The sequence below is a fragment of the Stylophora pistillata genome, chromosome 10 (genome assembly GCF_964205215.1).
Source record: "Stylophora pistillata chromosome 10, jaStyPist1.2, whole genome shotgun sequence".
NCBI lineage: Eukaryota > Metazoa > Cnidaria > Anthozoa > Scleractinia > Pocilloporidae > Stylophora > Stylophora pistillata.
In genome coordinates, this window is record NC_142528.1 from 7,724,415 (window position 1) to 7,795,184 (window position 70,770).

At 38.5% G+C, this 70,770-nt stretch overlaps 4 protein-coding genes and 4 long non-coding RNA genes across 13 annotated transcripts in view; 2 read left to right on the top strand and 6 right to left on the bottom strand.

Moving 5' to 3' along the window:
- Positions 1-5,476: 5,476 nt before the first annotated feature.
- LOC148721656 (uncharacterized) lies at positions 5,477-7,350 on the bottom strand. 3 transcript variants are annotated; one of them, XR_015992600.1, is made up of 4 exons: positions 7,213-7,350; positions 6,954-7,072; positions 6,181-6,277; positions 5,477-5,628 (listed from the first exon to the last, which is right to left on the bottom strand). It is a non-coding gene; the product is annotated as an uncharacterized LOC148721656 (long non-coding RNA). The 3 variants fall into 3 exon arrangements; XR_015992601.1 differs by lacking the exon at positions 7,213-7,350 and adding an exon at positions 5,660-5,691 and having other exon boundaries at positions 5,477-5,521; positions 6,954-7,081; XR_015992599.1 differs by lacking the exon at positions 7,213-7,350 and having other exon boundaries at positions 6,954-7,089.
- LOC148721657 (uncharacterized) lies at positions 7,266-13,771 on the top strand. Its single transcript, XM_088736476.1, has 7 exons — positions 7,266-7,785; positions 8,454-8,537; positions 8,904-9,175; positions 9,977-10,114; positions 10,718-10,773; positions 11,306-11,442; positions 12,194-13,771. The coding sequence occupies exons 1-7, from the start codon at positions 7,419-7,421 to the stop codon at positions 12,466-12,468; spliced, it is 1,329 nt and encodes a 442-aa protein (XP_088592602.1). The 5' UTR covers positions 7,266-7,418; the 3' UTR covers positions 12,469-13,771.
- A 4,239-nt stretch (positions 13,772-18,010) lies between these two features.
- LOC148721658 (uncharacterized) lies at positions 18,011-20,793 on the bottom strand. Its single transcript, XR_015992602.1, has 3 exons — positions 20,218-20,793; positions 19,590-19,664; positions 18,011-18,125 (listed from the first exon to the last, which is right to left on the bottom strand). It is a non-coding gene; the product is annotated as an uncharacterized LOC148721658 (long non-coding RNA).
- A 954-nt stretch (positions 20,794-21,747) lies between these two features.
- Positions 21,748-25,656, bottom strand: LOC148721659 (uncharacterized). The gene is made up of 3 exons (XR_015992598.1): positions 25,569-25,656; positions 23,619-23,737; positions 21,748-22,572 (listed from the first exon to the last, which is right to left on the bottom strand). It is a non-coding gene; the product is annotated as an uncharacterized LOC148721659 (long non-coding RNA).
- LOC148721660 (uncharacterized) lies at positions 23,787-31,443 on the top strand. Its single transcript, XM_088736479.1, has 8 exons — positions 23,787-24,282; positions 25,475-25,642; positions 26,311-26,394; positions 26,761-27,032; positions 27,840-27,977; positions 28,581-28,636; positions 29,170-29,306; positions 30,052-31,443. The coding sequence occupies exons 1-8, from the start codon at positions 24,255-24,257 to the stop codon at positions 30,324-30,326; spliced, it is 1,158 nt and encodes a 385-aa protein (XP_088592605.1). The 5' UTR covers positions 23,787-24,254; the 3' UTR covers positions 30,327-31,443.
- A 3,734-nt stretch (positions 31,444-35,177) lies between these two features.
- Positions 35,178-45,457, bottom strand: LOC111328314 (uncharacterized). Of its 3 annotated transcripts, none has more exons than XR_015992597.1 (4): positions 45,433-45,457; positions 39,340-43,128; positions 38,293-38,328; positions 35,178-36,645 (listed from the first exon to the last, which is right to left on the bottom strand). It is a non-coding gene; the product is annotated as an uncharacterized LOC111328314 (long non-coding RNA). The 3 variants fall into 3 exon arrangements; XR_015992595.1 differs by lacking the exon at positions 45,433-45,457 and adding an exon at positions 43,726-44,493; XR_015992596.1 differs by lacking the exon at positions 45,433-45,457 and adding an exon at positions 43,721-44,493.
- An 8,328-nt stretch (positions 45,458-53,785) lies between these two features.
- LOC111328313 (uncharacterized) lies at positions 53,786-60,856 on the bottom strand. The gene is made up of 5 exons (XM_088736273.1): positions 60,533-60,856; positions 59,723-59,875; positions 56,237-56,551; positions 55,350-55,496; positions 53,786-54,721 (listed from the first exon to the last, which is right to left on the bottom strand). Exons 1-5 carry the CDS (start codon positions 60,800-60,802, stop codon positions 54,497-54,499), a joined length of 1,110 nt encoding a protein of 369 aa, XP_088592399.1. The 5' UTR covers positions 60,803-60,856; the 3' UTR covers positions 53,786-54,496.
- Positions 60,857-67,217: 6,361 nt separating this feature from the next.
- Positions 67,218-70,770, bottom strand: part of LOC111328301 (small ribosomal subunit protein uS4) — a 3,731-nt gene continuing 178 nt past the window's right edge. The window contains exons 1-3 of one of the 2 annotated variants that reach the window (XM_022932705.2): positions 70,522-70,770; positions 68,330-68,507; positions 67,218-67,288 (exon numbers count right to left, since the gene is read on the bottom strand). The exon at positions 70,522-70,770 is cut by the window's right edge and continues 178 nt beyond it. In XM_022932705.2, the coding sequence (XP_022788440.2) occupies positions 68,330-68,507; positions 70,522-70,770 (427 nt within the window). In that variant the 3' untranslated portion in view covers positions 67,218-67,288. Of the gene's footprint in view, positions 67,395-68,329; positions 68,508-70,521 lie in introns of both variants that reach the window. The other variant, XM_088735952.1, reaches the window with a different exon arrangement.

The following is a 70,770-nucleotide window of genomic DNA, read 5'->3' on the forward strand; positions in this document are numbered from 1 at the left end:
CTGGGTACAGGAGGAAGCTCAAGTCGACTGAACAAGAGGCCGGCTACCGCACCAGATAAAAATGGTAATCTTACTTCAAACGCGCAAAATCCGGATATTGATGAATTTTTAAAAAAAAAAAACGAGTAGACGAGTGACGAGGTGAAAGAAATCATCGATAAGACTGGTAATGCACGACATGGGGTAAGCAAGACTGGACTGCGGTAAAAATGTTACTGCGAAAGTGCATTTGCAACTTCATCTTCATTAACGCAACTAGTACATCACTACTACTTCAAATGTATAAAAACGTTCCCAACTTTGAATGCTCAGAAAATGTTTTCAAGAAGAAAAGGAAGGGGTCAAAATTTTTGTTTGGTGAAAACGTCAGATTAGGAAATTTGATCACGTGGAAGTTTGCAATGATAAAAAAGTCGGTGCCGAAAAGTACACTTGCGCGGCTGTAGTTTGGCCAGATAAAACGTTAAGCTTGTACCAAGTTTTTACAGCCTCCCTGTCGTACGACGACAATGAAGAGGAAGATGTCGATTAAAATAATCAATTTATATTTTAAGTTAGAATTTCGCGAGTGGCTGGATATCTTTACCATCACGTAGGGTGTCACATCTCAACTTCAGCATAACACATACGAGCAGTATTGAATAGAGGCTGATAGTTTCAAAAAAAACTGTTTGGGGCTGCGTCGGTGGGGGTAACGAAATAATTTGGATATATCAACAAAGTTGAAATGGTAAATTGGCCACCGTAACGATTACAAAAGCTGACGTCTCGAGCGTTGGCCCTTCGTCGGAGCGAATGAGTTCCATATGAAAACTTGAATAATTTGCTGTCGGGGTTCCGTTATCGGACCGCGCAAACTTCGGTTACTTCTCGTCGTCGTTTTTCAGAGCACGGCTAAGAAATGTAGAAAGTTTCAAAACGCAAGTGCTGAGTTACTGTTCTGCCACGTCCTCGTTATCGTCGTCCTGGTTTGCTTGAGGGTCCCCTTTTCTTGAGCGCAGGAGCGTAGACGGAGAAACGAGACGTCGAGTGAATTAGACAACGTGCATGATGTTGCAGGGCCATTACCCGAACTAGTGCAGACAAAACGTATTGAAGCAAAAAAAGAATGTAAAAGGACTAAATGACCTAAAAGCAGGAATTGGGCTTTTTCCACTGGCTGCCTTTGGTTTTAACTGGGTCAGTTTGCAAGAGGTGGGATATATGGGATTCTCTTCGGCTCTTTGGTATTCTAATAGCTAGGGGAATTTTGTCCCCCACATGTGTTACATGATGTTATAAATGACCTTGGACCTTAACTGATTATTGTCAAAAATACAAAGGCACTTCCGATCAACGACACGTGTTTTAGATCACATTTCATTTTAGTCTAAGAAAACTTTTGTTCATTATCTTGAGTTCGACACGCGGTAAGCATTTGCACGTACACGGACAGTGTTAGGTATTTATTTCGTCTTGAGTTTTATTTGCCGCACGAGGATCTACCCTTCAGGTACTAAGACATCATTTTCAATTTGTATTTTGCTTTATTTCAATTGTAGTTTCTTTCTTGTAGTTGTAATTTCACGTTTTCTGACTCTTGAGCAATTTGTGTAACGCCTCAAATATGATTGGAATGTTGCCAGAAATCGTCTTAAATCTTGGTTACTGTATTTTCGTTTCAGAATTCAAATATTAAAAAAAAAATCCTTGTATTTTTCTGTTAAATAGCCAATGTGTTCGGCAAGACCTTCTTCCTCACAAAGCCCCTTAATCTGTGAGTATATGAACGGAGAGGGCAGGATTAGTTAATTTCACCACAGGCGGCCCAAGCTCTCTTTGAGAACCACACAATGAACACAATTTGCAAATCGATTTATAAGGATTTGTATGGGATTTTCTACAAGATATCTATAGAGATAGTTAAAAGTGAAAATATTGAATAAAAATGGCTTACCTTATTCCATAGGTGTGTTGTTTGCTCCTGGTGTCGTTATTTTACCGATTTCACTTGATTTAAGCGGTTGTTTTTAATCCTAGTTTTCTCTTCTTAAAGAACCAGGATTCAAATAAAGCGCTTAAATCAAGTGAAATTGGTAAAATAACGACACCAGGAGCAAACAACGCACGTATGGAATAAGGTAAACCATTTTTATTTAATATTGTCACTTTTAACTCTCTCTATGGATATCTTGTAGAAAATCCCATACAAATCCTTATAAATCGGTGTTCCTTGTGTGGTTCTCAAAGAGAGCTTGGGCCGCCTGTGATTTCACAACAACATAGGAACTTTTGTAAAAGCAGCCTTATAAATAACTGTATAAAATTGATTAAAATCTGCTTTTCAATCAACTGAGATAGCATCATATCGAAATTCGAACAAGCTTGTACATTTTAAGTAGTGGTCGCAACTCACTGTTAGAGTTAAGATATCTTGGTTTACGGGTGTCTGTCACATAGAAAATTAAGAACGAAGAATGATGGCCAGGCTAACTAAATGCATGAAATAATAATGGGGCACAAGAGAAGAAAGCTGGTTATAGGAGAGTTTGCGAGACAATGCATCAAAGTGGAGTGGATTCTGAAGACACAAACGTAGGGGAAAACATTACGATTTGGAAAAAGAAAATGACCAGAAACAAGTTGGAATTTGACATGTACTATTAAAAAGTTAAACCCAAATTATCACATTCTGTGAAACTATAAAATAGCTTTCACTGTAACTTTTAGACAGTATTATTGAATAACGTAACCCAAGAAGCCTTGAGGCTAACCTGATCTTTTGCTGATTTTATCCTTTTTCCACTGCAATTGCAATAATTATTTTAAACTTTAGCCGAAAACTTTAACACAAGAAAACGGACCCACAAATCGAAGATGGTATACTAATGAGTACTTGTAGTAGTAAAATAAGCAGCTTGTATTGCTTTTTGTGGCGAATAAAAGTAACGTATGATGCACGATCCTTGCAGTAGAGAGCGCTATTTATGCAATAGCGAAAATCAGACCTGAAAAAAGTCAGGCCTGTATGGGATTCGAACCACTGACCTCTGCGATACTAGTGCAGCCCTCTACCAATTGAGCTAACAAGCCAACTGGGAGCAGGCCGTTAAGTTGATTCGTAATAAACCCGTGATGATAGATGTATTCATTGTATCTGATTCATAAATGTATCGGCCTGCACTAGTATCGCAGAGGTCAGCGGTTCGAATCTCGTATAGGCCTGACTTTTTTCAGGTCTTATTTTCGCTATTGCATAAATAGCGCTCTCTACTGCGAGGATCGAGCATCATACGTTACTTTTATTCGCCACAAAAAGCAATACAAGCTGCTTACTTTACTACTACAAGTACTTATTAGTATACCATCGGGACTATGGAATAAGGAAAATGATCAGGCATCTACTGTGTTTGGGACACGAGCAAGTGGACCGATTATAGATTAAGAGAAGTCTGTAATGTTAGTTTAGTTCACGAGAGAAAACTATGTGTTCTGAATATTTGTAAAATTACATGTCTTTGATCTTTTCACTCGGGTCAAGTTTAAATTAAGAAAAATACAGTTATCAATTTATTTATAACACCAACACCACGTTTAAGGACACGAAAAGACTTTCAGGTGAATAATTTCAAGTTAAAATACGCACAGTATACCTAATCGAACATCTAGTAATCGAACTTCGGTGATTTACTCCAAAATTAAACTAGAGCTGTTAGAGCAATTTTCCGTTACCATTACATGTTAACCATAGCGGAGGTTATATTCAAGTTTATATCCCATTATCTTCTCCAAGCAACGTATGTATTTCTTCTCGTTTTTTTTGTGGTCAGCATGTCGAATCCACTTGACTCTCAGATTCACTCCTTTGTTTTTGCGGAAACATTTCTTCACGAATGAATCAATTTTTTGATCACCGTGTTTGTGCTCCATGATCCTTTCACGGACATTCATTGTCTGACCAAGATAGAGGTATTTGATGGGCCTTTCTTTCGGTCTCTTTTCTCCAATAACGTAAATTCCAGCGACTTTTGATATGTTTTCCGTGTCGGTATACCTAAACCACTTCCTTTTATCAATAAGTCTGGAACAAATCTCTTTCGAGTCTGCCATCTGCCGATAGAAAGGAAGTAAGTTAGATAGATTCCTCAAGTTTTGTTTGATGGCTATCGCTTCCCTCAAGTTTTTCCCTGAATGGTACGAGTCTTAGGAAATTTAATAGTGGAGGAGCTTGAGAGGAAAAGCAAACTATGACAAAAACTCAGACTGAAAAAAAGTTTGAAATGTCTTATTATTTCTCTCGGTCCTTGAAAAAATAAGTCTCCGAGCGAGTATTTATCATTTTTTGCACGTAGTTTTCGCTAGACGTCAGCAATAGGAAAACCGCCCTCAAAAATCACACCTCAATAACTCTATACAGACTCACAATCAGAGATAAACCTACATAGTTACAGAAAGTAATCTAGACTGTTTTTTTTTGTTTGTTTGTTTGTTTTTGTCATGTTTTTCGATGAGCTGTTTCATTTTTAGGATATTGGGTGCTTATCTGAGACTGGGGTGGAACATAGTTAAAATTTTTTGATTGATAGTATGTGCAGAAGTGTGGGAATAACTCGGTTGTGTTCAAAAATAAACTTTCGAATTGTGACTCCTTCGGGAAACTAAAATTTTATTGCTATCAATGGCAATTCCCTACATGCTAACACACCAAAAGCAAGCTCTTGAATGGTTATGCTAAGGAACCCTATACGGGTAAAGCATGATTTTTCTTGCCTTGCGTGTCTAAGAACACTAGCTCGTCTGCTTAAGACAGGTAATGACGTTACAGCAAGAATCTCACGAGATATTCACAGTATTGTGATCCACCAGCAGGGTCAATTAACAGGGTCAATTAATCAGGTCGATTAACTAGGATCACATCAATTAGGGTTTCACTTGTGTTAGTAACCCTTGTTGGTTCAGTTATTATATTTGAGAGACAATAGCGATCGCAGAAATCAGCCAAAGGATTATTCGTATTATGCAAATTTCCATCAACATAGGCCATCATATCGATATTGAAATCTCCAACAAATACAACTTCATTCCTGATTTTTAGCATGTTTTCTGCAGCAGTAGAACAGGCAGAGATAAAGTCAGGGACTTTTCACTTACTTGGAGAGCGATAACAGGCACATACGAAAAACCATGTATTTGTATTCCTCTTTACATTGAGACAAATAGATTCTACACCAATTGCTTCAAGCTTGAGTTGTCTAACCTCGCAGTTAAAGAATTGTGAATATAAACTAATAGACCACCGGCACCGCTTTTTCTATCATTCCTGATGACACGGTAATGTGAGTTGGATAATAACTTTGTAGAAACAGACTTGTCAATCTTCGTTTCAGAGATAAAGAGAATGTCAAAACGGCATTCGTTTAGTAGATCCAAAATCTCATCTATTTTGCCGATGATACTGTTTGTGTTAAGATGGCCAATCGAGAGAATTGTTCTTGTAATAGCCTTTAATATTTTCTTTATACCATTCGACTGAAGCCCGATTCTGAAAAACAAAAATATCAAAACCCTTTTACCTTTTTGGTCTGTTGAACTCTTAGGGGGTCTCCTGAAATGGTAATTTTGAAGAGGTAATTCGACTAAAGCTCGATTCTGAAAAACAAAAATATCAAAACCTTTTTACCTTGTTGGTCTGTTGAACTCTTAGGGGGTCTCCTGAAACAGTAATTTTGAAGAGGTAATTAAGTTAAATGCTTGCCTGAATAAGAGCGTCTTGAGGTATTCAAACGCCTTTTTAAGCGCGAAAACTAGCTACTGAAATTTGATTTCTTGATTTTAGAACTCGACTATCAAACAACATGGGAAGGTGTCGAACCGAGTTCAGTAGAGGCCGATACGTGCATGCTAGTTACGATGTCTCGACCGTCAACTTCTCCTCAAACGCTGTATTTGCCAACCAGAATATGAAACAAACGCACTATATTATTATTTTTGTAATCAAAAGGTTGAAAGGATCAGTGTAACTACATAGATTACTAAGCCGACATCGATCGACTAGCTTGGTTTCACTTTGAATATCGATCCTGTAAAAAGCATTGAAACTCATTACACTAACTCAATAAACATGATCGGCGAGCAAAAATACGAAGAGGAGCTCGAGATCGAGAACTAGAGTGCAAATGAAATCAAACGGAGATATCTCACCTCAAACTCAAGTAACTCTGCGTTGTTTGCTTCTTTGCTGATTTGAATCTCGCGCCGAAGCCCCAAATATATATACCAAACGATGTCCTATTTTTGACTGATTACAATGAGGGAAATATACCTTACAAAGTTGTTTATCTTTACATCAAGGGACATTTCCGTTCAAAACTGAAAGTGCTGGCTCAGCAGATTCCCTTCAGTCAATTTGTTTGTTCACATGCTATACTTTCAGACGTTTACTTCAGTTCCACGAAATATGTGCGCTTGAACGAACACATTCCGAGAAATCTCTGACAATAAAAGCTTTTTTTGTCGACAGTTATTTTTCAGCTAGATTTATAACCAAGAATGAAAACTAGCATACCTAATTAGATAAGACAAGTGAAAAAAAAAACTCAACTTCTAAGAAAGAGAATTGCATTTGACAGTATTACCACTGAACTGCACAAACAATAAGGCGGCGAATTCGCAGAAGAACCTTATTGGAATCATGTGACCAAACTTTAGTACGATTCTGGTGGCTTTGAACGACCCAATCAAGGGAAAAATGACCGCAAAATGTGCTCTTTACCTTACATTTTCTTATTCGATGATTAGTGGAAGCAAAATATGTGAACAAAATTCTGTAAGTTTCGATTATGTTCCGCTATTATCGTTCTGCGTTCAGATCTTGCACGACTGACCTCTATCGACTGCATTTATGTTTTCATTGTCGATATATAAACTCTCAAAGCAGTATCAGAAGTTTTGAAAGAACAAGGATAATTGCTTACCTCGAGATCTAGAGAGTCTATTCAGCGTTCAAGATTTGTCAGCAATTTAAATTTGCCGCCTCTGCTGGTGTTTATATGGACCCAAGTGCGTGGTAATGTCTATTTTAGCCATCAAACCCCTACGACCAATACGAGAGCAGTATTTTTTAAAGATGTATCCTGATTGGATATCAATTTTTTTCCCAAGGTTATTGTCCCTAATCAAAACTTGCATCTGTCAGCAAAAGAGACAGAAAATTCCCCGAAATAACCAGGTTACCTAATCGAAAATAGCACTTTACGCATCGCATCACAGTTTTAACCAAATGGTGCGACGACAAAAACCATCCTATACCAACAAATATGCTAAATAACGGAAAATCCGGCTACAAGATATCATATCGCTGCAGAATCAGCTGAAAAACTCTCAATAACATGACATATTCACTTAACATCTAACGACCCGTGAAATCACAAGGTCCCAGCATGCATTGTATAATAATAACACCAGAGCGCTATCATTATATCTCCACGATGGCGATCAACCTAAGGCCATCAATTAGATCAGGGTTAAATCCTTGTTCCAGATCTTTGTCCATCTCTCCATCGCGTTTATTAAAGAGAACGTGTCACAAGCTATTTCAAACCAACAATGATGGAGATTGCATCGTGTCACGAAGGTACTTAAGCAGTATGTATACCAGTGGAGTCAACGTTCACGAGGAGCGATCTGGCGTTCGAGTGATTGATTTGAGAAGTGACACTGTCACTAAACCCACCGATGAAATGAGGGCTGCAATGTCTACCGCACGAGTTGGTGACGATGTTTATGGAGAAGATCCAACAGTGAATGGTTCGTATTTAATTTTTATTTAATTTTTGCATGGAGAGAATAACTTGATATGGCAGCTTGGAGTAGTTTGTGGTGTTCCTGAATTTCTCAAATCTTTAAATTGACAGTCCACCAATTAAGCTACAGTCGATCATCGGACAAATGTCCGGTAAATTTCAGGAAATGACGAGCAAAGTTTGGCCTGGTCGGACAATCTGACCGTGAATGTCTGATACAATGAAGAATCTGCTTAACTCAAAGAATGAGGTTTTCAGAATTTGCATTATAAGAAATTTATGTACACCGTAAAAATAATTGATTTTGAAATCTTGGGATTATGAAAGGGTTTAAGGTGAAATTCGTATTCCCGGAAAAACCGAGAGAAGTCAAAGAAAAGCCCATGAAATTTGATTCTAAAAAAAGGTGTGAATCCTTAAGTAGTTCAAATTTGATTCAGGCTTAAGATATTGTTGCAAGTGCATGCAAGGGCGTGGTGTGCATTTGTGAAAGTTTGTAGACAGACTTAAGTTAGGGAATATCCAAGACAACCAAATTTATACTTTCATAATTCTCTAACCACAGGTTAATAGTAATATAGATGTAATGGCTGGTATCTTTTAAAACTGTTGCATTCAGTTTTTTCTGTAGGTTCACAGAAAACCTTGTATGTTTTTTTCCTTATATATTAGAGCTGCAGGCCAAGGCAGCAGATCTGACTGGTAAAGAGGCTGCCCTATTTGTACCAAGTGGAACAATGGGGAATTTGATATCAGGTAATTTTTTAGCAATTTTACCATTGCTTGCGTTTTTATTTATTTTCATATGGAGCAGACCTGTTAGGAATTGAATTTATGCTGGCAAACAGTTTTGTAGCTTTGGTAACTTTGTATGATATACATGTATTATTCAAGGCTTTTGACATTAGACAGACCTCTCCCTTAAGTTCTTCTTTTTTAAAGCAAATAAAAACAAGAGAAAGAGCTTGACAAAAACCAATATAGCCAAAGGGATGATTGTGTACTTTCAATGCTGAAGTGTCACATTCCCCAGGCAAATTTGTTAACTGTTAATCGCTACCTGTATGATAATATTATTTTTATCATTATCGATAACAATCATATCCTAACCTCATCTTTCAGTAATGGGACACTGTCCTGGTAGAGGAGATGAAATACTTGTTGGTGACTCAGCTCACATCATATTATGGGAGCAAGGTGGAGTTGCACAATTGGCTGGTGTACACTCACGGCAGGTGCACACTAATATCGATGGCACATTAGACTTGATGGATGTAGCGGAAAAAGTGCGTTCCCAAGGAGATGCACATCAGCCATTCAGCTGTTTAATTTGTGTTGAACAGACACATAATGCAAGTGGAGGCAGGGTGTTGCCAGTGGAATATTTACGAAAGGTATATTATCAGGGTTAAGATTCCAACCTTTTTTCCTTGATTGTGGTGACAAAAAAAGGAAGGATTTAAGCTGTCACTAATGAACCATATTTTCAACTAAAATTTACTGCATCATTTCAGACTGGTTTACCATCATTGTTTTGCATCTTCAAATAATTGGAAATTTCCAGCAAGAATTAAAAAGACAGTGATGGGAGGACATCAACTGATCTATTGCTGCACTTCTTTCCTTTTTATATGCTAAAATATGCAAATGAGGATGCTCTCTAAATTTACAATAAACAGGGAAAGTTAAAGTGGTTTTGAATTTTACTTTCAAATGATGTTCAGGATAGAATTCTCCTTTCTTGATTGGAAGGTAGTTTGTGGCAGCTTGAAGCAAGAGCCTCGTACAGGATAATGAAGCCAAAGAGAGTGCACCTCAGTGGCAGGGAAGGCAAGGGGCCCATGGGGCCCAGGCTCCCCTTATTTGAGTAAAAAAAGTAAACATGGAAGGAAGAAAAGCCAGCACTGTGACACACACAAAAAATTATGCCCCCCCCCCTTTAGCTCAAGGTCTGGATCCGCCATTGTACCTGCATGGAAATTAAATAGGATTATTGTCAATTAGGTAGCCGGTATTAAAGGGGCTTTCTTCCCACAACTGTCATCTAAAGGGAGTTTGTATGGTTTATGGGGTACATTTCATATGTAGTAAGTGAATTTTAACAAGTAGCAGCAGTGCTGTAATGGGAGGGGGAGGCTCAACCTAAACTTACATTGCCACTTTCAATGGACCAACCTGAATAATTATGTTATCAGGTAAAAGAGGTTGCTGCAAAACATGACATTAAGGTTCATATGGATGGAGCAAGACTCTTCAATGCTGCCACAACCCTTGGTGTTCCTGTTGCACAGCTCACCAAGCATGTTGATTCTGTCACATTTTGTCTTTCAAAGGTAACAACATAATTATTCTGTTGGTAAACACTGTTTTGGTGAGCATGATTCTCTAAACAGAAAGTTTGATTGCACCACTGTGATAATTAGTTTTGTCTCCTTGAAGTCATGAAGTGATCAATTTGTCCTGCAATACTACAACTGTAGTGAATGTACATTGCAGTGTTTGATTTAAGTGAGTGAAGAAAGAAAATGAATTAAATAACAACTCCCCACCTCTATCTCCCACATTCATGTATCTCAGTTCTTAGATTGCAGATGGGCTCTTAGCTTGGATGCTTAAGATTAGCGATTGGACTTCACCATTTCCCACACTCTGGTGGTTATTGAGTCAGCCCTTTTAAAACTCCCTCAATCAAGTTGTTATCTCCCTCTATGTACTTTCTGCCATAATATAAACTCCCAGGTAATTTAGACAGGAGAACTTTGTCTAAGGCACATTAATTCTGAGTAACACCTATTCAGTATGATGGTCTCTTCTCATCGCCTTTTGTACAACCACATTTTGCAATTGCAAGGAGGTATTACATGTCAATCACATTTGAGAGTTTTAATGTTCATGCAATGACGGGCTTTTTTTTTCTTTTTTACATTTTCATGTAGGGGCTGGGTGCTCCTGTTGGCTCAGTAATAACTGGAGATAAAGATTTCATTTCAAGGTAAAGAATCAAACCTGATTATAATGACTGAACTTTAAACAAAGCAGAGATGCACTTAAAAGAAAAATTCCTAGTGCATGATGAAGTTGAGTACATTATATTGTACTTAGCAGCCCAGAGCTTCCTTTTAATAAACTACTTTAATTGGTCAAACTGGTTATGTCCCCATCCAAATTGCTTTATACTGATGCCCTGAGTAAAACTGAGGAAGAAATTAAGAATTTGATGAGCAACCAGGAATTAGTGATGACCTTGAATTGCAGTCATGACAATCTCTTAAACTTAAAATATGTTTCTATTCTATAGGTCGCAGAAAGGAAATAATTTTTCTTTTTTTGTCGTTTTTTTTACATCCTCAACTGTGTTCAGTAATTTAGGAATGTGGTGCCCGAGATGATTAGAAGAGTTCGCCTTGAATGTTGTTGGAACTTTTGTTTGTACTAATTGCATTTCATGCTATAAAGTGAAAAAAGAAACAAAAACTGCACAAACAGAATTCTAAGTTTGACAAGTTACAAAATTCTATTTTCAGGTGCTTGCGTCATAGGAAAGTTCTTGGGGGTGGAATGCGACAAGCTGGTGTTTTGGCAGCCGCAGGGATTTATGCATTGGATAACATAGCACCAAAACTGAATATAGACCATGCTAATGCACAGATTTTAGCGAAAGGTTAGTATAGTAGTTCATCTTCCAAAGCTCCTGAGATAAATTTCTAGCCATGTAAGTCTCACATCACACATACTCCCATAATGGCCAAAAATCAAGCCAACCAACCTCCTCTCCAAATTCCATTATTTTCTTTGAAAGATTTTTTTTAACAGTTACAGTTGGACAATTGGACTTAATTATTCTTATATACTATACTCATGGGTTGATTCCCATGTGAACCCCCTCCTCCCCACCCCCCCTTAGGCAATAATGATGACTGTTCCCTAGCTCTAAGGCCACCATCTCTACCCAGTGCCCCGAACGAAATAAGTTATTTGTTCCCCTTCTTGACTTCCAGGAAATTTTAAAACTTTTAGCTGTAAGGTAGGCCTTCTCTCTCCCTGCCCCCAGCAAAATATACTTAAGCTTTACCACTGAGTTTACTGAAATGGAATTCTTCAGAATCTGGAATATTTTTTTGTTCACTTTCGATTTGGATAAGTTTTTCCTTCACAAGCTTCTCCGTTATGTTTTTTTTTTTTTTTTGCCAAATGAATGTTTTTCATATACCTCTTCTCTTTCTAAAATTTCTTCATTTAGAGACACGATTATGACATTTCGAGGACATCGAGAGCCTTCTGTTTACTTGGCTTTGAGGCTTTTTCTGGCTCTGCGCTCTCCGTCGCATATGACGCCTTGTGGATCAAATTAGAATAGAAGTTTTCAAACAATCAGTTCAGATTTACCATCCTTGTCAACTTTGTTTCTACAGGAATTCGTGACATGAAAGATCTTGGACTGGATGTAGATCTTAATAGCGTGGAAACCAACATGGTGTTCTTCAGTGTCAACCATCCCACGATCTCACCCGAAGAACTTTCTAAACGCATGCTCAGGGTAACTGATAATGAACCAATCGAAACAAGAACAGCAGTTCTAATTTTGACTGCTCGGAAACGATCATTACGAGCAGTACTTCATCACCAAGTGTCTGAAGATGATGTGCATAGGACTTTGCAAAAACTGAAGTACATTCTAACCTCGTGATGCGTAGTGCTAAGGGCCAAACGTATTCAAGTCCCAACTAAAAACAACTGAGAGAAACTTAATACATCTTATTTAAGAGAAATTTGTTGGTGTGTGTCATTTACTTCATAGAACCCAACCTTTGCAGATTTGAGTTGGAAGTCGTTCAGTAGCAAAACGGAAATGAACCAAAAAGTATGATGAACTTGCGGATTGGTGGTTTGGCTTTTACTCTTCACGTTCTTCAAGTTTTTACTACCGGTGTGTCGAGGCTGTTTGCCGAATTCCTTGATGTGGACACAAGGGGAGAGCGAGAGAAAGCAGGAGTTTTAAACGTTGTAAACAATACATCAGCATCACATATGGTATCTTTTGAGAATTCCGCTTAATCTTTATTATTACTAATAAACCAGAAGTGAAATTTTCCTCTGTTATCATAACTTTTCCTTGGATCGAATGGGTTCAAAGAATTCGAGACATTTCTATAAACCCAACTCAGATACCCTCTTCTAGCGAGGAAATTTAAAGACCAGATCGAGATAAGAAAGAATGAAACAAGAATAAGGCGTATGCTGCAGAAGAAAGGTATTTTAAGCAAGACTCAAGCCGAGACAGATTACAAGTATGATAATCCTGTCACTGAAGTAAAGTTACACAAGTGCATCAGGGCCCACCAGGAAAATTTAACAGAACATCTGTTTAAGTCTATTGTTAATGATCCACGTAGTAAGATTACCAGCCTCCTCCCCCCCCCCCCCCCTCTTCATTGAGTGCGAGGAAGCATTTAAGTGATTCAAGTTAAGAGTAGTCGTCTCTGTAATTTGTTACAGTAGTAGTTATAGATCATTTCTTATTTCTTACTTGTTAAGAGACACAATTCAGTTTTTTAACTGCCGCAATGTTTTTCTTAATAAATACAGTCTACATCTACATCATTACAAAATTTTGCTCTGATTAATGGCTAACGCTCGGAACGTCAGCTTTTTGGTGGCCAATTTACATTTATCAATTCAGTTTATGGCACCAAAATTATCTTCTGAGCCAAACTTTCTTCGACAAAAATGACTCAGCAGTTTAAACAGACACTTGGGACTAATGTTAATTACTTGAGTACGAGATTTAAAATCCATTCATTCACACTGAGCTCGTGAAATTTTTTAATCACTGGAAGTCAAAAAATGTTGGTTGTATCATGACAATAATAAACCTGATCCCCCACAAGGCCCTTTTAAAATGTTCTTGTGACCCCCCAAAAGTCCTCCTTTCCACCTTCCCCTGAGACGATAACTAATAAAAAATAACTAATAAAAACTTTGAATGATTATTGTACTGTTATTTATTGGCGCTAAGTAACGGTCAAAAAGTGTCGCTTTTGATTGTTGTAAGTTTGAATGCTAAATATGTTTAATCACTCAGTGTTTAAGTAAATGATTGACAACAGTTCAATGTTTAAAGCTAGTCTGATGCCCAGATCTCCCTCACCCAAGCAATTCAGCCACACAAGTAGCTATAGGGTCTGTGCTTCTGATCTGGGTACAGGAGGAAGCTCAAGTCGACTGAACAAGAGGCCGGCTACCGCACCAGATAAAAATGGTAATCTTACTTCAAACGCGCAAAATCCGGATATTGATGAATTTTTAAAAAAAAAAACGAGTAGACGAGTGACGAGGTGAAAGAAATCATCGATAAGACTGGTAATGCACGACATGGGGTAAGCAAGACTGGACTGCGGTAAAAATGTTACTGCGAAAGTGCATTTGCAACTTCATCTTCATTAACGCAACTAGTACATCACTACTACTTCAAATGTATAAAAACGTTCCCAACTTTGAATGCTCAGAAAATTTTTTCAAGAAGAAAAGGAAGGGGTCAAAATTTTTGTTTGGTGAAAACGTCAGATTAGGAAATTTGATCACGTGGAAGTTTGCAATGATAAAAAAGTCGGTGCCGAAAAGTACACTTGCGCGGCTGTAGTTTGGCCAGATAAAACGTTAAGCTTGTACCAAGTTTTTACAGCCTCCCTGTCGTACGACGACAATGAAGAGGAAGATGTCGATTAAAATAATCAATTTATATTTTAAGTTAGAATTTCGCGAGTGGCTGGATATCTTTACCATCACGTAGGGTGTCACATCTCAACTTCAGCATAACACATACGAGCAGTATTGAATAGAGGCTGATAGTTTCAAAAAAAACTGTTTGGGGCTGCGTCGGTGGGGGTAACGAAATAATTTGGATATATCAACAAAGTTGAAATGGTAAATTGGCCACCGTAACGATTACAAAAGCTGACGTCTCGAGCGTTGGCCCTTCGTCGGAGCGAATGAGTTCCATATGAAAACTTGAATAATTTGCTGTCGGGGTTCCGTTATCGGACCGCGCAAACTTCGGTTACTTCTCGTCGTCGTTTTTCAGAGCACGGCTAAGAAATGTAGAAAGTTTCAAAACGCAAGTGCTGAGTTACTGTTCTGCCACGTCCTCGTTATCGTCGTCCTGGTTTGCTTGAGGGTCCCCTTTTCTTGAGCGCAGGAGCGTAGACGGAGAAACGAGACGTCGAGTGAATTAGACAACGTGCATGATGTTGCAGGGCCATTACCCGAACTAGTGCAGACAAAACGTATTGAAGCAAAAAAAGAATGTAAAAGGACTAAATGACCTAAAAGCAGGAATTGGGCTTTTTCCACTGGCTGCCTTTGGTTTTAACTGGGTCAGTTTGCAAGAGGTGGGATATATGGGATTCTCTTCGGCTCTTTGGTATTCTAATAGCTAGGGGAATTTTGTCTCCCACATGTGTTACACGATGTTATAAATGACCTTGGACCTTGACTTGTTAATTTATTTAAACATTGATTATTAACTGATTATTGTCAAAAATACAAAGGCACTTCCGATCAAGGACACGTGTTTTAGATCACATTTCATTTTAGTCTAAGAAAACTTTTGTTCATTATCTTGAGTTCGACACGCGGTAAGCATTTGCACGTATACGGACAGTGTTAGGTATTTATTTCGTCTTGAGTTTTATTTGCCGCACGAGGATCTACCCTTCAGGTACTAAGACATCATTTTCAATTTGTATTTTGCTTTATTACAATTGTAGTTTCTTTCTTGTGGTTGTAATTTCACGTTTTCTGACTCTTGAGCAATTTGTGTAACGCCTCAAATATGATTGGAATGTTGCCAGAAATCGTCTTAAATCTTGGTTACTGTATTTTCGTTTCAGAATTCAAATATTAATAGGAAATCCTTGTATTTTTCTGCTAAATAGCTAATGTGTTCGGCAAGACCTTCTTCCTCACAAAGCCCCTTAATCTGTGATTCAAACCGAAAGGATCTCGGGGATATGAACGGAGAGGGCAGGATTAGTTAATTTCACCACAGGCGACCCAAGCTCTCTTTGAGAACCACACAATGAACACAATTTGCAAATCGATTTATAAGGATTTGTATGGGATCGATTTTCTACAAGATATCTATAGAGATAGTTAAAAGTGAAAATATTGAATAAAAATGGCTTACCTTATTCCATACGTGTGTTGTTTGCTCCTGGTGTCGTTATTTTACCGATTTCACTTGATTTAAGCGGTTGTTTTTAATCCTGGTTTTCTCTTCTTAAACAACCAGGATTCAAATAAAGCGCTTAAATCAAGTGAAATCGGTAAAATAACGACACCAGGAGCAAACAACACACGTATGGAATAAGGTAAGCCATTTTTTATTTAATATTGTCACTTTTAACTATCTCTATGGATATCTTGTAGAAAATCCCATACAAATCCTTATAAATCGGTGTTCCTTGTGTGGTTCTCAAAGAGAGCTTGGGCCGTCTGTGATTTCACAACAACATAGGAATTTTTGTAAAAGCAACCTTATAAATAACTGTTTAAAATTGATTAAAATCTGCTTTTCAATCAACTGAGATGGCATCAAATCGAAATTCGAACAAGCTTGTACATTTTAAGTAGTGGTCGCAACTCACTGATAAGAGTTAAGATATCTTGGTTTACGGGTGTCTGTCACATAGAAGATTAAGAGCGAAGAATGATGGCCAGGCTAATTATGTGCATGAAAAAATAGTGGGGCACAAGAGAAGAAAGCTGGTTGTAGGAGAGTTTGCGAGACAGTGCATCAAAGTGGAGTGGATTCAAGAAGACACAAACGCAGGGGAAAACATTACGATTTGGAAAAAGAAAATGATCAGAAGCAAGTTGGAATTTGACATATACCATTAAAAAGTTGAACCCAAATTATCACAAGATTCCGTGAAACTATAAAATAGCTTTCACTGTAACTTTTAGACAGTATCATTGAATAACGTAACCCAGGAAGCCTTGAGGCTAACCTGATCTTTTGCTGATTTTATCCTTTTTCCACTGCAATTGCAATAATTATTCTAAACTTTAGCTGAAAACTTTAACACAAGAAAACGGACCCACAAATCGAAGATGGTATACTAATGAGTACTTGTAGTAGTAAAATAAGCAGCTTGTATTGCTTTTTGTGGCGAATAAAAGTAACGTATGATGCACGATCCTTGCAGTAGAGAGCGCAATTTATGCAATAGCGAAAATCAGACCTGAAAAAAGTATGGCCTGTATGGGATTCGAACCACTGACCTCTGCGATACTAGTGCAGCGCTCTACCAATTGAGCTAACAAGCCAACTGGGAGCAGGCCGTTAAGTTGATTCGTAATAAACCCGTGATGATAAATATATTCATTGTATCTGATTTATAAATGTATCGGCCTGCACTAGTATCGCAGAGGTCAGTGGTTCGAATCCCGTATAGGCCTGACTTTTTTCAGGTCTGATTTTCGCTATTGCATAAATAGCGCTCTCTACTGCGAGGATCGAGCATCATACGTTACTTTTATTCGCCACAAAAAGCAATACAAGCTGCTTACTTTACTACTACAAGTACTTATTAGTATACCATCGGGACTATGGAATAAGGAAAATGATCAGGCATCTAGTGCGTTTGGGACACGAGCAAGTGAACCGATTATAGATTAAGAGAAGTCTGTAATGTCAGTTTAGTTCACGAGAGAAAACTATGTGTTCTGAATATTTGTAAAATTGCATGTCTTTGATCTTTTCACTCGGGTCAAGTTTAAATTAAGAAAAATACAGTTATCAATTTATTTATAACACCAACACCACGTTTAAGGACACGAAAAGACTTTCAGGTGAATAATTTCAAGTTAAAATACGCACAGTATACCTAATCGAACATCTAGTAATCGAACTTCGGTGATTTACTCCAAAATTAAACTACAGCTGTTGGAGCAATTTCCCGTTACCATTACATGTTAACCATAGCGGAGGTTATATTCAAGTTTATATCTCTTTATCTTCTCCACGCAACGTATGTATTTCTTCTCGTTTTTTTTGTGGTCAGCATGTCGAATCCACTTGACTCTCAGATTCACTCCTTTGTTTTTGCGGAAACATTTCTTCACGAATGAATCAATTTTTTGATCACCGTCTTTGTGCTCCATGATCCTTTTACGGACATTCACTGTCTGACCAAGATAGAGGTATCTGATGGATCTTTCTTTCGGTCTCTTTTCTCCAATAACATAAATGCCAGCGACTTTTGATATGTTTTCCGTGTCGGTATACCTAAACCACTTCCTGTCATAAATAAGTCTGGAACAAATCTCTTTCGAGTCTGCCATCTGCCGATAGAAAGGAAGTAAGTTAGATAGATTCCTCAAGTTTTGTTTGATGGCTATCGCTTCCCTCAAGTTTTTCCCTGAATGGTACGAGTCTTAGGAAATTTAATAGTGGAGGAGCTTGAGAGGAAAAGCAAACTAGGACAAAAACTCAGACTGAAAAAAAGTTTGAAATGTCTTATTATTTCTCTCGGTCCTTGAAAAAATAAGTCTCCGAGCGAGTATTTATCATTTTTTGCACGTAGTTTTCGCTAGACGTCAGCATTAAGAAAACCGCCCTCAAAAATCACACCTCAATAACTCTATACAGACTCACAATCAGAGATAAACCTACATAGTTACAGAAGGTAATCTAGACTGTTTTTTTTTTTGTTTGTTTGTTTGTTTTTGTCATGTTTTTCGATGAACTGTTTCATTTTCAGGATATTGGGTGCTTATCTGAGACTGGGGTGGAACATAGTTAAAATTTTCTGACTGATAGTATGTGCAGAAGTGTGGGAATAAATCGGTTGTGTTCAAAAATAAACTTCTGAATTGTGACTCGTTCGGGAAACTAAAATTTTATTGCTATCAATGGCAATTCCCTACATGCTAACACACCAAAAGTAAGCTCTTGAATGGTTATGCTAAGGAACCCTATACGGGTAAAGCATGATTTTTCTTGCATTGCGTGTCTAAGAACACAAGCTCGTCTGCTTAAGAAGGTAATGACGTTACAGCAAGAATCTCACGAGATATTCACAGTATTGTGATCCACCAGCAGGGTCAATTAACAGGGTCAATTAATCAGGTCGATTAACTAGGATCACATCAATTAGGGTTTCACTTGTGTTAGTAACCCTTGTTGGTTCAGTTATTGTATTTGAGAGACAATAGCGATCGCAGAAATCGGCCAAAGGATTATTCGTATTATGCAAATTCCCATCAACATAGGCCATCATATCGATATTGAAATCTCCAACAAATACAACTTCATTCCTGATTTTTAGCATGTTTTCTGCAGCATTAGAACAGGTAGAGATAAAGTCAGGGACTTTTCACTTACTTGGAGAGCGATAACAGGCACATACGAAAAACCATGTATTTGTATTCCCCTTTACATTGAGACAAATAGATTCTACACCAATTGCTTCAAGCTTGAGTTGTCTAACCTCGCAGTTAAAGAATTGTGAATATAAACTAATAGACCACCGGCACCGCTTTTTCTATCATTCCTGATGACACGGTAATGTGAGTTGGATAATAACTTTGTAGAAACAGACTTGTCAATCTTCGTTTCAGAGATAAAGAGAATGTCAAAACGGCATTCGTTTAGTAGATCCAAAATCTCATATATTTTGCCGATGATACTGTTTGTGTTAAGATGGCCAATCGAGAGATTTTTTCTTGTAATAGCCTTTAATATTTTCTTTATACCATTCGACTGAAGCCCGATTCTGAAAAACAAAAATATCAAAACCTTTTTACCTTTTTGGTCTGTTGAACTCTTAGGGGTCTCCTGAAATGGTAATTTTGAAGAGGTAATTCGACTCAAGCTCGATTCTGAAAAACAAAAGTATCAAAACCTTTTTACCTTGTTGGTCCTTTTGAACTCTTAGGGGGTCTCCTGAAACGGTAATTTTGAAAAGGTAATTAAGTTAAATGCTTGCCTGAATAAGGGCGTCTTGAGGTATTCAAACGCCTTTTTAAGCGCGAAAACTGGCTACTGAAATTTGATTTCTTGATTTTAGAACTCGACTATCAAACAACATGGGAAGGTGTCGAACCGAGTTCAGTAGAGGCCGATACGTGCATGCTAGTTACGATGTCTCGACCGTCAACTTCTCCTCAAACGCTGTATTTGCCAACCAGAGTATGAAACAAACGCACCATATTATTATTTTTGTAATCAAAAGGTTGAAAGGATCAGTGTAACTACATAGATTACTAAGCCGACATCGATCGACTAGCTTGGTTTCACTTTGAATATCGATCCTGTAAAAAGCATTTAAACTCATTACACTAACTCAATAAACATGATCGGCGAGCAAAAATACGAAGAGGAGCTCGAGATCGAGAACTAGAGTGCAAATGAAATCAAACGGAGATATCTCACCTCAAACTCAAGTAACTCTGCGCTGTTTGCTTCTTTGCTGATTTGAATCTCGCGCCGAAGCCCCAAATATATACACCAAACGATGTCCTATTTTTGACTGATTACAATGAGGGAAATATACCTTACAAAGTTGTTTATCTTTACATCAAGGGACATTTCCGTTCCAAACTGAAAGTGCTGGCTCAGCAGATTCCTTTCAGAAAATGATGCAACAAGGTGCAATATTCCTAGTGTACTCAAGAGTGCCTCAAGAAGAAGGGTAAGGTTGAACTTGTCTGAAAATTGATATTGTCCGTGTGCTTCGTTCGTATGATTTCAAAGACTACCGTGTTACCAATGATTTAAATAGCAGATTTTGTTTCGTGCGTTACATTTGGATTACTGAAAGGTCATGAATTACAATGTGTAGCCTGTAAAATTATGTTTCTGTCAATTAAATATTTATTGGCAGATTGCCCTCCTCTAGATGTTTCTGACCTATTCTTCTCGTAAATGGCCACGATGATCACTTTTAATTTTATCCAAGAACCTTCGCAGTTATTGTGATTTCTTGACCTCGATATCTTTGTAACTTAGCAAAGGAGACAGATGTAGTCGAACTTCTGGTCAACTGGAAAGGAGTTCCGATCGTAGCTCTTCAGGGATTACGAACAAACTTGAGTTCACGGCACCAGGTTTTGACGGTCTAAATTTCGAGAACCACAGTGCCAAATTGCATATGTCGCGTTATACATTGTCCAGCGACAAGGAACGGATCTTATCTTCCATAGAGCCGAATATGGGGGGTGATTTCATTCTTGACAACTAGCACTAGACATCGTTAGGGTTTTAAAACAATTTCCCGCTGCAAATACTTAGCCTCTGCCGCTAGTGCAATCAGACTCACAGGATTCGTCCGTCGATTATTTTTTCAATGTTTTGACTCTAAAAACACTTTTAAATCCCTCACGCTATACGAGGCTTAAGGACCATCTCCCGTTTATAAAATTTCAGCCTTAATTCGGGATCGCCTTAGTTTACTGTAATTAAGTCGCCACAGAATAGTAACACGCATTGAATTACGCACAAATCTGTGTGCGTCACTTCTGTGCAGTACCTGACACTCGTATCTTTTAGCTCAAATTATACTATCAAATTCAGCGCCTCAATTTGTGTTTCGATGTCCTTGAGCTTCACGAGCAATTGTACCAAGTGGCAGTTACCATGCATCGAAATGGGTAAAGTCCTCGTTAGAGAAGTAACAAGGGTATCTGTATTGTTTTAACAAATCCATAAGGGATTAGAGACTTGATAATTCTTCCTTTCTTTGCATTTTTTAGGGGACCGGGGTAGGGAAGGGAGAGGGGGGAAGGGGTAAAGGAAGACCGAGCGCAGGCTCGCTTATGCAAAGATGGAGAGAGCTTGGGGAGCTTGTTTGAAGCTTGGCACTCATAAAGAGAATGTCATAAGATGAAGAAGCTTTTTTTAGCCATGCTCTGGTCATTTAGTCATCAAGTGAACTCTAATAAAGCACAAAGTAGAACAACGAAATAGAACAAAAGCTTTTCTTCACAGGTATTACAGTACAGCGTTGTCTCGATGACATAAAAAACATGGGCTGTGATCACATTAGGTCTTTTATAAGAGCGAAGCAGTGCCATAACGAATCGGAACGTTGCTTTTTCTCACATTTCTGATTTTGATGGAGCTATTAAAAGACTTAAGTAGAAGTAATGAAGAAACGAGACTATTTTATCGCAAACGATACTTTCATTTCGTATCATGACTAATAAACTCATGCCGATCATGTAACTAATACATTTCAGTGTCCCATACTTTTTGTACCACCGAGATGAAACTAAAAATTTCAAGTCTTCTGCATACGCATGTAATCCAGTTTCTACCTTCAAGTATAAGTGTTCTAACACCTGATAACTGATTACCTTCTAAGCTTAAAAAAGATAGAAAACTGTTCAAACGATCCTTTAAAACATGTCTGTACCACATTTCAGTTGTTTCCACCGGTTTTGTTGTACTCCAACTTATAGCCAAGCTTGTACTCAAGGCATTTGATGTAATCCCTCTCCTTCTTCTTATGTCTAGGCTCTTTAAACCACTTAACGCGTAGATGCTTCCCACCATTCTGTTGAAATTGGCGTCTAACAAATTGGTCGATGTCTTGAATGCCATATTTGTGATCTCTCAGTCTATTGTGGACGTCTTTGGATTGGCCAAGGTAAAGGTATCTCACCGCCCGTTGTCCTCTTTTCTTGACACCAATAACATATATGCCCTCCTCGTGAGGTATGTTCCTGACATCCGTGTAGTGTGCCCAGGTACTTTCGATAAGGTTGTCGCAAACTTTGTCAACCATCTCTTCAAAAACAATGTACCAGACTGTTATCAAAAACTCAAAGTCAATTTGTTTGTTTACATGCTATACTTTCAGACGTTTACTTCCGTTCCACGAAATATGTGCGCTTGAACGAATACATTCCGAGAAATCTCTAACAATAAAAGCCTTTTTTGTCGATAGTTATTTTTCAGCTAGATTTATAACCAAGAATGAAAACTAGCATACCTAATTAGATAAGACAAGTGAAAAAAAAAAAAAATCAACTTCTAAGGAAGAGAATTGCATTTGACAGCATTACCACTGAACTGCACAAACAATAAGGCGGCGAATTCGCAGAATAATTGGAATCATATCACTAAACTTTAGTTGAAGTTGATTTATAAGCAGGTTGATTAATTGGCAGCTGTAATAGCTGATGTGGACCTGCTGTCCTAACCCACCCATCCCACCCCAGGGGAGGACATCCATCACACAGTAACTCGTGTGTGGGAAATTAACGTCTCCTGCCCCAACCCTGCAGGAGACGGGACCTCCATTTGTTCGTCCCTATCCGAGAAGACTAGAATATCTAACCATTTCTTGATGTTATAGAAAGATAGCAAATTCTTCTCAATTATTTTAAGACCTCGAGTGTTGGTCCGGCCGGGGCTCGAACCCTCGACCTCCCGCACTACAGTTCAGCGCGCTATCCATTGAGCTAACCGGGAGGCGGTTTGTTCACAAGCTATACTTTCAGACTTTTCCTTCAGTTCCACGAAATATATGCGCTTGAACGAATACATTCCGAGAAATCTCTAGTACGAATCTAGTGGCTTTGAACGACCCAATCAAGGGAAAAATGACCGCAAAATGCGCTTTTTACCTTATGTTGTCTTATTCGATGAAGTGGAAGCAAAATATGTGAACAAAATTCTGTAAGTTTCGATTATGTTCCGCTATTATCGTTCTGCATTCAGATCTTGCACGACTGACCTCTATCGACTGCATGCATTTATGTTTTCATTGTCGATATATAAACTCTCAAAGCAGTATCAGAAGTTTTGAAAGAACAAGGATAATTGCTTACCTCGAAATCTAGAGAGTCTATCCAGCGTTCAAGATTTGTCAGCAATTCAAATTTGCCGCCTCTGCTGTTGTTTATATAGGCCCAAGTGCGTGGTAAAGTCTATTTTAGCCATCAAACCCCTACGACCAATACGAGAGCAATATTTTTTAAAGATGTATCCTGATTGGATATCAATTAAGGGTTTCTCCCAAGGTTATTCTCCCTAATCAAAACTTGCATCTATCAGCAAAACAGACAGTAAATTCCCCGAAATAACCAGGTTCCCTAATCGAAAATAGCACTTTACGCATCGCATCACAGTTTTAACCAAATGGTGCGACGACACAAACCATCCTATACCACCAAATATGCTAAATAACGGAAAATCCGGCTACAAGATATGATATCGCTGAAGAATCAGCTGTAAAACTCTCAGTAACATGACATATTCACTTAACATCTAACGACCCGTGAAATCACAAGATCCCAGCATGCATTGTATAATAATAACATCAGAGCGCTATCATTATATCTCCACGATGGCGATCAACCTAAGGCCATCAATTAGATCAGGGTTAAATCCTCGTTCGAGATCTTTGTCCGTCTCTCCATCGCGTTTATTAAAGAGAACGTGTCACAAGCTATTTCAAACCAACAATGATGGAGATTGCATCGTGTCACGAAGGTACTTAAGCAGTATGTATACCAGTGGTATACCAAAGGCCGGTAGAAGAACAGCTGTTGAATAGTCAATTCGCGTATAGAGAAGGAGGGAGCTGCACAGATGCTCTGCTACTTATACAGAATAAGATCTGCAAGTTTCTTGATGATCCCAAGTGCAAGGCAGTGCGGATGTTCGCGATGGATTTCAGTAAGGCCTTTGACTCTGTGAGCCATCAACTCCTTGCTGAGAAACTTAAGAGTCTACCACTTAACCCGTATATCATAAACTGGTGGTTAGGTTTTTTGCGAGATAGAAAACAAAGAGTTATTTTCGGGAATCATGTCTGTAATTGGAAAACAGTTAACAAGGGCACAACCCAGGGTAGTGTTTCAGGACCTTATTTGTTCAATATATTTCTTAACGATCTGGAAATTAAATTAGGGAACGAGACACTTGGTTTCAAATACGCTGATGACTGTACGATTATTGCTCCGGTATATTATTATAAAGATCACTCTGTAGACTTAATAAATCAGTTTTTACAGTGGGCAAGCCAAAATAGAATGAATTCAAATTCTACTAAATGTAAAGAGCTTATTATGTATAAAAAAGGTCACACTGCCGAGGCCTATAAAAGTATTTTTGGCATACCTCAGACTAGTACAATAACCATTCTTGGTCTCACGTTTCAGCCGAACTGCAAATTCAGTACTCACCTAAAAGAAAAGTTAGGTAAAGCTAATAAAGGGTTATACGTTATCAGATGCCTCCGCAAGGAAGGATGTAGCCAAGCAGAAGTAGATGTTTTATTTAATTCCATTGTCCTACCTAATATCACTTATGCTCTATCTGTGCATGGGGCCTCTGAGTCAGAGCTAACTATAGCCCAGCAGTTTTTAGATCGTTGTTTTAAACGTAAATACATATCTAAGAAATTAGTGATAGGTGACTTACTTAAAACGCAAGATCACAAAATTTGTCGCAAGGTTTCAACTATCCTGAGCCATCCTCTTAGAGCCTACTTCCCTGAGACCAAGATCACGAGGTATAATTTGAGAAATAAATCCCCTGTCATGCCCGCTATTCGCACAAACCGTTTTAAGAATACATTTTTTAATAGAATTGTTTTTAAGTATAATGTAGCTTTGTGAAAGTGTACTTCCTGTATTAGATGTAACATAAGATGTGTAATTTTATCTTTTGAACAATAAAGACACACAAGACACACAAGTGGAGTCAACGTTCACGAGGAGCGATCTGCCGTTCGAGTCAGTTGATTTGAGAAGTGACACTGTCACTAAACCCACCGATGAAATGAGGGCTGCAATGTCTACCGCACGAGTTGGTGACGATGTTTATGGAGAAGATCCAACAGTGAATGGTTCGTATTTAATTTTTATTTAATTTTTGCATGGAGAGAATAACTTGATATGGCAGCTTGGAGTAGTTTGTGGTGTTCCTGAATTTCTCAAATCTTTAAATTGACAGTCCACCAATTAAGCTACAGTCGATCATCGGACAAATGTCCGGTAAATTTCAGGAAATGACGAGCAAAGTTTGGCCTGGTCGGACAATCTGACCGTGAATGTCTGATACAATGAAGAATCTGCTTAACTCAAAGAATGAGGTTTTCAGAATTTGCATTATAAGAAATTTATGTACACCGTAAAAATAATTGATTTTGAAATCTTGGGATTATGAAAGGGTTTAAGGTGAAATTCGTATTCCCGGAAAAACCGAGAGAAGTCAAAGAAAAGCCCATGAAATTTGATTCTAAAAAAAGGTGTGAATCCTTAAGTAGTTCAAATTTGATTCAGGCTTAAGATATTGTTGCAAGTGCATGCAAGGGCGTGGTGTGCATTTGTGAAAGTTTGTAGACAGACTTAAGTTAGGGAATATCCAAGACAACCAAATATATACTTTCATAATTCTCTAACCACAGGTTAATAGTAATATAGATGTAATGGCTGGTATCTTTTAAAACTGTTGCATTCAGTTTTTTCTGTAGGTTCACAGAAAACCTTGTATGGTTTTTTCCTTATATATTAGAGCTGCAGGCCAAGGCAGCAGATCTGACTGGTAAAGAGGCTGCCCTATTTGTACCAAGTGGAACAATGGGGAATTTGATATCAGGTAATCTTTTAGCAATTTTACCATTGCTTGCGTTTTTATTTATTTTCATATGGAGCAGACCTGTTAGGAATTGAATTTATGCTGGCAAACAGTTTTGTAGCTTTGGTAACTTTGTATGATATACATGTATTATTCAAGGCTTTTGACATTAGACAGACCTCTCCCTTAAGTTCTTCTTTTTTAAAGCAAATAAAAACAAGAGAAAGAGCTTGACAAAAACCAATATAGCCAAAGGGATGATTGTGTACTTTCAATGCTGAAGTGTCACATTCCCCAGGCAAATTTGTTAACTGTTAATCGCTACCTGTATGATAATATTATTTTTATCATTATCGATAACAATCATATCCTAACCTCATCTTTCAGTAATGGGACACTGTCCTGGTCGTGGAGATGAAATACTTCTTGGTGACTCAGCTCACATCATATTATGGGAGCAAGGTGGAGTTGCACAATTGGCTGGTGTACACTCACGGCAGGTGCACACTAATATCGATGGCACATTAGACTTGATGGATGTAGAGGAAAAAGTGCGTTCACGAGGAGATGCACATCAGCCATTCAGCCGTTTGATTTGTGTTGAACAGACACATAATGCAAGTGGAGGCAGGGTGTTGCCAGTGGAATATTTACAAAAGGTATATTATCAGGGTTAAGATTCCAACCTTTTTTCCTTGATTGTGGTGATAAAAAAAGGTAGGATTTAAGCTGTCACTAATGAACCATATTTTCAACTAAAATTTACTGCATCATTTCAGACTGGTTTACCATCATTGTTTTGCATCTTCAAATAATTGGAAATTTCCAGCAAGAATTAAAAAGACAGTGATGGGAGGACATCAACTGATCTATTGCTGCAATTCTTTCCTTTTTATATGCTAAAATATGCAAATGAGGATGCTCTCTAAATTTACAATAAACAGGGAAAGTTAAAGTGGTTTTGAATTTTACTTTCAAATGATGTTCAGGATAGAATTCTCCTTTCTTGATTGGAGGGTAGTTTGTGGCAGCTTGAAGCAAGAGCCTCGTACAGGATAATGAAGCCAAAGAGAGTGCACCTCAGTGGCAGGGAAGGCAAGGGGCCCATGGGGCCCAGGCTCCCCTTATTTGAGTAAAAAAAGTAAACATGGAAGGAAGAAAAGCCAGCACTGTGACACACACAAAAAATTATGCCCCCCCCCCCCCCCCTTTAGCTCAAGGTCTGGATCCGCTATTGTACCTGCATGGAAATTAAATAGGATTATTGTCAATTAGGTAGCCGGTATTAAAGGGGCTTTCTTCCCACAACTGTCATCTAAAGGGAGTTTGTATGGTTTATGGGGTACATTTGATATGTATCAAGTGAATTTTAACAAGTAGCAGCAGTGCTGTAATGGGAGGGGGAGGCTCAACCTAAACTTACATTGCTACTTTCAATGGACCAACCTGAATAATTATGTTATCAGGTAAAAGAGGTTGCTGCAAAACATGACATTAAGGTTCATATGGATGGAGCAAGACTCTTCAATGCTGCCACGACCCTTGGTGTTCCTGTTGCACAGCTCACCAAGCATGTTGATTCTGTCACATTTTGTCTTTCAAAGGTAACAACATAATTATTCTGTTGGTAAACACTGTTTTGGTGAGCATGATTCTCTAAACAGAAAGTTTGATTGCACCACTGTGATAATTAGTTTTGTCTCCTTGAAGTCATGAAGTGATCAATTTGTCCTGCAATACTACAACTGTAGTGAATGTACATTACAGTGTTTGATTTAAGTGAGTGAAGAAAGAAAATGAATTAAATAACAACTCCCCACCTCTATCTCCCACATTCATGTATCTCAGTTCTTAGATTGCAGATGGGCTCTTAGCTTGGATGCTTAAGATTAGCGATTGGACTTCACCATTTCCCACACTCTGGTGGTTATTGAGTCAGCCCTTTTAAAACTCCCTCAATCAAGTTGTTATCTCCCTCTTTGTACTTTCTGCCATAATATAAACTCCCAGGTAATTTAGACAGGAGAATTTTGTCTAAGGCACATTAATTCTGAGTAACACCTATTCAGTATGATGGTCTGTTCTCATCGCCTTTTGTACAACCACATTTTGCAATTGCAAGGAGGTATTACATGTCAATCACATATGAGAGTTTTAATGTTCATGGAATGAAGGGCTTTTTTTTTCTTTTTTACATTTTCATGTAGGGGCTGGGTGCTCCTGTTGGCTCAGTAATAACTGGAGATAAAGATTTCATTTCAAGGTAAAGAATCAAACCTGATTATAATGACTGAACTTTACACAAAGCAGATATGCACTTAAAAGAAAAATTCCTAGTGCATGATGAAGTTGAGTACATTATATTGTACTTAGCAGCCCAGAGCTTCCTTTTAATAAACTACTTTAATTGGTCAAACTGGTTATGTCCCCATCCAAATTGCTTTATACTGATGCCCTGAGTAAAACTGAGGAAGAAATTAAGAATTTGATGAGCAACCAGGAATTAGTGATGGCCTTGAATTGCAGTCATGACAATCTCTTAAACTTAAAATATGTTTTTATTCTATAGGTCGCAGAAAGGAAATAATTTTTCTTTTTTGTCGTTTTTTTTTTACATCCTCAACTGTGTTCAGTAATTTAGGAATGTGGTGCCCAAGATGATTAGAAGAGTTCGCCTTGAATGTTGTTGGAACTTTTGTTTGTACTAATTGCATTTCATGCTATAAAGTGAAAAAAGAAACAAAAAATGCACAAACAGAATTCTAAGTTTGACAAGTTACAAAATTCTATTTTCAGGTGCTTGCATCATAGGAAAGTTCTTGGGGGTGGAATGCGACAAGCTGGTGTTTTGGCAGCCGCAGGGATTTATGCATTGGATAACATAGCACCAAAACTGAATATAGACCATGCTAATGCACAGATTTTAGCGAAAGGTTAGTATAGTAGTTCATCTTCCAAAGCTCCTGAGATAAATTTCTAGCCATGTAAGTCTCACATCACACTCCCATAATGGCCAAAAATCAAGCCAACCAACCTCCTCTCCAAATTCCATTATTTTCTTTGAAAGATTTTTTTTAACAGTTACAGTTGGACAATTGGACTTAATTATTCTTATATACTATACTCATGGGTTGATTCCCATGTGAACCCCCTCCTCCCCACCCCCCCTTAGGCAATAATGATGACTGTTCTCTAGCTCTAAGGCCACCATCTCTACCCAGTGCCCCGAACGAAATAAGTTATTTGTTCCCCTTCTTGACTTCCAGGAAATTTTAAAACTTTTAGCTGTAAGGTAGGACTTCTCTCTCCCTGCCCCCAGCAAAATATACTTAAGCTTTACCACTGAGTTTGCTGAAATGGAATTCTTCAGAATCTGGAATATTTTTTTGTTCACTTTCGATTTGGATAAGTTTTTCCCTTACAAGCTTCTCCGTTATGTTTTTTTTTTTTTTGCCAAATGAATGTTTTTCATATACCTCTTCTCTTTCTAAAATTTCTTCATTTAGAGACACGATTATGACATTTCGAGGACATCGAGAGCCTTCTGTTTACTTGGCTTTGAGGCTTTTTCTGGCTCTGCGCTCTCCGTCGCATATGACGCCTTGTGGATCAAATTAGAATAGAAGTTTTCAAACAATCAGTTCAGATTTACCATCCTTGTCAACTTTGTTTCTACAGGAATTCGTGACATGAAAGATCTTGGACTGGATGTAGATCTTAATAGCGTGGAAACCAACATGGTGTACTTCAGTGTCAACCATCCCACGATCTCACCCGAAGAACTTTCTAAACGCACGCTCAGGGTAACTGATAATGAACCAATCGAAACAAGAACAGCAGTTCTAATTTTGACTGCTCGGAAACGATCGTTACGAGCAGTACTTCATCACCAAGTGTCTGAAGATGATGTGCATAGGACTTTGCTAAAACTGAAGTACATTCTAACCTCGTGATGCGTAGTGCTAAGGGCCAAACGTATTCAAATCCCAACTAAAAACAACTGAGAGAAACTTAATGCATCTTATTTAAGAGAAATTTGTTGGTGTGTGTCATTTACTTCATAGAACCCAACCTTTGCAGATTTAAGTTGGAAGTCGTTCAGTAGCAAAACGGAAATGAACCAAAAAGTATGATGAACTTGCGGATTGGTGGTTTGGCTTTTACTCTTCACGTTCTTCAAGTTTTTACTACCGGTGTGTCGAGGCTGTTTCCCGAATTCCTTGATGTGGACACAAGGGGAAAGCGAGAGAAAGCAGGAGTTTTAAACGTTGTAAACAATACATCAGCATCACATATGGTATCTTTTGAGAATTCCGCTTAATCTTTATTATTACTAATAAACCAGAAGTGAAATTTTCCTCTGTTATCATAACTTTTCCTTGGATCGAATGGGTTCAAAGAATTCGAGACATTTCTATAAACCCAACTCAGATACCCTCTTCTAGCGAGGAAATTTAAAGACCAGATCGAGATAAGAAAGAATGAAACAAGAATAAGGCGTATGCTGCAGAAGAAAGGTATTTTAAGCAAGACTCAAGCCGAGACAGATTACAAGTATGATAATCCTGTCACTGAAGTAAAGTTACACAAGTCCATCAGGGCCCACCAGGAAAATTTAACAGAACATCTGTTTAAGTCTATTGTTAATGATCCACGTAGTAAGATTACCAGCCTCCTCCCCCCCCCCCCCCGCTCTTCATTGAGGGCGAGGAAGCATTTAAGTGATTCAAGTCAAGAGTAGTCGTCTCTGTAATTTGTTACAGTAGTAGTTATAGATCATTTCTTATTTCTTACTTGTTAAGAGACACAATTCAGTTTTTTAGCTGCCGCAATGTTTTTCTTAATAAATACAGTCTACATCTACATCATTACAAAATTTTGCTCTGATTAATGGCTAACGCTCGGAACGTCAGCTTTTTGGTGGCCAATTTACATTTATCAATTCAGTTTATGGAACCAAAATTATCTTCTGACCCAAACTTTCTTCGACAAAAATGACTCAGCAGTTTAAACAGACACTTGGGACTAATGTTAATTACTTGAGTACGAGATTTAAAATCCATTCATTCACACTGAGCTCGTAAAATTTTTTAATCACTGAAAGTCAAAAAATGTTGGTTGTATCATGATAATAATAAACCTGATCCCCCACAAGGCCCTTTTAAAATGTTCTTGTGACCCCCCAAAAGTCATCCTTTCCACCTTCCCCTGAGACGATAACTAATAAAAACTTTGAATGATTATTGTATTGTTATTTATTGGCGCTAAGTAACGGTCAAAAAGTGTCGCTTTTGAATGTTGTAAGTTTGAATGCTAAATATGTTTAATCATTCAGTCTTTAAGTAAATGATTGACAACAGTTCGATGTTTAAAGCTAGTCTGATGCCCAGATCTCCCTCACCCAAGCAATTCAGCCACACAAGTAGCTATAGGGTCTGTGCTTCTGATCTGGGTACAGGAGGAAGCTCAAGTAGACTGAACAAGAGGCCGGCTACCGCACCAGGTAAAAAAGGTAATCTTACTTCAAACGTGCAAAATCCGGATATTGATTAATTTTTTAAAAAAAAAAAACGAGTAGACGAGTGACGAAGTGAAAGAAATCATCGATAAGACTAGTAATGCACGACATGGGGTAAGCAAGACTGGACTGCAGTAAAAATGTTACTGCGAAAGTGCATTTGCAACTTTATCTTCATTAACGCAACTAGTACATCAGTACTACTTCAAATGTATAAAAACGTTCCCAACTTTGAATGCTCAGAAAATTTTTTCAAGAAGAAAAGGAAGGGGTCAAAATTTTTGTTTGGTGAAAACGTCAGATTAGGAAATTTGATCACGTGGAAGTTTGCAATGATAAAGACGGTGCCAAAAAGTACACTTGCGCGGCTGTAGTTTGGCCAAATAAAACGTTAAGCTTGTACCAAGTTTTTACAGCCTCCCTGTCGTACGACGACAATGACGAGGGAGATGTCGATTAAAATAATTAATTTATATTTTAAGTTAGAATTTCGCGGGTGGCTGGATATGTTTACCATCACTTAGGGTGTCACATCTCAACTTCAGCATAACACATACGAGCAGTATTGAATAGAGGCTGATAGTTTCTAAAAAAACTGTTTGGGGCTGCGTCGGTGGGGGTAACGAAATAATTTGGATATATCAACAAAGTTGAGATGGTAAATTGGCCACCGTAACGATTACAAAAGCTGACGTTTCGAGCGTTGGCCCTTGGTCGGAGCGAATGAGTTCCATATGAAAACTTAAATAATTTGCTGTCGGGGTTCCGTTATCGGACCGCGCAAACTTCGGTTACTTCTCGTCGTCGTTTTTCAAAGCACGGCTAAGAAATGTAGAAAGTTTCAAAACGCAAGTGCTGAGTTACTGTTTTGCCACGTCCTCGTTATCGTCGTCGTCCTGGTTTGCTTGAGGGTCCCCTTTTCTTGAGCGCAGGAGCGTAGACGGAGAAACGAGACGTCGAGTGAATTAGACAACGTGCATGATGTTGCAGGGCCATTACCCGAACTAGTGCAGACAAAACGTATTGAAGCAAAAAAAGAAGAATGTTAAAGGACTAAAAGACCTAAAAGCAGGAATTGGGCTTTTTCCACTGGCTGCCTTTGGTTTTAACTGGGTCAGTTTGCAAGAGGTGGGATATATGGGATTCTCTTCGGCTCTTTGGTATTCTAATAGCTAGGGGAATTTTGTCTCCCACATGTGTTACATGATGTTATAAATGACCTGGGACCTTGACTTGTTAATTTATTTAAACATTGATTATTAACTGATTATTCGTATATGTGAACGATCCTTCGCAGTAAAGCACTATTTGAGCAATAGTGAAAATCAGACCTGAAAAAAATCTCAGGCCTGTACAGGATTCGAACCACTGACCTCTGCGATACTAGTGCAGCGCTCTACCAATTGAGCTAACAAGCCAACTGGGAGCAGGCCATCAAATTTATTCGACATAAACCCGTAGATGATAAATCAAACAACAACAAACATATGAAACATATGTATGAACTGCGGCTTGTTAGCTCAATTGGTAGAGCGCTGCACTAGTATCGCAGAGGTCAGTGGTTCGAATCCCGTACAGGCCTGAAATTTTTTTTTTTTTTTTTCCAGGTCTGATTTTCACTATTGCTCAAATAGTGCTTTACTGCGAAGGATCGTTCACATATACGTCTCATAACCGCAGTTCATACATATGTTTCATATGTTTGTTGTTGTTTGATTTATCATCTACGGGTTTATGTCGAATTAATTTGATGGCCTGCTCCCAGTTGGCTTGTTAGCTCAATTGGTAGAGCGCTGCACTAGTATCGCAGAGGTCAGTGGTTCGAATCCCGTACAGGCCTGAAATTTTTTTCAGGTCTGATTTTCACTATTGCTCAAATAGTGCTTTACTGCGAAGGATCGTTCACATATACGTCTCATAACCGCAGTTCATACATATGTTTCATATGTTTGTTGTTGTTTAACTGATTATTGTCAAAAATACAAAGGCACTTCCGATCAAGGACACGTGTTTTAGATCACATTTCATTTTAGTCTAAGAAAACTTTTGTTCATTATCTTGAGTTCGACACGCGGTAAGCATTTGCACGTATACGGACAGTGTTAGGTATTTATTTCGTCTTGAGTTTTATTTGCCGCACGAGGATCTACCCTTCAGGTACTAAGATATTATTTTCAATTTGTATTTTGCTTTATTTCAATTGTAGTTTCTTTCTTGTAGTTGTAATTTCACGTTTTCTGACTCTTGAGCAATTTGTGTAACGCCTCAAATATGATTGGAATGTTGCCAGAAATCGTCTTAAATCTTGGTTACTGTATTTTCGTTTCAGAATTCAAATATTAATAGGAAATCCTTGTATTTTTCTGTTAAATAGCCAATGTGTTCGGCAAGACCTTCTTCCTCACAAAGCCCCTTAATCTGTGAGTATATGAACGGAGAGGGCAGGATTAGTTAATTTCACCACAGGCGGCCCAAGCTCTCTTTGAGAACCACACAACGAACACAATTTGCAAATCGATTTATAAGGATTTGTATGGGATTTTCTACAAGATATCTATAGAGATAGTTAAAAGTGAAAATATTGAATAAAAATGGCTTACCTTATTCCATAGGTGTGTTGTTTGCTCCTGGTGTCGTTATTTTACCGATTTCACTTGATTTAAGCAGTTGTTTTTAATCCTAGCTTTCTCTTCTTAAAGAACCAGGATTCAAATAAAGCGCTTAAATCAAGTGAAATCGGTAAAATAACGACACCAGGAGCAAACAACACACGTATGGAACAAGGTAAACCATTGTTATTTAATATTGTCACTATTAACTATCTCTATGGATATCTTGTAGAAAATCCCATACAAATCCTTATAAATCGGTGTTCCTTGTGTGGTTCTCAAAGAGAGCTTGGGCCGCCTGTGATTTCACAATAACATAGGAATTTTTGTAAAAGCAACCTTATAAATAACTGTATAAAATTGATTAAAATCTGCTTTTTAATCAACTGAGATAGCATCAAATCGAAATTCGAACAAGCTTGTACATTTTAAGTAGTGGTCGCAACTCACTGATAGAGTTAAGATATCTTGGTTTACGGGTGTCTGTCACATAGAAAATTAAGAACGAAGAATGAGGGCCAGGCTAACTATGTGCATGAAATAATAATGGGGCAAAAGAGAAGAAAGCTGGTTATAGGAGAGTTTGCGAGACAATGCATCAAAGTGGAGTGGATTCTGAAGACACAAACGTAGGGGAAAACATTACGATTTGGAAAAAGAAAATGACCAGAAGCAAGTTGGAATTTGACATGTACTATTAAAAAGTTGAACCCAAATTATCACAACATTCTGTGAAACTATAAAATAGCTTTCACTGTAACTTTTAGACAGTATTATTGAATAACGTAACCCAAGAAGCCTTGAGGCTAACCTGATCTTTTGCTGATTTTATCCTTTTTCCACTGCAATTGCAATAATTATTTTAAACTTTAGCCGAAAACTTTAACACAAGAAAACGGACCCACAAATCGAAGACGGTATACTAATAAGTACTTGTAGTAGTAAAATAAGCAGCTTCTAGTGCTTTTTGTGGCAAATAAAAGTAAATCGATCGTGATGAAATTCCTTCGTCAAAATGTTTACTCGTTTGCAGCGCTCACTCGTTCGTTTTTTAATGCACTGCAACTCCGCGGTGTCAATAAAAATCGTTCGTGCGCGCTTTCCATGGAATAATCTCTAAAACTTAATCGAAAATTTTCGCACGCATATCACTCATCTAAACGAGTGCATGTTACGTGACCAAATATGCCTAAGTTGATCCTACTCAGTGGTACTCTCCAATTTTCAACTTTGAAACTCTACAACCGATACAAGAGAAGAGCGGTTCTCACCGGTTGTGTCGGAAAAAGAAGAGTTAGACACTTTTAAAACCCTTTGAGTTGTTTGCTTCTTGATTAAGAACACTGTCTAACTTTGAATTGAATCCAAATGTTACCATAAAAACTGGTTGATCGAACTCATCGGGACCATAGAATAAGGAAAATGATCTGGCATCTAGTGTGTTTAGGACACGAGCAAATGGACCGATTATAGATTAAGAGAAGTCTGTAATGTCGGTTTAGTTCACGCGGGAAAACTATATGTTCTGTTTATTTGTAAAATTACATGTCTGATCGTTTCGCTCCGGTCAAGTTTAAATTAAGAAAAATACAGTGATCAATTTATTTATAACACCAACACCACGTTTAAGGGCACGAAAAGACTTTCAGGTGAATAATTACGAGTTAAAATACACACAGTATACCTAATCGAACATCTAATGATCGAACTTCGGTCATTTACTCCAAAACTAAACTAGAGCTGTTAGAGCAATTTCCCGTTACCGACCATTGCATGTTAACCATAGCGGAGGTTATATTCAAGTTTATATCCCAGCAGCTCCTCCACGCAAAGTATGTTTTGCTTCTCTTTTTTTTTGTGGTCAGCATCTCGGATCCACTTCACTCTCAGATTCCTTCCTTTATATTTTCGGAAACTATTCTTCACGAATGAATCAATATATTGATCACCGTGTTTGTGCTCCATGATCCTTTCATGGACATCTATTGTCTGACCAAGATAGAGGTATCTAATGGCTCTTTCTTTAGGTCTTTTTTCTCCAATAACATAAATCCCAGCGACACTTGATATGTTTTCCGTGTCGGTATACCTAAACCATTTCTTTTTATGTATAAGTCTGGAACAAATCTTTTTCGAGTCTTTCATCTGCCGATAGAAAAGAATTAAGTTAGACAGATTCCTTTTGTTTGATCGCTATCCCTTAATTCCCTCAAGTTTTTCCCTGAATGGTACAAGTCTTAGGAAAGTTAAGAGTGGAGGAGCTTGAGGGGAAAAGCAAACTATGACAAAGACTCAGACTGAAAAAGAGTTTGAAATGTGTTATTATTTCTCTCGGTCCTTGAAAAAATACGTCCCCGAGCGCGTATTTATCATTTTTTGTACGTCGTTTTCGCTAGCCGTCACCAATAAGAAAACCGCCCTCAAAAATCACACCTCAATAACTCTATTCAGACTCACTATCAGAGATAATGCTACGTAGTAACAGAAAGTAATCAAGACTTTCTAACTGTTTTTTAGTTTTTGTCATGTTTTTCGATGAACTGTTTCATTTTCAGGATATTAGGTGCTTATCTGAGACTGAGGGGAACATAGTTAAAATTTTTTGCTTGATAATATGTGCATGTGAGTGCAATTGATCGTGCGTTTTGTACAGAAGTGTGGAAATAAATCGGTTGTGTTCAAAAATAAACTTCTGAATTGTGACTCGTTCGGGAAACTTTAATTTTATTGCTATCAATGGCACTTCCCTACATGCTAACACACCAAAAGCAAGCTCTTGAATTGTTATGCTAAGGAACCCCACGTGGGTAAAGAATGATTTTTCTTGCCTTGCGTGTCTGAGAACACAAGCTCGTCTGCTTAAGACAGGTAATTACGTTACAGCAAGAATCTCACGAGATATTCACAATATTGTGATCCACCAGCAGGGTCAAATGATCCCGAGATTTCCACTTTTTATAGGGACACTCAAACAGAAAGTTACCGTTTGGGTCTGCCTATAAATAAGGGAAATTCCCCTTACGAAATTGTTTATCTTCACATCAAGGTACATTTCCCTTCGACATTGAAAGTGCTGGTTCTGCAAATTTCTTACAGGGAAAGATGCCATCTCTCCAATAGCATGTCAACGTTCGGAAAAGTCTGTTTGAAAAACTGCCACCAGAAAGTGCAGTACAAGATGAAAGTTAGGTTGTGTTTAAACTTGTCTGAAAACTGATTTTGTACCTATTTTTCGTATATAACTTCAGAGAATAAGTTACCGAGCTAAGCGTTCTGTCCAACGATTTAAAGAGTGGATTTTAGATTTCAGCCGTGAGAGGCGTGCACTTCAAAATGCGCGAGAGGAAAACGACAATCGCTTGTCTTCTCATCCAGATCTGCTGGAAGGTACACAATAACGTCTTCTGAACCCTGGGCCCACTTCCTTTTTGGCTAGTGCCGTGGGTCAAGGATCGTAAGTGCTAAGGACTTTATTTAATGTAAACTTCCGGTTAGCGTGACTTACTCAAAATAAACATCATGTTCGTGGAAAAAGAGTTCAAAGACATCAATCCCACAATGTTCTCAACGGTTTGAGTTAAATTCAAACTGTTATGCTTGGAGCGTTTTTTATTCGGTTTAAAAAAAGCTGCGAGCTGTCAAAAGCTTAACAATAACTAAGAAAACAAATAAAATTTTCAGCCAGCCGATGTTCAAAGGAAACTATTCGGCTGAAAACTGGTTAAAGTTTCATCGTGAGTCGCCAAGAACACAAGCTCGATTATGAAATACAAAAACATGGAGTTTATTTACCTTGTTGGTGTTTTAAGCTCTCGGGCCGGAGGACTACTGAGAAGGAAAGTTTGAGGAAGTAATTCAGTGAGGTATTCAAGGTATTCAAACGCCTATTTAGGTGGTGGCCTGCTTACTGGCGGTAGTTTGTGTTTCAAGTGCGAGATTCAGAGCGGCGAATTCCCCTACCCCCTCTCCCCTCGCTTTGTCACTCGTCTCAAGTCTTCCACCCGTCCAACTTGGCGACCGAATATTTGCCTCGCTGAATCTTGCGCTTGAAAACACAAACTACCGCCTGCAAGCAGGCTAATAGAATCAGAATTTCTCGCATTTACAAGATAGTTAAATATGAAAAATCGCTCCGCTGAACTGAAAAAAAACTTCTCTTAATATCTGATATCGGTCTGAGCTTAAATGATCAGAGCAAACTTACCAAGTGAAACGCTGACTTAATTAAGCCGACATCGATCGATTTCGTTGGTTCACCATATGCTTTACATACTGATCCCGTTGAATTGCACTGATAGAATTAACTTAAAGATATCTCACGTCAGGGGCTCAAAAAAAAGCATCAGAGCGACGCGGATTGACGTTAGCATATTGAGGAAACCATCTTTTCGTAAATCTTTATAACAGAAACAGAGATGAATATCGACCGATAAGAGGACTATGCATTTTGGCGCCTAAATCTAACGGACACGGAGCAGCGCTTAGTGTCGATTCAATATTATTGAAACAAGCTCTTGTTTTCACAAAAATAACAAACATTCGCACAAACTTAATAATGAACCAGTGCGGATATCACGCCGCTTTAGGAGTTTTGTCAATCGAGAACGTATTCTTACTTCCCCTGAGCATGTCATCATAGCAGTAATTATCGCAAACTATTTCAGTCAAAAACATTTCAGTTGAAATAATTGAAGCTTATATCTGTACATAAATAGACAGAAGTCGACAAGCATAGGCTAAGTGCGCGAATTAATAGCTTGCTGCTTTCCTCTTTAACGGAGAGTTAACTGTTTTCCGCCCAAATGAACGACAGTGACCCAAAGATAAATCAACGCTTACCTCACTTGCTTGGACGAGTTAAGAGTGAGCGACAAAATGATTACACCTCCTTTTATCAAAATGAAACTGTGTTGGTTGGCCAATGAGAAAACTCTGATATTACAACATCTCGAATTTTATTGGCTGCAAAGGAAAGGGACTTTCCCGTGCCTGACCCATATGCCTTTATCGTTGACTGATGTAATAATTGATATTGCTTTTCTGAGAAAGGGTCACAATGATTATTTTCCCAGAAACGTCATATTCGACCTAAATTTATGTTAAAGAATCTTCCAACTGATTGTTTGAAAGTCTCATGGTTGAAATTTTTGATGATAAAGTAGGTTGAAGACAATTGAAATTTTCTCAACACGATGTGTAGATCTGACATATTTAAAATATGAACTAAAATATTCAGGACAATGACCTTGGCTAACTTTATGTAGCATACAAAGTTTTCTAACGCGTAGAATGTCATCAGTAGGTAACCAGCCTAATTTATTAAAAAGTTCAACGGAACTATCGTTGATGGTGGCGTCCAAAATTAATCTCCCGCATCGTTTTTGTACTTGTAACAACCTTTGAAGGTTTCCGACCGAACAATTACCCCAAACAGTACAACAGTATTCAAGAATTGGCTTAATGAGAGCATTATATAACATTTTTCTACATTCACTAGTTAAATACACTTTTTCCCCGGCCCTTTTGAGGAGAAATATCCTGGAGTTCAACTTTTTTATAAGATAATCAATGTGTAGGTCCCAGGAAAGATAGGGATCAAACACAACACCGAGAAGTTTTTCTCCAGCTGATTCCTCAAGTCTTAAGTTGTCCATGAAAAGCTCCAACGTAGTTATTTCACTGTGATAAAGTTTTTTCGCAGTACCAATAAGTAAGTACTTAGTCTTTTTACTATTAGATTGCATTTCATTAAGTTTAAGCCAGCTATTCGCTTTACTTAGACTCACATTTAGAGTTTGTTGTATCTCATTACGATCGGCACCACTTAACCAAATAGTTGTGTCGTCAGCATAGATGTCCACTTCGGTTTCACTTAGCAAAAGAGGTAGATCGTTCATATAAACAGAAAAGAGGAGAGGGCCTAAAGTTGAGCACTGTGGAACTCCTCTGTATAAGGACGCAGGACTAGAGAGTACAAAAGAGACTGAACAAACTTGTTTACGTTCGGATAAGTAGGATCTAAAGCAATTCATAGCTGTTTGACTAGTGTGATACTTGGCGAGCTTTGCTATGAGAATATCATGACTGACAGAACTTTTCCCTAACAAAGTTGTCTATCTCTACATCGACGCAGGAGAAGAGATTTTTTAAACAATTTAACTATAAACAGTTGCGATAAAATCGAAAAGTTTATAAAATTAAATACAATCTTGGTTTAAGAAAAATGCGACGACGTTTCGACGTTCGCTTAGCGTCATTATCAAGTCAATAACAAGTTAAATGAGAACGAATATAAATGTAAAAGAATTCCTAAGAGACACGGATAACAAAATTGAAAATAGGTGAATAACAAAGACTTCACACGCAGAGTCACATATTCGCACGCAGAGTCACGTAAAGAGTTTGGCGCGAATAGAGTCTTTCTGAGTATTTAACTCGGGGTTCAGTTCCTTAATGAATAACATCTCAAAAATTAGATAATTAAACTTTGAGCAGGTCATCAAATTAATTGGACATAAAGCCGTAAGATGATAGATCAAACACAACGAATATATGAAATTCATATATCTGAACTGCGGTTATAGAAACGTATTTGTGTACGATCCTCGCAGAGCACATAAACGTACTGGCCAATAATGGCCCCAGTGGAGAACCCATAGCCACGCCTTCTACCTGTTCACAAAGCGTGCCATCCAGTTGAAAAAGTTGGTTTGTAGTTGCAAGCTCAAGCAGTTCCCTAAGTTGGTCTTTAGTGATATATTTAATGGTCGTGAATCGTGCAGACCTCCCACGGCTCCTCTGTCAAAGTGATTGTGGATCGCCATGCTCAAATGACAGCTTGATCGTGGCTCTACGAAATGAAAACCATCAGACAATGATTTCTCAGTGTAAACGCGATGATCTAACACATCTTCAACAGCAAATCAATTTTATTTTGTGTCTTTTGTTTTGTCCCTATACGGAGTGCAATGACTCTGAGTGGGTTGCTGAATGAATTTATTCCGTTAATTAAGACGAATTACACGATAACTTAACTACTGATCCGAGCACGTGGAACACTCTCTGGCACACTCACTAACACTCTACTACGCGCATGCTCACTCATTTGCATAAATGCATCTCATTACATCCCTCTTTTTCTTAAGGTTAGTATAATGGACACAACGACTCAACATGTAACGCACAAAGGACTAACTAATTCTCCAATGTTCTATACATAAGGTTCATTGATAAACAATGTTCAACGGTACTCAATGTTCAATGTCCGAAATCCATATCTCTCTGGTGGCTTCACCGTGCGTCCACATCTGGTGACTGCTCCAGGCTCGCTAAGGTTCTGCGTCTCTTTTCCAGCCCTCGGTTTTGAGTCTTCCGGCTTTGGAGATTGATGACGTAACGATTGATCATTGGGGGAACTTCCTTGACATGCTTGCGATTACGTCGTAGTTCTTGTCCTCCTGGTGTGGTTACTGTATAAGAACGTGGAACTTTATCTAGCTTTTCTTTCACAATGGCAAGTTTCCAAGTGGAAGATACTGGATCTTAGATTCTGATAGGTTGACCTGGGACGAGGTCTGGAAGTGACTTACACCTCTATCATGATAGTGGCGTTGTCTCTCTTGCCTGTATTCAAGCCTTGCGGTGATATCATCATTGTTGGGGGCTTCCCTGGATTCTCCTCGAGAGATTATCTTAAATTGTATTGCTCATTACACGGAGCAGGGGGAGGACAAGGTTGATATATTTCTCTATGCTGACATTTTATCTTGCTGCCCTGTGAATAATTAGCTGGATACTTAAAGAGAGGAACAACATTTCAGTGATCTTTTCTTGCAACGTAACTCTGATTTGTATTTCTTTTAACATTATTTTTTAAAACCTCAAATGAACTCGAAAGCCAATGCGAGCTGGTATTCAGTCCCTCGAACTAATACCACACAACTTTGGTCGATCATGCCTACTGCAATAATTGTAATTCTCAAGAGTTAGCACTAAAACGTACATGGATTTACTGTGCTTTTCCTATGATTTTAATATCTTCAAGTAAGGCTTGACGAACTAGATTTTCTCTTCTAATGTAATAACTTACAAGTGAATTAGATCAAATTTATGACTTAGACGTGAGAAACCGATTGACCCTTAAGTACAAAAACATTTTCGATCCAAAGGACCATTACGTGGTCAAGCAACAAAGTTGTTAAGACTAAATAAAATCAGGTCAATTAACTTCAGACAAGGATGTGTCCACAACTTGATGGTTTTAATCCTAATGCCTGATGTTATATTCTGGCCAGTATCCAAGTTTGTCCGCAATACATTTACGATATTCCTTTTCCTTATGATTGCTGTTTCTCTCACGAACCCACTTTATACGTAGGTTTTCGCCATCGTTAAGTCTAAATTGTGCTTTGACGTACTCGTCGATGGCCAAATTCCTTCGCTTATGCTCGGCCATCCTCCGGTGTATGTCTTTGCTACGACCCACATAGAGGACCAGTGGGTCTTGTTGGGGAACTATCTCTCCAATCACGTATATGCCTTGCATGCGAGGCACATTTTCAAGTTTTTAAAATTTCCATTGTTTATCCAAGAGACGTTGGCATATTGAAGAAACCATTTTTCACAAATCTTTATAACAGAAACAGAGATGATTCAGAATATCGAGTAATGAGAAGACTTCAAACTGATGATGACATGTTAGAGGTAACATGAAGTAAGAAAACGTTCTCGATTGACGAAACTCATAATGTATGATATCCTCGTTGGTACATTGATATGTTTGCCGTATCTGTTTGCGCGAACGGCGTCAAATCTTGGCGCCCAAGTCTAACGGACGAGTGACGCTCAGTGCAATTCTATATTATTAAAACAAGCCCTTGTTTTCACAAAAAAATAAGAGCCGTTCGCGCAAACAGATAGGGCAAACATATCAATGCACCAACGAGGATATCATACTTTATGAGTTTCGTCAATTGAGAACGTTTTCTTACTTCATGTTACCTCTAACATGTCATCATTGCAGTAAATGAATTATCGCTAAACATTTCCGTCATAAACATTTTGAAATAATTGAGGTTTATATCAATACATAGATAGACAGATGTCTACAAACATGAGCTAAATGCACGAATTTAGAGTCTGCTGGTTTCCACTTTAATAGAGAATTAACTGTTTCCCGCCCAAATGAACTACAGTGTCCCAAAAACAAATGAAAGCGTACCTTACCTCCTTGGACTGTGTTTACACGAGTTCAGAGTAAGCGACTAAACAATTATAACACTTCTCTTTATCAAAATGAAACTGTGTTGGCTGGCCAATGAGAAAACTCTAATATTACAACATCTCGAATTTTATTGGCTGGAAAGGAAAGGGACTTTCCCGTGCCTGACCTATATGTTTTTATCGTTGATATGATATTTGATTTTGCTTTTCTAAGAAATGGTCACAGTGGTTATTTTCTCAGAAAGTTCATATTCGACCTAAATTAAAGTTAAAAATTCTTCCAACTGATTGTAAGACAGTCTCATGGTCGAAATATTTGATGAGAAAGTAAGTTTCAAAAAAGAAGACGAGTGAAATTGTACTCAATACGAAGTTTACAGCGCTTACGCCGAGATCGATCCACTGGCTCGAATTCACTTTCAGAATTATTGATCTGCTATGAACTATTCAGCGGACTCAGTGCGCTAACTCCGTAAAGATCTTCAATAAGTAAAAATATATATATGAAGGAAAGAGGAGAACAAAAACAAGAGCAAGGTAGAGAACAAGCCTCAAAAATATAAGAGACCAGCTGATGTCAACTTTTGGTTGGTCAAAAATAAAAAGGGAAATTTCCCTTACAAAGTTGTCTACATTAAGGTTACCGTGCACCTTCAGGGGTGTCTTGCGTGCAAGCGATGTAGCGCTTCCGGTTTAAACTGTAGATATCTAAACCCCTATATCAAATTAAAGTTTATAGGACTGGCTATCAGTCTATACCAAAACGTTTGAAAACAAACGAATTGTCGAATTTTTCACGACTCCTAAATGCGAGCGCCCGAATCACGTTTTGAACGTTACATGTCAAAGGGAATTTTGTTTTTCGCTTATTTAATGTGTTACTCCGTTTCCGGGGCCAAAGCCGGCTCTGAAAAAACGTGTCTGCGATTTGCCATATTCAATTTCAGTGAAAAGTTACTGAACATTTTTGAAATAGGGATGAAAAAAATTTAGAGTGATCGTACAAAAATCGCTCTTGAAAAAGAAGTATTTAGAAATAAAAAATTCGGAGACACACGTTTTTGTTGTTTATCTGTAAAACTAGCGACTGTCAAAATTTGAGAGCAATCGAACAAATTCCCTTTGACTGGTAGCTCTTAAAAGGTGATTCGGGCGCTCGCATTTAGAAGTCGTGAAAAACTCGACAATTCCTTTTTTTTCAAAATTTTTGGTATAGTCTGATAGCCAGTCCTATAACTTTAATTTGATATAGGGGTATAGGTAAATATATATCTATATATATATATATATATATATAGATATATATATATATATATATATATATATATATCTATATATCTATATATATATATCTATATATCTATATATATATATCTATATATATCTATATATATATCTTGCACGCGCGAGACACCCTGAAGGTGCAGGGTAACCTTAATCAAGGGACATTTCCCTTTTAAATTGAAATCCTTTTAGAAAATGATGCAACCTTCCCCAATGGCATATTTTTAGTCTCGAAAGCTAGCAAATTCGTAGGTTTTCTCTTGACGACAAAGTGTTAACAATATTCTGTACGTTTCGATTCTGTTCTGCTGTTATCGTTCTGCAGGCAGATCTTACGTGACCGACCCCTATCGACTGCACTTATGTTTTCATTGTCGATACAGAAACACTCAAAGCAGTACCTGAAGACCAAGAAAAATTGCTTACCTCGAAATCTGTCGAATCTAATCAGCATTCAAGATTTTTCAGCAATTCAAATTTGCCACGCCCTGATTCTCTTTACATAGGCCCAAGTGCGTGGTAATGTCTATTTTAGTCATCAAACCCCTACGACCAATACATAGATCTTATCAACCAAGCGCGAGGGCCGTACAGGGAGAATATCGGCCCGAGGTCTTGACAGTACGGAACGATCGCAGCGAGGTCCGTACAAAAAAGACCGAGGGCCGATATTCTTCCAGTACGGTCCCGAGCAAGCTTGGTTAATAAGAGATTTATTATACGACTGAAGTTCAAAGGGACACGAGTGCGGTATCATTCGGGACAGTGCCCGGTCCAATACTTAGAGAATATTGGACCGGCAATGGAGCATTTTGATTGGTTGATTTTAGTTATTGGCCCTCTGACTGCCCGAGTCGTGTAATAAATATTTAACAATTATTCCACGAGCGCGCGTTGGATATATGAGATGATAGATAGCCAACGAGGTGCGTAGCGCCGAGTTGACTATAATCATCTCATATCCAACAAGCGCGAGTGGAATAATTGTTTTATTAAAAACGCCCTCAAGAAATTATTATTTTGTGAGAAGAAACCGGATTTTTTAGCTCCCTTTTGATTTTAAACTGAAGCGTACGATTACCATATTTGTAGATTATGGTGTATTGGCTCATATACCATAATGGCTAAGCCAATAAAAAGTCTTGAATTGCATTATCCAATGATCCAGTTTTTAATAAATCTTATTAGACGTTTTGTTGTGTAGTATAGCTGAGTATTTTTACGAGTTGTGCCGTATTTTCACAAGCCCGTAGGGCGAGTCAAAATACAAATGACGAGTAAAAATACTCAGCGATACTACGCAACAAAACGTCTAATAAGTTATTTATTATCCAACACGCCAAACTGTTATTTCAGTGCGGGCGAATTTCGCGGATATTTATTTACGGGGAGTGCGTGAGAGAAGTATGCGAGGCGGAACAGAATTGGCGCATTGTCGTGTTGCTGTTTCTATTTTCTTCGATAAATGAAGAAATTTCCAGGGCCGTCTAGCTGTTTTTTTTTTTCCTTCGATTCACCTGATAAACTTAGATCTATATTTGCCAGCCTGATTCTGACTCTTCGTCGTCGGAAATAACATGATTCAAATTGTCCGCCATTTTCTTTTTTCGTAACTACAATTCAATTCTTCGCTTGCGCGATGTGAGAAAACCTGTTTAACCGGTACTCTAGAGTACAAATACCGCGTGATATTTGTACTCGTCTATGGTATTATTTGTACTCTACGAAGTGTAGTTGGATAATAAGGGAGCAGTATTTTTTATAGATGTATTCTGCTTGGATATCAATAAGAGTTTTTCCCAAGGCTATTGCCCCCAATCAAAACTTGCATATGTCAGCAAAAAAGACAGAAAATTCCCCGAAATAACCAGGTTACCCAATCGAAAATAGCATTTTACGCATCACTTAACAGTTTCAACAAAATGGTGCGACGACAAAAATCATTCTATACCACCGAAATAAGCTAAAAAACGGAAAATCTGGCTACAAGAGAAGATATCGCTGCAGAATCCAAAAAACTCTCAGTAACATGACATAATCATCTTTGTCCGTCTCTCTATCGAGTTTATTATGGAGAACGTGTCCGTACAAACTACTTCAAACCCACTATAATGGAGAATACATGGTGTCACGAACGTACTTAAGCAGTATGTATAACAGTGGAGTCGACGTTCACGAGGAGCGATCTGGCGTTCGAGTGATTGATTTGAGATGTGACACTGTCACTAAACCCACCAATGAAATGAGGGCTGTAATGTCTACCGCACGAGTTGGTGACGATTTTTATGGAGAAGATCCACCAGTGAATGGTTTCGTATTTTATTTTTATTTTACTTTTGCATGGGGAGAATAGCTTGCAATTGATATGGCGGCAGTTGGAGTGGCTTGTGGTGTTCGTGAATTTCTCAAATCTTTAAATTGACAGTCAACCGAGCTGCACTCGATCATCGGACAAATGTCCGGTAAATTTCAGGATACGACGAGCAAAGTTTAGCCTGGTCGGACAATCTGACCTTGAATGTCTGATACAATGAAGTATCTGTTTAACTCAAGGAATAAGGTTTTCAGAATTTGCATTATAAGAAATTTATGTACACCGTAAAAATAATTGATTTTGAAATCTTGGGAGTGAAAGGGTTTAAGATGAAATTTGTATTCCTGGGAAAATTTGGAGAAGTCAGAGAAAAAGTCCCTGAAATTTGATTCTTAAAAGAGGGTGTGAATCCTTAAGTAGTTACGATACAATACAATACAATACAATGTTCTTTATTTCGAGAGGGTAGATACATGATTAACCCACTAAAGAGTTTTCTAACACATAGCCCTCTAATAAACCCACCCAACCCACCCCAGGAGAGGACATCCATCACACAGTAATCTCGTGTGTGGGAAATTAACGTCTCCTACCCCAACCCTGCAGGAGACGGGACCTCCATTTATTCGTCCCTATCCGAGAAGACTAGAATATCTAACCATTTCTTGATGTTATAAAAAGACAGCAAATTCTTCTCAATTATTTTAAGACCCTGAGTGTTGGTCCGGAGTTCAGATTTGATTCAAGCTTGAGATATTGATGAAAGTGCATGCAAGCACATGGTGTGTATTTGTGGAAGTTGGTAGACAAACTTATCCTTAAGTTAGGGAGTATGCAAGGCAAATCATACACATACCTTCATAATTCTCTAACTGCAGATTAATGGTAATATAGATGATGCTTAGTATCTTTTAAAACTGTTGTATTTACTTTTTTGTATAGGTTCACAGAAAACCTCTCATTTTTTTTTCTTATATATTAGAACTGCAGGCCAAGGCAGCAGATCTGACTGGTAAAGAGGCTCCCCTATTTGTACCAAGAGGAACAATGGGGAATTTGATATCAAGTAATTTTTTTAACGATTTTACCATTGCTTGTGTTTTTATTTAACCGCCTCCCGGTTAGCTCAATTGGTTGAGCGCCGGACTGTTGTGCGGGAGGTCGTGAGTTCAAATCCGGCCGGACCAACACTCAGGGTCTTTAATTAACTGAGAAGAAAGTGCTGCCTTTGTAATAATATCTGCATATGGTTAGACTTTCTAGTCTTCTCGGATAGGGACGGTAAATGGAGGTCTCGTCTCCTGCAGGTTGGGGTAGGAGACGTTAATTTCCCACACCCGAGATTACTGTATGATGGATGTCCTCCCCGGGGTGGAATGGGTGGGTAATAAAGGAGTTAGGTGTCAATTGGAAAGAAAGTTCTCTTCCTTTCTCCTGCCATTCCTGTGGCGAGTGAATTAAATTTAAACTTAAACTTAAACTATTTATTTTTATATGGAGCTGAGACCGGTTAGGAATTAAATTTATCCTTGTAGCAAACAGTTTTGTAGCTTTGGTAACTTTGTATGATATGCATGTATGATTCAAGGTTTTTTACATTAGACAGACCCCTCCCTTAAGTTATTTTTAATTTTTAAAGCAAATAAAAACGATAAAGGGCTTAACAAAAACCAATATAGGCAAAGGAACGATTGTATACTTTCAATATTGAAGTGTCACATTCCCCAGGAAAATATGTTAACTGTTAATAACTACATATATAATTAACAATTATTCCACGAGTACGCATTGGATATGAGATGATAGATAGCCAACGAGGCGCGTAGCTCCGAGTGTTCATCTCATATCCAACAAGCGCGAGTAAAAAAATTTGTTTTATTAAAAAACCATATCAAACTCACGGGGTACAAATAGTCTCTTACTGAATTTCGTGACCACGCCCACTTCATCGGCCCACTCAAATCGAGTGCGATTTTGGATGTTATATCATCTCGCCGGCTCTCTGTATAAAAAGTTAACAATGTACCACCGAAATATTGAACTATAATATCATGGCTTTCCATTTTGTGTATTTTCGTACTACAAAGTAAACTTTTTCCCTCGTCATTTTCACCTTTTCTCGAGCGGGTCCGTCAAAATTAAGAAGGCGTTCGTGGTCAAAACAAGACCGAGCAAGGAGTCTTGGGCGATTTCTCTCTTACGCAAGCGCAAATTGAAAATGTACCGCCAAAATCAAAGAGAGGAACAAATTTCCTTTGTTTTGATATGTAAATTGTCGAACACGGAGCAGATTACACCTCGTCAAATGGCTAGTCAAAACAGCCACACCTTCCTCCTTTTGCTCGTTTCCTGTTTTATAAGCGTGAAAGCAGTGGGAGAAGAATCGGGTAGCTCGGAAAGCGCTTCACCATCGTTTACTTACGAGATAAACAAGTAAGATTTGTAAAGTTATTTTCCGAAAGAGTCGGAATAAGTACATTTTTTTCAGGTTGGATGTTTTTACCCTAAACGTCATCCAATAAATTTTTGTTGCAGCCTACTAATCTATACAATTTCGAAGGAAAATATTCAGATGCTTCACCGTCCCCGAAGGGGGTTCTGTCCTGGTCTACCGGTTCACAAGGGAATTACCATTGTTCTTTCTTTGTTTAGGAGTTATCGGTTAGCTATTGTGTATCGTTTGGTCTTTTGTATTGGCTCTTGTGAACCGGTACACGAGGACAGAATCCCGAAGGGTCTCCACTCATCGAAGCGTGTACTGTAGCCAATGTAGTGAATTTTCAGTCTTTTGTTGGGTTTGTCAACCTCCGTGACTTCAATATCATACAATTTTGTATCTTTTCTCTGTGAAATGACCTTTTTAACAGGGGTGTATGCTGAGTATTCGTGGCACAATCGCTTTGGTTCTCTTATCAGTCTTGCGATGGAATTCTAATAATGTACACCCATCCCTTTCCTTAAGTAATGTTAAACTGTAACCCTCAGTTCCATCTTCTCCAGGTTGAAAATATCCTTTTGTTATAAAGTCCTGAAACCAGACAAAAGTTGCAGATATAATAATTTTACTCAAATGACTTGACTGAAGAAACCTGTGAAAGAAAGGCTGAAAACAAGGGTTTTGAGTGAAAATTATAGCTAAATTTTCATTAGGTAAACATTCATGCGATGAATGGATATAATTTATATTTTCACACGAATGAAGTACAACATTTGCTTTTGATTTGTACTTTGGTATGATTTGATACTTTTATCTCCACATCCAAAAACCTGTCTCCGGTGTCTCTTTTCTCATAGAATCTCAAGTTTGTGAGGCCATCTTTTTCGGTTGCTGACTGCACTATGTAAATCTGAATGGGATCTAGGTCTGACCGAATCCTAGAGAAAACATGAAGCAAAATATAACGGCCGAATTCGGCATCCCAAAGAGGGAGGGAGAGGTTAGAGGATTTATTGGAGTTATCACATGGATTTCAAAGAGAGACTCTGAAAGGGTATAAAAGGGGCTGGGTGAGATTATAGCAAACTGCTGCCAATGGAGGGGAAGGGGGGTCATTTGTATTCCTCAAAGTCCTAGGAGGAGATTAGGTTAATTTCATTGTGACGCGGCCGGCAAAACTCCTCCGATGACTCTACCTTGGCCGAACATCAATTGAAATAACAAATTGCCATAAGAAACAAGATCATTTGCTTCTATCAACTGAGTTGATAATGTAAATTGGTCACCGTATAGAATTTCTAAAGCTGACATTTCAAGCGTTAGCTTTTCGTTATTCGCTCAGATGAAGAACTACCGCTCTAAACGTCAGCTTTGGAAATTCTTTGCAGATACCAGGCACCATTGCGGCGCGAAACTTGCCCCAGGCTCCAACTCGTTTCTAAAGTGGTCAATTTATCTAATCAACTCAGCTGATAAAACTAAATTATCTCGGAACGACTTAGTTGGGTTGGTTATATTTTCTTCTTTGTCAGAATACTTGTCTTTTTTAGCTCGTACAAACAGCGGAAATAAATATCAGTTAATTATCTGATTAATGATCCGTACTAAAAGACTTGCTAAACAGATGCACTTGCGTCAACGTTTACATTGACAATCGTGACACTGCATTCTTCTCGCGATTGGACACTCTAAGAGTTCCTATCAAATAGGTAAACAACAGGAAAGCATTTTATACGCGAGGTACTACGATGTGTATTGTTTACTGTGGTATACTTTTATATCTCTATCTGAGCATCGGCAAGCCCACCACTCGTGCCAAAAAACTTCAAAACATCATGACATAGCAAAATGTCATTCTAATGGTTTACATATCATTATTAGAAAAGTTAATATTGCGCCTCGCTTTATTTAGTAGGACTTTGACCAAGCTTGTATTACCGTTTTTTTTTTCCGAAGCACTCAACAGCATGTAATTATTTATAGCCTCGGCGCTTGGAATTAAATAAGAAAGCGTATAACGTCGACGAAATGATGTAAAACAAAAATGATTTTGCTTTATATAGACATTCTGGACTAAACAGGAACATTGAAACACTGAATAAGGCGTATGCTGCAGAAGAAAGGTTTTCAGCAAGATTCAAGCCTAAACAGATTACAAGTATGATAATCCTGTCACTGAAGTAAAGTTACACAAACTTTTGCTCTGATTAAGGGCTAACGCTCGAAACGTTAGCTTTGAAAGTCCTTTCTGGTGGCCAATTTTAATTTATCAACTCAGTTTAAGGAACCAAATTACCTTGTGACCCAAACTTTGTTCGACAAAAATGACTCGGCAGTTTAAAGGTCGTGAGGCGTGAGTAGTCCAGTGGTCAGTGCGCTGGACTCTGGGTCGGTTGGCCCGGGTTCAAGTTCTGGCTGAGGCATGACGCTGTGTCCTTAAGCAAGACGCTTCACTCACATTGCTGCGTCTACTCGGATAAGACCTAAAGCCGTCGGTCCCGTCTCCCGCAGGGTTAGGGACAGGAGACGTAAATTTCCCATGCACGATTACTGTGAAGTGAATGTCCTCCCCGGGGTGAGATGGGTGGGAAGGTGAGATCGCTACATGAACTGAAGCGGCTGCCAGAGGCGCCTGATAAAAATGCTGACGTCCGATCTCAACCTTACGATACTGTTAAGCACGACTGAATATATCCACATAGAAGTCTACGCTATATAAATGTAAAAATGTAAATGTAAATAGACACTTGGGACTGATGATAATTACTTGAGTAAGAGATTTAAAATCCATTCATTCACACTGAGCTCGTGAAATTTTAAATCACTGTAAGTAAAAAAATTTTGGTAAACCTGATCCCCCCACAAAGCCCTTTTAAAACGTCTGAATCTGAGGTCATGTGCAGCCAATTCATACCCTCGTTCGGCAGATACGAGGGCCAGCAGGGCCACTAGTTTCTCAGACAGTTGTTTCAATGACAATTCTGAATTAACAATAAGGCCTTCTAAGCAACAACCAAAATGTTTTAATGAGAAATCTCTCGCTGATAAAAATGCTGACGTCCGATCTCAACCTTACGATACTGTTAAGCGTGACTGAATATATCGACATAGAAGTCTGCGCTATATAAATGTAAACAGACACTTGGGACTAATGATAATTACTCGAGTAAGAGATTTAAAATCCATTCAATCACACTGAGCTCGTGAAATTTTTTAATCACTGAAAGTCAAAAAATGTTGGTAAACCTGATACCCCATTAGGCCCTTATAAAATGTTCCCAATACATTATTTTTTTGTTAATTGGGGGAGAGTAAAAGAAACCCCTTCAGGGTAAAAACGTCTGAATCTGAGGTCATGTGCAGTCAATTCAGACCCTCGTTCGGCAGATACTAGGGCCAGCAGGACCACTAGTTTCTCAGACAGTTGTTTCAATGACAATTCTGAATTAACAATAAGGCCTTCTAAGCAACAACCAAAATGTTTTAATGAGAAATCTCTCGCTGATAAAAATGCTGACGTCCGATCTCAACCTTACGATACTGTTAAGCGTGATGAAGTTAAGTGGTCCAGATGTGAGGGCCAGATGGACCACTAGTTTCTCAGACAGTTGTTTCAATGACAATTCTGAATCATCACCAAGGCCTTCTAAGCATCAACCAAAATGTTTCAATGAGAAATCTCTCGCTCTAACAATTTCCTTAAAAATTTTGTCTCTTAATCTCTGCAGGAGGTTTATTTGAAAAAGCAAACATTGAATCTCCGACAAGCAAGGTTTTCAAGATAAAATGCAAAAAGTCCATTCCTGTTCATTAAGGATAAAGGGAAATTTTTTTGGGAATACTGGATATGGAAGTTAATTTATACTCTCTTGGTGACGACCGTTCCCCTGAAAACTATGCGATCCACCCAAAGATCTCCTCCCCACCCCTCCCCCGACAAGAGTTGAATAATGACTTGTCTGTAAAATACAATTTGTATAAAACGAGCCGGCATTTGGTATAACACAAGTCATTGATGACGCCAAACGTGATGGCCAAAGGAGTAAACTTTATTTTCACACAATGAGCTTACAAAAGCTTGCCTTGGACCTACAAAGATTTAAATCAGCTTCACTTTTACGAAACAGTCACGCATGCTGAGTTTAAGACGAAAAGTGAGACCTAACACTGAGACCCACTGACAAGCTACAGGAACCTTAACATTTCCCTGAGATAGAAAGAGAACGGGTTGAAATCATAGAAATGTGATAAAAAAATGCAGGGGTAGACTCACTGATAAAACATTACGAATCACGAGCCAACTTGAATTCTAAAGAGATTGAAGGAGGATGGGAGAGAACAGTGAGTTACAAGGAGGAGATGAAAATATGATAAAAGTTAAGAAAAGAAAAAGACAAAAGAATTTCATCAAATACTGTTTTCACCTCGCGCTTATCATGACGTCGTGTGACAATACCTCGTCGATCAACTGTCACTAAAAAATTTTTACTAAAAAATTTGACATGGAATGGAAAAAATGGTCAACGAAAAGAACAAATGAGGAAAATTCCCAGGGAGAGGCACACGCCAATCCATCCCACCCACCCACCCACTCTTAGGAGTCAGAGGGGGAAGCTTGATGCCAGTCAGTGATGCCTTAATAACCAAGTTTAAAGAGTGTTGCCGCATAGGATGATTAAGTGCAATTGCGGCTTTTTTAACGAGTATCAGGTCAGCTTGGTCAACTTTTCGTCTGCAACTTAGGCACCGATCACATACTTAAGAAAAAGAATGGTAAGGACTCCAAATATGGATGGGACGTACATCGCTGGGGATCCAGATTTCGGCTTTTCAGTTGTTGGCTTTTCAGGTGCTGTGAAGTTGAAGGTGTAGGACATTCTTCCTTGCTGGCTATGTTTGCTAAAAGCGTCATTCATTACGTCCCCGGTATCGTGATAAGCCCATTCAATGAACATTTCCATCGGCTACGGAAATAACAAAAAAAAAGGAGTTAATGAAAATGTCGGAAAATGTTGGCTCATTTTTTCGATTACGAGCACAACTCTAAACACATCGCAACAAAATAATCCGACTGAAGTAAGATATCAATCGATACCTTTAAATGGCCGGCAACAAACAAACAAACTGACTACATTTAAAGCAATGTCGGGGAGTTAGTGGAGGCTACCGAGAAACAATTTCAGCCAATGGCAGCTTTGTATAGTTCCCCTCCTTTCCTTCTTTTCTACCTCCTAGAAGCCAAACTACAGCCAGTTCAATTCACAATTGTTACCGCACCTGCTATAATCACCTCGCACGGGGATGATCACGACAGTAGGGCGGATATGACGCAATACTTGACCAGTAAAGGCGTGGAAGCCTCTCTAATCACCTTAGCAATTGACCACTTTCAAAAATGGCTGCCAGATTAATATTGTTTTGTTTAAACTTAAATTAGCCTTTCTGGCCTCGCTTGAGAAAATGTATTCTTTTGAATTTTGTACTGGAGAACGAGGCCAGAAAGGCTAATTTAAATTTAAACAAAAGAATATTAATCCGGCAGCCATTTATGAAAGTGGTCTATTAAACTAAAAGCTGAAAATACGACGCAACCTTTATTTCCACGTCGTCCTTGTCACCAGTGTCTCTCTTTCGCTTGAATGACAGCAGTGTGTAGCCATCCCGTTCCTCCGAACTCATCATATTGAAGTCCTGACTTTCATCTTTTGGAGGTTTCTGAAAACCTTTCGTCAGGTAATCCTAAAAAAAAAAAAGACAGGAAATAAATCATGAATTAAACACATTTCTTTCGCTCTGATTAAAATCGCTTCTAAAAGGCATTATGAAAATAGCTTTTGACTAATTTATCTTAGGGCGTATAAACTAGCTTCTATTCAATCAAGAAAATAAACGTGATCTCAGGAAATATGATCTTGTCTATATTATCTTCAAACTAAAATGATCACAATTAGAATAATGAAAACAAAGATGGCGATCATTAAATATAACAATTGGAAGCTGTTCGTGGAAAATTGCAAGAGGTGGTTCCTTGTCCACTGTCCCGAACTGGAATTTGCACCTTTCATTTTTTTTGAAGAAGGGAAATCATCAAACCCAGTGGGTGGTGATGGGGGAAGGGGGAGAGAGGGGGAAGGGGGAGGGAGGGGGAAGGGGGAGAGAGGGGGAACGGGGAGAGAGGGGGAACGGGGAGAGAGGGGGAAGGGGGAGAGAGGGGGAAGGGGAAGAGAGGGGGAAGGGGGAGAGAGGGGGAAGGGGGAGAGAGGGGGAAGGGGGAGAGAGGGGGAAGGGGGAGAGAGGGGGAAGGGGGAGGGAGGGGCAAGGGGGGGAGGGTGGACAGGTAAGTTACAAGGACTGAAAACCGCCTAAACCCAGGCCTCAGGGACAAAAGGACGAGTGCTCCCTAGTCCCTTTCTTTTTCCTTGAGAACCGTTACTGGAATTAAGTGCAGCGTAGACATGCACACGTTTAAGGTGGCTCACCCCAATATATCCCGTACCATTGTTCACTCCGCCAATCATTACATCGTAACCGTTCATTCCTCCACCCTGAGTGGACACGCCAAAGGCAACCCAACCTTTTGCTTTTGCCATGACCTTGAAATAAAACATGTCCTCGCCTGCGTTGTATTTCCAGTACATCGCGTAGTTGTTATTTATAGCCACCTTGGTGAAACCGGGCTCGATGAAAGTGTATTCCACTGCATCCCTTTTAGTGTGCTTCTTGAATGTGTAATTCGCGGTCTTATTGACATCGTACATGTCATGATAGGCCCAGATAAGGTACATCATGCCTGGCTAGAAATTCCAAAGCGAAAAAAAAAAGATCAGATTTTTAAGAGAAGTCCCCACACTGGGCGCTTACTCTGCCTTGTTGTCAGAATGTTCCCCTTCGATAACCCGTTATTCTATTCGCGGTAATGATATCGTTCATGTTATGATACACTCAAGCAAGATACATCATACATAGCTCATAGTAGACATTCCGAAGGGAAAAAACAGATGAGATTCCAGGGAAACTAGTTACACTGTACGCCTATGCAACCTTTATCTACCGTGAATTTTGTCCTTATTACTTTGGTCGCCATAATCGGATACGTTATTTCCTCTGTTAGCTCCTATACATATGCGTTATTGACCAAGCGACGAAGTCGGGGTCCGTAAAACGCAAAAAGAAAGGACGAGGGTAATATCCAGCAATCTTGACCGAACGAGCTTGGTTAATAAAGGATTTATTGTAAAGCAAGAAGATTTCGCTTTAACTAGAATCAAGAATGATTTGTTCATTTCGAGAGCCGGGAAAGAAAGCCAACTGCGTTTGCAGCACAATAAACCCGTGGCGGTCGTCAAGGTTTTTCACTGTTTTGACAGTCTTCTGCCCCTTTTTGTGACTTCGTCGCCGACATTGTCCAAAAGTTACGAACTTTTTAAGTCCGCTCCACGCACTTTTTTCCTTGCGCGGGATAAAGCGGGCAATCCCAAGCGGGCATTGAGTAGCAAATCGGAACACAGGATTCGCTTAATCTTGCCTATAAGATAGGTGACATAAGGGGACTAGGTTTAAGTAAGCAATAAACTTCACTTTCTATCGGTTTACCGGCGTAATAACTCAGGCGGGATTATTATCGAGAGAAACTCTACGCCTGGCTGATGCAATCTTCAATTCCCATTCTCGTTAGGTTTGTTAGGTTATGCATTTAAATTGAAAGAAAAAGTTACAAGCCTATCAAGTCGAGGATATAAAAGGAGTGATGCACCAAATGTGAAATAACTGTCGCAGGTTGTCAGCCTTATTCCTGAGTGTTATTGGACTTGGTTAGTTCTGGACCCTACCCATACTACACGTAAAAGTTTGTGAGCAGTATCTGTTCACAACAAGGCCCGTTATTAATGCTCCCTCTGCCTGGTGACGAGGCTCAAATCGAGGCAAGAATTAATTTTTTTGTTTACATTTTTCCTTCTACCAAACAACGCAAATAATTCAAGTAAACTGAGCTATCTTGCATTAGGTTATTTTTGTTTTACACGTATACTAATCTCGTATCCCTCTCAATAGCCAATCACAGTATAGCTCCATTTTCTCCCTTTAAAAGCACACACAACCCACAATTCCTCTATTCGCTCCGACGAAGGGCCAACGCTCGAAACGTCAGCTTTTGTACTCGTTACGGTGGCCAATTTACCATTTCAAATTTGTTGATATATCCACATTACCTTTTAATAGCCTCCTAGCTATTTATGCGTTTGCGTTTTCTTAAGAGTTTGAGACGCATTTGCAAGGATAACTGTAGTCGAACATCATTTATTTCAGTAAATGGTTTGAACCCGGGGGTAACATGTGAAGGTGTAGTCTGATCGTCCGGGTGAGTGTAGTCCTGAGAAGGACTGTTGTCGGTGGCAGTGACTGACGTTTCGACAATCTGTGCGGAAGTCATCATCAGAGTCAAGTGAGTGTGCGGAAGTCATCATCAGAGTCAAGTGAGTCACTTGACTCTGATGATGACTTCCGCACAGGTTGTCGAAACGTCAGTCACTGCCACCGACAACAGTCCTTCTCAGGACTACACTCACCCGGACGATCAGACTACACCATCATTTATTTCGTTGTTTGTAATATAAATTTTAGCCTCAGGGTACGAATAACAAACGAAGCGAATAATAGGAGTGTTTATATGTACTTTACACCACCATAATTCGCACCGATTTGCACCTTCAAGTTGATTTTAGAAAGAAACACAAAAGAAAAACTTGCGGCGCGGAAAAACCCGCATAAGCGAAATGATATTTTTTTTCTACTTCAGCCTTCTAATTGGTTGCGTAAATACCATGAGTTTCTATAGCCAATCTCATGTCAAGTGAACCCGCTAAAAAGAAAGGGCGGCTAAACGATATTTTTAGCGCAGATTTCCGTGTGAATGCGATGAATTTTCCTTCTTTTCCTTTTGCAGTACTCCGATTTGATAGTCGCTAGGCATAACTGCAATACTTTGAATGCTGTAGATCATAAAATTGATAGATGGATTGGATATTGTGATTGCCAAATAGTCAAGCTGTACATTCAAAGATATCCATCTGAAGTATGAACGAACCGAATGATCGGAACGTGTTTGCCACCAGAAGTACCTAAAAATCTGATTTCCGTTGGCTAGCCGCGGGACGTGCAACACGCGGCCTGTTTCGGAAAATAACCTTATTTGCAGTGACTTTGCAGCGTCATAAGTCTAATATCAATTGTTTCCCCCTGAAGGTCCGATATTCCCTGTTGTTTTAATAAATAAGAAGCAATGGTTTTGGAAGTTTCATGTTGGTAGGACTGACAAAGAAGCCCTTAAGTGAAGTTTCGCGAATCGACGTTAAAAGAAGTTGTTGCTATCCAACATATTTCGAAAGTTGCTTGCTATTTGTGTTGTATATCAATATGTGACCCTAAGCACGCATCCCTTGAGGCCATGAGGGAAAAGATGCTATACAATTGAAACAAAAACAAAACTCAATATGTTTTGCGTAGGTAATTGCGTTTTTTTTTTCATAGTAATCACCTACAGTTGTAACAACGGCGCGGTAATTTGCTCTTGCATGACTCTATCCACAGTATCAAGAACTTCGCGCCGCTCAGAAACACACAGGATTTTCTCATTTCACAATGGCAAAATGCATGAAAATTTCAAATGTTCCCTTGCTGTAAGGACACACCCTACAGCCGGCCTTCAAAAAGGAAGAACATCCCAGAAAACTGAAACAACAAGTTCTGGGTGTTTAAATTCTTCGCAAAGGATAGACAATTTTTCGAACGAGTTAAGTTCAAACACGTTCTTTTTAAAATGTTTACGCTCGATCAATATCAGGCCGGTGGAAACTGACGTCAGAACAACATGACGTGGCTTTACGTAATTTCAATAGTATGCATATTATTATGGTAAAGTAGCATGATGCACGATAAATTTTGGATTGGATCTCTATCGATCTCACCTCGATTACTACGTCGCCTTGAGTATCGCCAGTGTCTCTCTTCCTGGAAAACATCAAGCTTGTGTAGCCGTTCATTTCCCAGGAGTTCGTCAGATTGTAATTTTGTTCTGCATCTGGTGGCATCGGCATAGCTTGCTCTGTAGTCAAATAGTCCTGTCGATAAAATGGCGTCGAACAACAATGACTCTGCTTTACATAATTCATTTGAGACTGAACTAGGCGAGGAAGGTTGAAAGAAAACTAGTACTGTTAGCTTAGTTCGACCTTCCTCGCTAAGTATTCTCAGTACTGAGAATTGTGCGACAACCTGGCCGTTTTTTTTTTTTTTTTTTTTTCGTGGATTGCTGACAACAATTAGATAGTCTTGTGTATACATGCACTGGTAAATATTACAAATTTGCGTGGTCTAATATCACCAATAATTTACTTTGCCCTGTGAGACTTGAAATTCGGTTCATTTCACCGCTATTTCATAATTTAAGTGATAGCTAGATTATCAGGCAACTGTTATGATCGGGAGTTTAGTTTGTGAGGCCTTTACTCTGCAACTGAGAAACATGCCGGATCGAGAGATATAGTTTGATAAACTTGTCAAACTGAATGCAAGCGTTACCAGTTGAGGGACAATAGTTGAAACTTTTGTGAGCAGTCGTCGTTCCTTTTCGCGTAATCCTTGAGTTTTGAATATTATCGAGTTTCCTTTATTTTTTCTAACCCAAGAAAACTGTTACTCTAATATTCCCTGATGTAAGATAAAAGTGCTTGACTTAAAACTCTGGGTCATAATTTCTCTCAAGGTAAAACACTCACCTTTGCATAGCCCTTACCACTTTTGTCAACACCTCCAACCATCACATCATAGTCCTTCATCCCTCCTTTCGTTTTCGACACACCGAAGCCAACCCAGCCGGTTGCATTCACGGTGACGTTAAAATAAAACATGTCCGTGATCATGTCGTATTTCCACATCACTTTGTAGTTGCCATTATCGTAGGATTCCATTTTATACATCGACTTGTCCCCTTTAGTCGAGGAGAAAAAAGCCGCGAACAGCAGAACGACGGAACCGAAAATCTTCATGTTGACTCTTCGGATTCTTCAACGAGAGAATAGCTTCTAAACATACAGCAGGACCCTATAGCTCGATCATTTTCTCGTACATGAAAGGGTGGTGTCCGTTGAGGTAATCCAACCAATCAGATCGCATACAGGCATGCCAATCATCCAATGCAGCCAATCGTGCCAAGTTTGGTGGACTTAAGATCGATATTATTTACGACTGAAAATAGAATTTTAAATTTAATATTTAATTTTGTTTAAATTTAAAAAGTTTGACAGTTAGGTCATGTTATTTACAGAAAACGTTCAGAAACCTCGCCAACTGTCGTTTCTTAACTTATGGCTAAGGATTGTCCTTTGGAAAATTGCTGTTATAATCATTGGTGAACCATTCAATTAAATCCTCATTGAAATTGACATTATTATGCAAATATATTCATGTGAGTCGGTAAACTCAGTGCAAGATCAGTAGGATAAAAAGCCAATCTCTCTTATATAACAAGTTCAATAAATCTCGTGAGATTGTGGGTTATTTTTCCATTGAAGTATCTCCATCCAACTGTGACCAATTTGGCACCATTGTTTAAGAACCCAGTATTACGTGAGAACATCTTTTCATTAAAATATTGGCCTAGTGTAAGACAATGCAGTTTGTTCATGTTTTGATGTTAGCCGACAAACCTCTTAACTACGAGTCTCGAAACAAGCTCTGAAAGTAATTACTGAAGGCGAATAAAGAAAAAATACCCGTGAGATTGTAAGGCCACATTCATAGACCACAACTTGCGGAATCTTATCGTCGAGTGAACAGCATGCGGTTCTCAAGCTGAAATTGTTTCACACGTCGCATTTGTCGTTTATTTGGTTGCTCTGGGCTGCCTCATAAAACATGGTTTCCGCCTTCTGGCGAGAAATTTCGTTTTCCTTTTTTGCACATGATTGAGTTATAAAAATGACTTCCGCGGTAATTACGGCGTGAGTCTGCAATATATCACGAATGTCTTGTGAATTATTAAAGTGGAATCCCTCGATAAACAAGTAGTTTCACGCACTTCTATTAGTTAAAAGCCCAGAAAAACTTAAGATGTTGTTGATCCAGGAGAAAGTAAAGCACGCTGCGTATAAATCACTCCGTATTTTGAATTGGTGGCTTACTGAACATTTGGGGTCCAGGAATGTTTGCACCTCAAATAACTGCATCATTTCAACGTCATTCTTTTTCTTAGCATGTTTCGAGGATGCAATATGATGACTTTAAAATTGCCTCGAAATTCTGAATTAGGCATACTCATTACCAGAGTCATGACTTGCTTGGTCTCTAATATTGATCATTTTCAAGTTCTGTCCATGTTTCAGTTTATTTTCATTTGTCTGGGGAGGGGAAGTAGGTTACCGCGCCGCAATACTGCGTCGTTCGTCGTCTAGAGGACTAAGAGGCCGATCATTTAACTTTTGAGGGGAGGTGGGTGATTTCTGGTCATCAAGAAATTTTTTTCTAGCGATCTGCTGTGCAGGATTTTTTTCCGTTCTAAATGCTCTTTTTTTTTCTGTTACATTTGGGCTGCATGCAATTTTTTTCTTCCAACAAGCGCTTGCGGGAAATTTTTTTTCAAAATCACCCACCCCCCCCTCAAGAGTTAAATAGTCGGCCCCTAAGCACACCATCTAACTCGTACATTTTGACATTAGTCACCGATTCTGGTCTGGAATGAAGTGCAGTAGTTGGTTGTGTTTTATAAGAGCGATTGTATAACTCAAGATAAAGAAAATATGATGCCAACAATAAATATATAATTTTGGTTTTTCGGCTAGTTTTGTGTTTTTTTTATTTTAAGCATACATTAAGAAAAAGTAGCATAATTTTCAAAAACGAGCATACTTTTAAGCATAACTTTGAGCATCATTTGGAAAAATATTGAGCACTGCTGGTAGCATAAAATGCTACCTTTACTATCACAATCGATAAGGGCCTAATTGATAAAATCATCCCTTTCCCCTCAAACAGGAAGACTCGAAGAGACTAGGGCTTTCAAGGAAAACTGCGGCATCTGTAGCCACTTAGACAATTCGTAGTTCATATTCCTGAACGGTTTCGAATGCAACTAGAGGAGGAGGCGGCGTAGCCGAGCGGTTAGGGTGCTGGATTTGTAATTCGGTTGCCTGGGTTTGAGTCCTTCACCCTTTACTCGCTGGATTTGTTCTCGGTTGCCCCGAGTTCAACTCTTCGGCTGCGCTCTGTAAATGGCCTTCCGGTCTCCCTCCTGCTGGGGGATTTTCATGCACTACGGTTCATTTAAAGTCTTTGTTTGATTTATTATTTCGGCGCATTTGAATATATATGCATAGAATTTGCGTCTTAGAAGTCAATAAACTATTATTATTCTTAAGCGTTAGTTAGGGACCTTTTACATGATCACGATACCGTAGTCAATTATGCGAGTTTAAGTGAAATAAAAAAAAGAAACCAACAAGCCAAGTTTTCAGAACGTGTTTTCGAGACATACGTGCCATCGGGAACGACATGGCTTAAAAGGTAACGTGAAACTTGATGGGAGGTGAATGCAAAAAAATACAGGTTTGGACTAAAAACGGTTGTCGTCCTGAATATAGTTATGAAGGGAAAAAAAACGATGTGTTTGAACGCGGACCAGAAAAACAACGTTGAGTACACATATTGGACTGGGCCCAACTAGCACTTCACTTGTTTTGTTCGGCCTCGACCTCATTCCGAGGGTCCTCTCTCATATTTCCACAAGGAAATATGAGAGAGGACCGGCAGCCAAACGGTTGTAGAGTTTAGTTACTGTAAGGTTCATCGGGACAGCCTATCGCGTCGATATAAAAAATACTCCGACCTGATATGAACATAAACGGCTGAAGACTGGAACAAGTCGTTGACACAGTCTAACAGACCGTACCGGAAAAGTTGGCAGAAAAGGGCTTGGTACTGAAAATGCAACTTAATACCTATAGCTACGTACAGCGGTTTCTTTTCGCGCATTTTCTAAGGAGTTTTCGTGGACGGACGATGAACTTGATCTTCTTCTTGTGATGGAGCTTCCTAATACAAGATTGTTATTATTATTTCTTCGATGTTAGCTCGTTTACAAGTCTAAATGTGAGTATGAGGGTCTGAGATAGGAAGGGACAAGAGCAGAGCACGAGAAGAAAAAAGACATGAGCCAAGTGAAAACACAAACGAACAATTTCCCCGTGTTTATCACTAAAGAAAGAGCATCGGTTAAGCTGAAGAAGATTAGAACCGGTTACAAATTCAGAAAAGCGCTTGAGAAGTTAGAAATCCAGAGAAACGCCCTTTGTAAAAGTGCGCCTGCCATCTTTGCACCAAGTTCCAATCCTCATACCTGAATGTTTACTTCCGTTTCAGTGGCTTCCAATCCTCACTCCCACTTATTCACTTCCTCTGCGGTTCAAATATCTTTTCGCTTTTCTACTCCAAGATCCTTGGAGTAACGTTGGATAGGAAGATCTCTTACAAGGATCATATTTTGGCACAGTACAGTTACAGAGAATTTATCCCAAGACATCAGCTCTTAAACGAATATCTCGCTTTATTCTGGTGAACACAATATAGTTCCACATTCAGAAAATTGTAATATAGTTTTAGTTTGTCTTGCTAAGGTGCAGAGCGACAGACTCGAACATGTTAACTATTATATCTTAAGAACTCTATTTATAACATAACCAAAGTAAAGCGCGCGCTCTGATTGGTCAATTTAGCGTCCCCCATTTGCCCATGGGTGTACGCTGCTGACGTGATTAAATGCAAAGACTACTTTTCCGTGCGCGCTTGTTTTTTCTGGTCACGTAAGATTTGTTAACTAAAAGGGAACTCTTTAGCTACAATGTATCAATGTTATGATATAAAACAAACGGTAAACACCACAGCGTACACTATTGAGTTATGGATGCACTTGGGAGGTTTGCTAAGCACTCAAGAAGCTAGAGTCGCTCTCGGCTATCGCCTCGAGCGACTCTTACGCTTCTTTCGTGCTTAGCAACCTCCCGCGTGCGTCCATAACTCAATAGTGTACGCTGTGGTGTTTACCAATTTGTTAATTAGGACCAAGAATGAAAGTTACGAAACCCTACTGAGTCTTGTAGGAATGAATACTTTGAAACACCGTCGTTATTACCAAGCTCTGATGGTAGGTTACAAATGTCTTAACTCTATAAGTCCAAAGTAAATTGCCGAATATCTGAATTTAGTATAATTTCAGAGCTGAGCGAAGAGTTTCCTGCAATCTGATTGGTCGAGCGGTTCCTTATATGACGCTATATAAACCGCTTCACGCGGTTTATATAAAATGTTAAACTAAAATGTTACTAAAATGTTATGATTTTAGAGATTTCTCTGTTGTTCTGCTCTGAAATTATACTAAAACAATTATTCGCCTCAGGTTCGGTGAATATTGTCCAATAATCCCCTCGACTTCGTCTCGGGGATTATTCGACGATATTCACCTCGCCTTCGGCGAATGATTGTTAAATAAGGTTATATGTTACAACTTAAGGGGTAAGGGGAAGGAACTTGGTACAACCTCATATTAACACTAAGTGGAAGCATAAATCATTTTCTTTCATTGCTAGCAAACTATGGAATAAGCTTCCACTTTACATTAGAAAATCATAAAATCTCAAAACTTTTTAAAAAGCCCATTCAAAAATTTAACTTAGAATATTTATACTAGTTTTTATCCAGCATAAATATCACATCTTTATGTGGTAGAAGTTTTTCACTTGGTTCTTTTTATTATTTCTTACTCTTTTTAAATTTTATTTTTCTTTTCATGCACATGCAAGTTCGATCGAGTTTTTGTCAACTCATAGGTGTCTATGTGTTTGAATAAACTACTTACTAATTACTTACTTAAGGGGCAGGAGTTTGAACGAATTAACTATCAAGAGTTTAAATGCCCAGGAAAGGGGGGGGAGAGATGTTAAACCTTCAACTTGATCAATGCATGGACCCATTGATTAGCTCCACTATTTTGCAAGTAGGGATTGTTAGATATGTATTTTAATTGCTAAAAATGAATGAATTTTGTTGTTTTTGTCATGGTGCAGCGATCATAAAATGACATTTAACACCACTAAATGTAAAGTTTTGCGTATGTCCAAGCGAAGATCTCGTAGAAAGCCCCTCAACATATATAATCTCGGCAAGGAAGTATTATTGTACTTTCCTGAAACCTCTGATTTGGGCGTATCTGTCTCTGGTAACTGCACATGGAATAGTTATATCGTGCAGATGTGCGAAGGCGAATAGGATACTTGGTCTGGTGAAGAAACTGCGTGGCAGGAACATTCGTGACGTCCAGACGAGAAAGTTGTTATACATGGCGCTTGTCAGGCCGTTACTAGAATATTCATCAAATGTGTGGTCACCCTACTCAATAAAACATCGTAGACTGATAGAGAACATTCAGAGGCGAGCCACTAAATTCATTCTGAACTAACCTCCGAGAGAAGTCAGCTGTATTAATAGATTAGACCAGCTTAACCTACTACCTCTTTGATTTTAGTAGACAAATACATGATTTAGTTCTTCTGTTTAAGCATAAAACTGGAACTGTTACTAGAAATTTTAGACGTTTCATTCAAGCTGCCACTCGGCATTATGGTATCCTTAATTTTGATCAGGCCAACTTTGACCTACTCTCTAAGCATAATCAGGAATACTATCGTAACAGCTATTTTCCTGGGACTGTTAAGTCGTGGAACAGCTTACCTAATATACTTAAGGCTAGCCAGGATCTCTTGAGGTTTAGAGTCCATCTAAACGATCACTTTAGAGGTCTACTACAAACTTGTAGCCCGCCATGATTTGTCAACTATTTTGTGTATTCTTTTCTTTCTTAATCTATTATGTTAGCCTACTGAGCCGGGGGGATACGTTGCAATTGGGACTTTGCTCTGTTCGTCTCTCCTGTCACGTCATGTTATTTCATATTTTTCTTATACTATATGCTACTTTATGGATATAATTTCATATCTATATAATGTATATAACTTTATATATTTTTCTTATGTTATATGCTATTTTATGTATATAATTTCTTGTGACAAATCACAATAAACTTAAACTTATAGATAGTTTGGACCCAAGTATGAAAGAAGGGCCACCCTTTATGGTTAGCATGGAAATGTTGATCTGTGAAGATGAAACAACACTGTTCAAATGTTATTAAGATCTCAATGAGGAGATCAAGCACTTGATAACTCTTTTGGTTTGGTGCAAGTAAATTTGGAAGGCTCACAATGCACTAGGTAGACCACATTCAGCCAATGACTGATTACAAAGTACAAAGCTTAGAATAGCCCCAAATTACAAAGCTTACAAAAGCCCCTGATTACAAGTTGTAATCCTAAAAAGTCAGCCACTCTTACAGACGGGAGAAAATAAGCACACACATTCACAGAATAAGCTCTTTTATTTAGCAGCTGTATTACATTTTTTGAGAGGAGGTTTATTTGGTCTTCTGTCTGTAAGTCATCACATCAGAAGAAGGACATGGAAAAAATGCAAAAGAAGAAAATAAATTTAGTGACACCTTTTATCTTCACTTGGAAGGGAAACAGTCACAACCACCTATTAAACAGGTAATATGGATTGGAAAAAATAAATATACAGTTTGAAAGAGTTCAGCTGACTGTACTAAATAACTAAAATGCACAATGGTCAACCAGGACAGAGAGGAACAAAAATATAGACAATCTACAAGGGGAACAGTGCTCTCAGTAACCAGTATCTCTTCAATTGAGAGAAACCTTACACTATCATTACAGTTGACGAATATTCAAAGCTAAAAAAAACAACCTAACCCAAAATGAATGTAATTTTTTTTATGTTGTAAATTTCTGTTTTCTTTATTTGCCTCGCAAAGATAAAAAAAAAAAAAAAAAAATTTGAAACATCAACCCTACCATGTATCTCAAAAGACATCAAAGCTAGGTTTGTCTTTAAATCCTGAATTAGCACTAACTAACCAGTTCTACGTGATTTAGGTGTTATCAACTGAGTTGATAACGTAAATTGGCCACAGCAGACTTTCAAAGCTGAGGTTTTGGGCATTAGACCTTTGTCATTTGCTCTGACATACATACATTTACTGAAGCTCCCTTTATAGGGCTTTTCAGCCACAATATACTAAAATTACAAGATAAGACAAAGGAATGAAATGTAATAACTAATGAAATTAACTACAAGGGAAATAAAGATAAATCAACTTTACGTTAAAAGCATATTTACAAGTCTCTTCTTAAAAGTACCAGAGTTCACTACTTCTTTAAGGTCTTTGGGGAGTCTATTCCAGCAGGCAGCCCCTCTATAGAAGGGGCTTGCGCTCAAAATGTCAGCTTTGGAACTCTCTAGAGTGGCCAAATTACATTATGAACTCAGTTGATAAAACCCAGATTACCTTGTTACACCCATCAATGCAGCACCACAGTTTCTTTAGAAACTTACCCCCCCCCCCCCTTTATGAACCTGTACTTGCCCTTGTTTTACTGATTTATTGATCTCACCTAATCTTCATCCTCTTCCTCAGCATCAGAGCCACCACCTTGTCCCTTCCTCATGTTCTTTCTCTTCACACGACCTGGGCGCCCTCCACCGTATGGTGAATTCAGAGAGAAATCAATGTGCTTTTGAGAATCCAGACGCACAATGTATGATGGGACATTGACAAGCTGTTTGCGCACACTGGAGAAAAAAAAAATGTTAAACTTCACTAATTTAATCCAATGGCTTGGGACAACTTTTTTTTAACTGGAGTACTAGTACAAATTACATTTGCAGCTGAACCCAATGGAAGATTCTCAATGTGTTGCTGACTATTGCAATTTTGCAATTATTTAATGTTTGTTTAACAAAATTTCTTTAAATAGTGCCCTGCCAAAGGCATTTTTAAACAAGTGTGAAGAGAAGTCCAGGATTTCTTTGGTTTCCATCACAATGTGACTTGTTTGGGAAACTCAGCACAATTTCTCAAACAATCAAATTCAAAACTGAACCTAATTCATTTACAGTTTCTCAAGCAGTCTGTTTGTTTTCTACTTTACTTTTTCATTGGGTACTTCTGATATTTTCCTTTCTTCTGTTTGTCTGTTGTGGTAACTTAAGTTTTGACTTTACAGTACAGTCAAACCTCAATTATCTGGACTCATTGGGACCAGATGAAATAGTCCAGATAATTGAGAATATGAATATTAATGAGAAATAAAACTGATTAAATTAAGAAAGCGACATTTAATCCTGCAACAAAACATTTGAAAATCATTTTTAAAAAGATATGGTCTACCATCTTCACTGTCCTACATGAATACCTCTATACCTCTACACCTCTACACCTCTACATGTGTGTATTAGCGATTAAAATTCATGAAAAATGTTTTAATATTGGCATAAAATGTTGAAGTCAGTCAGTTTGTCTTAAAGAAGAAAATCGCCTTTACTTCAGTTTTCAGTGTTGTAGTTTTCAAAAGAATATAGCCATGGATCTTGATCATGACTAATAGTTATTCATGTAAACACTGGGACCAGAAATCCAGAATCAAGGTCCAGATAATCGAGGTTCGAATGTACTCAATCTGACAATGCACCATACAACTTAGTTGTAACGTAGTCACATTAAACAGGGTTCGTACACTTTTGACCTGTTAAAATTCCATGAGTTTTCAAAAGATTCCATGACCTGTTTGCAAACATTCTCACAATGCATGCTCCTGTTTATTTCTAATGAAATTAAATCTGAGTTTTGGACTCGTCAGTTAACTTTTCACCTTAAGGTCCTAATGCCTTTCACTCATAGATAGCATATTGATTTTCCATGACTTTCCATGACCCACACCTAAATTTCATGACTTTCCAGGCCTGGAAAATGAAATTTTGAAATTCCATGACTTTCCAGGTTTTCCACGACCTGTACGAGCCCTGTTAAAGCTGTCAAAATCCTCTTCATTTTCCATAGTTAGCAGCTAATTAAAAGTATCTTATTCATGCTGTGTAGCGAAAAAAAAAAGAATCTAAAGTATTTTTACTGCGTTATCAAAATTACTCTTGTATAGTACTTCAATACTAGTATCAAGTAATGTTATTGCCAAAACACTTTTTAAGTGTTGGAAATACATGACCTAGGCGAGAAAACAATTCCAACTTCACCTCTGAAATCAAGTAATAAATAAATTGCCACTAGTATTACAGTACCAACAAAACTGACCACAAGGACATACAATTGCTCTTTTAAATTGTTATACTGGCATGAAGTGCAACAGGACCTTTTAACCAAAGATACACAGAAGTTAGGAAGCACAGATTACGAATGTCATAATTCAATCTGCTCTGACACAATTTGGGTGAGAGTAGAGTGGAAAAAAGTGTTTACAGCCAAGTGTCTGTGTATGTGACGAAATAGTGTTAAAATATAAACGATAACCCGAGAAAATGGTGCATAACACAATTCCCGAGTACGTTTCTTTAAGTTACTCGTCTAAAGTTCACACAATGCCAAATAATCCTTCCTATGAACTGAAATAAATCTTAAATTCTCTGGTAAATAACAGATTTCAATTAACAGCGTACGGATCGTATCGTAACTCGAAATTTGCAACGATCAGTCAACCGTTATCTTAAGCAATAAGATATACCATAAAGAGAAAACACAAAACATAAGATATTTGAGTAGTCACGAAGAAAATTAAATTTCTTCAAAGCTTACCGTATGTGTCTCTGTCGAATCAACACACGAGCGTGATGAATACTCTTCGCCAAACCTAGCTTGAACACTTGCGTTTGAAGACGTCTCTCCAAGAAATCTTCTATTCGCAGACCCAACACGTAATCGAGCTTCATTCGTCCCTCATCGAGCACGCCAATTCGTACGAGACGACGCAAAAGAGCATTGCCTTCGAACAACCTTCTCTGATCTTTCTCCTCCAACGTTAGGAGTTCTCGGGCAGCCTTACGG

Coding starts and splice junctions, on each gene's coding strand:
- LOC148721657 (XM_088736476.1), top strand. CDS start 7,419: ATGCATTGTATAATAATAACACCAGAGCGCTATCATTATATCTCCACG. Junction 9,176..9,976: donor CAGTGGAATATTTACGAAAG/GTATATTATCAG, acceptor TTATGTTATCAG/GTAAAAGAGGTTGCTGCAAA. Junction 10,774..11,305: donor GATAAAGATTTCATTTCAAG/GTAAAGAATCAA, acceptor TTCTATTTTCAG/GTGCTTGCGTCATAGGAAAG.
- LOC148721660 (XM_088736479.1), top strand. CDS start 24,255: ATGATGGAGATTGCATCGTGTCACGAAG. Junction 27,033..27,839: donor CAGTGGAATATTTACAAAAG/GTATATTATCAG, acceptor TTATGTTATCAG/GTAAAAGAGGTTGCTGCAAA. Junction 28,637..29,169: donor GATAAAGATTTCATTTCAAG/GTAAAGAATCAA, acceptor TTCTATTTTCAG/GTGCTTGCATCATAGGAAAG.
- LOC111328313 (XM_088736273.1), bottom strand. CDS start 60,802: ATGAAGATTTTCGGTTCCGTCGTTCTGCTGTTCGCGGCTTTTTTCTCC. Junction 59,876..60,532: donor GTGGTAAGGGCTATGCAAAG/GTGAGTGTTTTA, acceptor TTTTATCGACAG/GACTATTTGACTACAGAGCA. Junction 54,722..55,349: donor AGGACGACGTGGAAATAAAG/GTTGCGTCGTAT, acceptor TTATTTCCGTAG/CCGATGGAAATGTTCATTGA.